Raw genomic sequence first — 71,629 nt, forward strand, 5'->3', positions numbered from 1 at the left:
AGGTGGAGACATGGGGTCCAGGGATGCTTATAAATCTATATGGAGCCACGTGGCATGTCCATAGAGTGGGCAGCAGGGGAAAGGGCCATCTTCTCTGCCCTGTGCCTATCACCAGGGAGCCCCCATGGGCCAAAGCCAAGATACAGAGAGACTTCTCATTGCTTTGGTATCATGGAAAGGTGAGTCCCACCACATCTTTGCTCAGCTTGACTTGCTTATAAAGCAGGAAGGATATTTTAGAGGAGATTTCTGCTGGGAAACTTGGTGGAATTCAGTTAGAATTCCGGGGAATTGAAGGACTGAGACCTGAGGATGTTTTCCTGGGGTGAGTGTCTTTCATCAAGTCACACATCCACTCTGCAGTGCCCATCCCACCATCTCCCTCACTTTCAAGGAGAATTTCCCAGCACAGTTTTGAGCACCTGTCACATAGCTTATAAATGCTTGTTGCGTGATGAATGATGTAAGATGCATCTTGACCTTTAGCTCAGGTTGGGAAGACAGGGCGTGAATCTTTACTGTGGCCCTGACTCATTTTCTGAATGGCTAGTCCAAGTCCTGCCTCTTTCTGTAGGTAACCTATTTAGGCACCTGATCACTGACCAGAACCTTCTCTGGAAACATACCAAGTCAGGAAGAATCTTAATTTCTAGGTCATAGAGGATAAGTGGACTCAGAAGTACAGGGTCTAACTGTCTCTTTGTGGAGCAGCTGAATTTAGAAGTGACAGCAGTAGTGTAATGTAATGTTAATGCTCATAACCATAAGAGCTGTCTTCTACTGAGAAGCCACTAGGTATCTGTCATGGCTATATGATTTCTATGCATTCCCTCTCGTGTTCAGGGAACTTCTCTGTCCTCATGGCAATGGTGAAAACTGCTACTCAGAATCGGATGTTTTTCCATTAAAGCAGAGCAGAATGCCCAGGACACTCCCAGCAGCATTAATATGACAGAGGAGACACATTGGACATGGGGTTGGCCAAAAAGGTGGCAGTATGATGTTGTACTGGTGAACCATTGGCTGATTCTGCTGGGGTCCTTTGCATAGGACTTCACGGAGAGTGACAGAGGGGCCTGACTTTACTGTGTATGATCTGGTTTAAAGTAATTCTCCTCAAAAGACCCTTGTAGTACTCAGAGAGGTGGTTTCCTGCTGCAAGTCATGGAAGGAGCAGTGATGGGAGCTTTGAATAAATGATAACAATAAATGATACCATCAAATCACTGAGCCAGAGGACATGATTGACAGTGCTTAAAATTCAGTTGTTTGTTATCTTATTAAAAAACTGAAGTAGAAATTTTTAGGTTGGTTCATCAGCTCTAGTGTCTCATCAAGTATTTAGGGTCATTCTTCATTTGTCTCTTTTCTTCTTCACCTCACCTCTTATTGGCCAGAACAAGGCCAAATGGACATTCCTAGGAAAGTAAGTGTGTGGTAGAGAGGGGATTATCATGACCAAATCAGATCAATTTTAATTCAAAGTCTGGGGGCAGCTGTGGTGTTTTTCTGAACAACTTTGGAGTTGTGATAACAAGGAAGAAGGCAAGGGTATATTCCATAACAGCTGACATCTCATTCAGTCTGTGCTCTAATTGCAGCATTGAGTGTCATTACTATCTACACTGAGGAAGGCAAGGGTTAGGAGGGATAAGTGATTGGCCTGAGGTCACTTAGGATATTGGGGAGTCCTCATGGGTTGCCTATGTATGTAAGGGCTAGCCCTTGTACTTCCTTTGCAGTCTCCTTAATGCCTATGTATGCTAGTAAATCTGCACTAAAAGCTTGTGAGGATAGAGAGGACCATGTATCCGCATCCTGTGCTGGGGTTGTGATCAGCAGCAGATCCTTGTTTCACTGGGCAGAGAAATTGCTTCCCTGAACGTCACGGAAATCACTCAAGACTAAGGTTCTCTCTTGAGAAGGGCTTTTAGCAGTTAGTGAAGGCTCTGAAGGGAGCTCAGTGGCCCCTGGGACCATTCTGCATTGTCTGCCACCAACGCTTCAACAGTCCCAGACAGGCAAGGGGACAGTCTCTGGTGCAATTAACAACCCTGGAGAGTTTGCCAATCAGTTTTGAGGAAACTCACTTAGGAGTTGACTTCCTGTGGCCCTCTGGGAGCATAACCAGAGCAAATGATTGGGTGTAGCAGGGAGAAGAGTGTTTCACTGGCCATTTGCAGCATTAAGATGTGGTTTTGAAGATTGAGTGAAATAAGACGGGGAAGGTGCTTAAAGCAACGTCAAGGAGCTAAGTGCCTCCTGTTTTGGATCAGGTAAAGTTGTCCAGCTGTAGAACAGCATGCCAGTGGAACTGACACCTGCTCATCAGTGAGGTGGACAAGCACTTACTCCTCACCAAGGCTTATGACAGCATCCCGCCACCAACCCAGACCAGTGAACGTCTGCTGAGCACTTCCTCTAAGTGATCATAATTATTTTTAATTGAATATTTACCATGTGTCTGGCACCTTGCCAAGCACTTGACATGAATTTTCTCATTAACTCTTATGGGACAGTTTCAGGAGGTTGATACCATTGTTTGGATGAGAAGACTGAGGTTAAAAGAGAAACCTGGCCAGAGTCAGCTGGCGATGGAATGGGGTCGGAGGCCAGATCTTTCTCTTGCTGGCATCAACAGAGCTTGCAGTTCCCCTGAAATGTACCATTCCTTGGGTGAAGAATGCACGAAACAGTGTTTCCCAGGCTTTCTGTCTCTTATCAACCGTCCTGTCAAAAACCAGGACTCTATGAGGACAGACTCAAAAAGCCCACTTTCCCCAAGGACTTTCATATCTTTATAGACACTGAAAAATAACATTTAAACAGCAGATAAAATGTTTTGTTGGAGTAAATTCTATTGCTATAGCAAAACTAAAGTATAATCAACGTTGGCCTTTGAAGATGGTATACACAGTAGTGGCTTAAAGCTTGCTACTGTTTGTACTTCTCTTCTTGGCAGACTTAGGATCAAGATCTGCTGTGTCAACCACTGCCTTGCACACACACGTGCACCCACACACTTGCTTGTGTACACCATGCACACACACATACACGCTCCCTCCATTGTATTCTGTGGACAAGATTTCAGCTTTTCCTATTCTTTACCTGAACCAAGCAGTTGAATACAGAGAAGATCACTCAACGCTATTAATTTATCTGACTTGGAGGACCACCATTTTTAAGACAACCGTGATGGGTAATTCTTGTGCTGAGATGTCTCTCGGCTCCACCCCTTGTGCACCAGGGCTCCTGGCTCTTGGGCCTTTGCACAGGGACTGGGACTTATGCCTCAGTCCCCTTCAGGCTGGGATTGTATGAGGCACCAGCTTTCCTAGGCTGCCAGCCTTCACGTGGCAGATCATGGGACTCTCCATCATCAGGAGCAACCCATCTTAATAAATCTCTGCTGCATCTAACTATCTATATCCTATTGGTTCTGTTTCTCTGGAGAACCCTGATTACTATAAGGGCCCTCAGTAAGGCATAGTGCATTTCTTGGGTCAATTTCTGGCCTGTTTTTAATCAATGTTTTTTATTTTTATTTATTTATTTTGTTGTTATTGCTGTGACTAAAAGACTTGACAAGAGCAATTAGAGGAGGAAAAGTTTATTTTGGGGCCCATGGTTTCAGAGGTCTCAGTCCATGGATGGCCAGCTCCATTGCTCTGGCAGAAGAGTGTGGTGGAGGAAAGTGGCTCAGGACATCACACAAAGAAGCAGAGAGAGTGCTGCACTCACTAGGGACAAAATGTAAACCCCAAAGGTACACCCCCAGTGAACCATCTCCCCCAGCCACACCCTACCTGCCCACAGTTAACACCCAGTTAATCCCTATCAGTGGGTCAATCCACTAATTGGGCTACAGCTCCCATTACCCAATTATTTCATCTGAACATTGTTTCATTGCCTCACATGAGCTGTGAGGGACACCTCATGTCTAAACCATAACATGGCCTATTCTTCTAGGGGGCTACATCTCCTCTTCCATCTCTGACATCCATTCCTTTACTCTCATTCCCACTGAAAAAAACAGAAAAATCAGAACTTCCTCTTCCTTCTGCTGTCACTCCACGACCTTCCCTGTGACTGTTCACCTGAACTCTGCCCACCTCCTGCTGGGTCCTGCTCCTTGGCCAAGGCCCACCTTGCCCTCGGCACGGAGCCCTACTCCCATCTCTGTCTCCGACCTCTGGTTTTCCCAGTTGCTCTCTTTCCTCCACATCACCCCTTTCTCCTGTTCCTCCCAGATGCTTCCCTTCATCCCAGACATACCACAACGGACACCTTCTTAGAAAGAAAGGAGAGAAGCATCCTTCTTGACTTTTGGTCTGTCTCCTGCTGTGTTTATTTTCCTCTGAAAAAAATCACAGAAATAGTTGCTAACCTTCACTGCCACTTTATCTTCTTCTTTTTGTACCAGTAATTGAACCCAGGGGCGCTTAACCACCGAGCCACATCCCAAGCCCCTTTTTTGTGTTTTATTTAGCGACAGGGTCTCACTGAGTTGTTTAGAACCTTGCTAAGTTGCTGAGGCTGGCTTTGAACTCGTGATTCTCCTGCCTCAGCCTCCTGAGCCACTGGGATTCCAGGTGTGCACCACCAGGCTTGGCTTGCCTCTGTTTCTTCAATCTCTAGTCTCCCTTTCTGTCCACTGAGGAAAGATAGACCAAGGACAGTGTCATTGATCATGACACTTACATAAATGAGAAGCATGAAGAAGAAATGAAGGGGAGGACGCTGGGCCCATTCTGCCTGAGTGGTCCCAGACACCTCATGAGGAAGTGACACTCAGGGTGGTCCATCCAGGAATGTAACAGGATGTGGCCAAACACAATGAGGCTTAGGAAACACTTTTGTCTATTAATGCTCCCTCAGTTGTATTTTATTTTTATTTCTTAATTTTTTTTTTTTTCAGTGCTGGATTGAACCAAGGCCCTTGCACATGCTGGGCAACCCCTCTGTCACTGAGCCACACCTTCAGCCCTCAGTTCTATTCTAATACATATATTTAGAAGTGTCCTTAAAATATGCAAATGCAATTTAAGTAGTTATTTTAAATCAAGCCTCCAGGTAACCAAAAATCTAAGTCCAGAAATAAAACATTGCCAGCACCCAGAGTTACCCCAACATCTTCCTAAAACACTTCTTCCCCTCTAGAGCTGATCACTATCTAATTTTAGATAATAATTTTCTTGCTTTTCCTTCTGAGTTTTAGCACTTGTGTAAGCATCCTTAACTAACATAGTTTGATTTTTACCTGTTTTTGAATTTTATATGAATTAAAGGATAGCATATATATTCTTCAGTGTCTTATTTTCTAAGCTCAGTAATATGTTTGTGATATTTTTTCATGTTGATAATTTATTTGTCTTCAGGCTGTACATTATCCCACTGTATTGGAATACCCAAATACACTTATCTGATCTACTGATGGGTTCTTTTCAGTTTGGGGCTCTCGAACAATGCATTCATGAACATTCTTGTGTGTCTTCAGGTAGACTGTGCTAGAATTCCTCTGTGGTAGGTATTAGAATTTGAATTTCTGGTTTGTGGGTTTTTTGAATCTACCACTTTGCTACTGATGCAAACTATTTTCCACTTTTTTGTGTTTTGAAACTGTTCCATTATTTACAAAATGTTTTTGGTCTTAAAATACTCTCTTCAAGGTCACCAGCTCCCTCCATGTTGCCAAATCCATGGGCCAATTCTAAATCTTCATCCTGACCCATTAGCAGCTTTTGACATAATTGAAACTTCTCTCTTCAAAGCTCACCTTTTACCTGGGTTCTGGAAAATTCTTCTGTCTATTTGCTGCACTGGACTCCTCTTCCCAGGCTACAAATGTCATAGTGGCCCAGGTGTGAGTCCAGATCTTAGTTCATCTCCTCCTCTCTCCTGATTTTAGATACTTTCTACTTTCTATTGGCTGGTGACTCTCAAATTTGTATCTCCATCCCTAGATGCTCCCAAAAACTCCAGACTCCAATTGTGTGTTTAATATTCCATCCTGGAAGTCTAAAAATACCATTGTTTCCAAAATAAAACTCTTCTCTATCCTGCTCCACTTTCCAAGGCTGCGCCACCCCAGTGTTACCTATCTTTGCAGTGGCATTTCCATTCAGGCTAGAAACAGAAGGTTCACTCTTGCCTTCCCTCATTTATCTCTGATGTTCAATCCATAAGCAAGTCCTATTGGTTTAAAGATATGAAAGCATATCTAGACTCTAGCCATGTTCACCACTTGTCACCATCTTGGTCCAAGCCACCACTGTTTCTCATTTACAGTTTGGCAGGCGCTGCTTACCTGTTTTCCACTCTTTCCCTCCTACCATGGATTTCCACAGAACAGCCCAAGTGAGCTTTTAAAGCATAAGTCAGTTCATGTTATGTTATTTCTCAAAACCCTTGAACAGCTTCCCACCTTGCTCAAAATAAAATCCAAAGTCTCTTTATGGCATTCCAGGTCTTATTGGATCTGGCCCCTCTGTGGTCTCTCTGGTTTCATCTCCTGAAACTGTCTCCTGGCATAAGGGGACCACCTGTCACCTCCTTTGAGCACCTGGCCTGCTGGCTGTTTCTGGAGCTGCCCACCCCCAACCCTTTACACTGGCTGCTAATTCCTTGCCTGGACTGTTCCCCAAGATATTTGAATGGATCATTCCCTCTTTTCAAATGCCGCCTGCCGCCTTCTCAAGAGATTCTTCCCTGACCCCTCCCCTCCAAATTCCATTCCCCATTTTTGTCCTCTCGTCTTGCTTTATAGTATAATCTGAAAAAAAGGGAAACATTTTAATATATGTTTATAAATTTGTTTATTTTCTGTCCTTTGTGCATGAGGTTGAGATCTTTGTCTGATTTATTCACCTTTGTATCCCCAAAGCTTAGCCTATGTGGCACATAGTAGGCATAAATAGATCATTGATGAGTGAATGATACACAAATGACCACTTGTAGACAACATACAATACATTTTTAAAGCTGTTCAAGGGTTTTGAGAAATAACATAACATTATTATATGCTTGTATAATAACCTAGTGGTTAGAAACTTTGATCTGAAGGCAGATAGACCTGGTTTGAAATTCTGTCTCTCTACTTTCTTAGTTGTGTGGTCTTAGGTAAGTTATTTAAGTTCTGCCATGTGAGATTGTTGTATTATATCAGATACACGCAAAGTGCTTAGGTTGGCACCTGGCTCATATTAAACACATAATCAGTGACCTTGGCTGTGAGTTTAAACATGTTGGCTAGTTAGGCTGGTGAGCAAAGGCAGGTGTGCAAGTGAATTATTTGTGCTAATGAAAACCTGCTTGGGCCACTGCTATGAGACCATGGAGGAAGTGTGGCCCCTTAGGAAAGAGCACAGGCTGTGGATTTAGAGATCAGTTCTTAATTTTGACTCCATCACTCAGAGGTGACCTTGGAAAAATTACTTCAAATTTATGAGCCTCCCTTTCCCCATTTGTGGATAATGAGACCTACCTTGTAAGGTTACTTCCATAATCAAAAGAAATATTATATTTTATCTGATTGTTCAACTTTGCATTTTCCAAAATGTTAGGTAAAAGGAAATTTGTATAAAGATAGTGCTTAGGATCTGCCAGGTGCTATGGAAAGTGCTTTCTCTCTATTGGCTCATAACCACCCAAGAGTAAGTAAGTATTGTTGTTATTCCCATTTTGCAGACATGGAACTAAGACAAGAGGCCAGGGTCAGGATTCCAATCCAAGTGGCCAGGCTCCAAAATCCTGTGTGTTTAATTACAACCGGCTGCCTTTCTAATGCTATGGAAATATCAAACATTAGCACAGACGAGGCTGAGGGGCAGAGGGGGAGCCAGGAGGAGGCAGTGGAACGTACACCCTGAGGAGCAGGGCGCATTTCCCACAGATGGCACAGAAGATGAAGGTGGTGACAATGAAAAGCACACGTGCAGAGTTCCAGGTGGCTCTTTACCCTCTTAGCTGCAAATTAAGAGTTTAAGCAAGAGTGATTAGATGAAGTATTTAGAAGCCACATCAAATAGGCATGCAGTGGGCATGAAGGACAGTCACAGTTGTGAGGAGGACAAACTCCAGCCCTCTCAGGTGGCCCTTGAATGCCCAGACCCTCAGGCAAGTGCTCTAGTAGCTCTTCTCTGGATTGTTATGGATCTTTGTTTTCTTCTGCCAAAACTTACCAGTTCTGCATCTTTCCCTTCAGGTCATGCTCTTTGTATATGTTGCAATTGATTCATTCATTGATTCCTTCCTTCATTCAGCAATTTGTTTACAAAATATAATGGGTGCCTGGAATGGTCCAGGGAACATCCTAGCTGCTAGATACACAAGAATGAATAAGATGTAGATCCTCCCCTCACAGAGGACATTGTCTAATAGAGGACAGACCCATAGGGTGTCATCATATGACAGTGTGATAAGGGCCATGATAGAGATATGCACACAGAACTCCATGCATTCTTTGTATGTAGTAGAAGGGGGTCACAGAAGATTTTCTAGAGGACCCCAAAGCTTACAAAGTGACAAGGACACATGAAGGCAAAAATGGTGACGGAGGTAGGTAGATGGAATAGAGGATTCAGAGGCCAGGCCTGGGGGTCCAGAACCAGCCAGGAGAACTTAGGAACTGCAGGAGCAGGTGGGTGTGGCTGGAGCATTCACTTCCAGGTGGGCGGCAAAGGCAGGAGATGAGGACAGAGTGGCAGGCCAAGGGCAGAAGCCAGGAGGCCTTGCCCATCAAGGAACCTGGTATGTGGTAGCTGAGTGTGACAGCAGGTCATATAAATTGATGAAGCAGTTGGTAGAGGCTAAAGCCATTTGGGCTCATGTGACATCTTAACGGGCAGTTGCTCCTGAGCCCCAACATACTGACCCCATGTGGGAATGCCAGGTCAGAGTTGCCCATTCCTGTAGTGATTCAAGGAAGCCAGAAACCCCATGTTTTGGTAAAATTTCTCAATTTTTAATGTGGCAATGAATTTAAAAAATGTACACTATGGAAGCCAAACAAAATACGTTTTCTGGCCAGAGACAGCCTAAGGCCTTCTTCAGCATAGATGGAGAGAGAGGGATTAAAGGAGGCAGAGAAGCTGTGTTCAGACAGGTAGAAGGAGAATTAGGAGATTTTAGTGTCATTTATTGGGGGAGTAGAGAGGACCGGGGAGGCAGAGAGTGAGCAGTCCAACACCAGGGACAGGTGAGTAGGAGAAGCCTGGCGATGGCCACCAAGGCAACTGGGCATCGAGGATAGGTCAGGCTCACTGGCATTTGGGACATGCAGAATCCAGATTATTATTGTGTGTAGGGATAAATAGGTGTTAAGGCAGTGAAGACATCAAAAGTTCTGGATCAGAATTTCTCTGGCTATAAAAATAGAAAATCCAACTTAAAATGCCTTAAAACCAAGAATATTTATATAACGAAGTTCTGGAGTAGGGACATTTCTGTTCTGCTTGGTTCTGTGGTTCCACAATATCATTACAGACCCAGGTTCTTGTATCATTTGGCTTCACCACCGTTAGTGGGTATCAATCAATCTAACCCCCATCAATTTCAGAAACTCATCTGCATATACCAGCTTTGGAGGCAAAGATGCAGTTTATCTCTTCATGGATCGTTTCTTTTTAAGGGCTCAGAAGTCTTTTTTAAATGTCACTCCCTGCTCTTGGCCAGAATGGTATCACATGCCCAGGCTAAACCCAGATTGGCAGGGGGAGTGGGATCCTTGTGGCCTGCGTGAACCTGTCCTGACTCAATTCCTGGAGCTGGGCTTGGGGTTGAGTCCCCTGTAGCACCAGAATACCATGAGGAGGGGAAGGGGAACAGGTTTGCCCCATAGATAGTCTCTTCAGGAGAAAATACCATTTTCTTTCTTTTTTTTTTAAAGAGAGAGAGAAAGAGAAGAGAGAGAGAGAGAGAGAGAGAGAGAGAGAGAGAGAGAATTTTTTAATATTTATTTTTTAGTTTTCAGTGGACACAACATCTTTATTTTATTTTTATGTGGTGCCGAGGATAGAACCCAGCGCCCTGCGCATGCCAGACGAGCTCGGTACCGCTTGAGCCACATCCCCAGACCGAAAATACCATTTTCTAAGGGAGTGGTTTTTATAGCTTGGGGAGGGGCTATTTTGAGGTGAATTTGGAAAACCCTTTTGTCTCTCTCAGATCACACCGTTGGTTGGGTTGGGTGGGGTGGTGGCCTCTTCTACCTGTTCTTTTGGCAAATTCCAGGAGACCTAGAATAAGCCAGTGAAGGGCCTATTTTATTTTGTAAAGAATTGGCTCTAAAAGTTCATGCTCACATGTGTTTTACCTCCTTGGATTGTCTGGATGGTGGTGGTCTGATTAAAATGCTCTTCCTGGTGACTCATCCCCGGGTGGGTGGGGGTATGTCTACCGCAGAGAAGGTCAGGTCCAGCCAAGTGAGATGTGTTCATTCCTTTCCAAACTCACAAAGAGAAGCAAAGAGCTATGGGCAATTATTAGGGAGGGTCCCTGAATCCTGACTTAGAAGGAAAAGCTTCATTTTTAAAGGGATGGGTCCCAGGTGGTTTCCAGATTTTGGAAACTCACTGAACACTTCCTCTGCGGCTGACAGAGCCACCCAGTCATTTCAAGCTTCCCACCCTGGCCCTGTTCGATTCAGAACTGATCTCCAATAGTAGAGCTTTCCCCTTTGCGCTCTAATTGGTGATAAGTGTCTTACAATTCACACCTGTGAACCCAGGTCACCTGCATGTTGGGACCACTTCCTGTTCAAGCAGGAAGTTTAAGGAGCCTCAGGACCACGTTCTTGGCCTTTGTCCAGGTTCCTCTGCCTGGCTTGCCTTTGCCTTCTGTGGGAGCTCATGCTCGTCCTTCACTCTCCACCCTGCAAGGCCAGGTCACCTCAAGTGCATTTACATTTTGCACATCTGCAAGTAGGCTTGAGGCCTAGCCTGTGTTGCTCTCATCAAGCCTTAACTCTGTCTTCCCAGGGGCAGATGGAGTTTTCTAATTCATCTCCTCAGAGCAGGAGCCTTTTCTAATTTTTCTCCAAAGGCACCTTCTAGGCTGAGGGAGACGCTGTAGATGCACCTTCAAGACTCTACTGAGTTTTTCCTGGAAATCTCAGGCAGAGATGGTCCTTCATTCACGTCTATGCTTCTGTGCCACCTGCTCATGTGGTCAATGCTGGAAGTTTCTCTAGACCAAGCAGCCCGGCTTTCGGCTTTGGAGAACCATGGCTCAGTAGAGGGGTGGAAGAGACACCCACTCAGAGGGCAGATCTGTGGGATGAGCAGGAACTGAACCTGTGAGTGCAGGCTGGCCATTGTCTTTTTAGCTAAGCAGGCAGGCTCTGGTTCTGGTCCTCAAGACGCTGATGGTCCAGCGCCTCTTTGCATGTGTATGGAAGAGAGATGGGTCCTGCCTGCAAAGCCCTACCCTCACTTGCTCTCCTTTGGTCTAAGTCACCATGGGCATGTACTGAGGAAGACAGGGATGCCTCAAAGAAGAAGATATTGGGCTTTCTGCCAATATTGGTATGAATTAACTGAAAAAATGAAAGCAAATTGATGCATTTGACTATTGAGATCATGAAGCAAGTTAAACTGAACAATGTACAAATATGCACATATTTGTAATTACCCATTCCTCTCTCTTTTTTTTTTCTCTCCACTTGATTAAAGGAATTGGAAGGCAGGAGTCATGTAATTCACATCTGAGAATCCACAGCACCCAGAGTCTGCCCCTTAATCAGCACTCGATAAATGTTTGTACTCTCCTAATAAATTATTAAGTGGATAGCTTGTTTTTTACGGATTCAAAGTCAGTGTACTTCAAGGCTGGGGATAATAATGTTTGAACTTTCCAGCTGTAGACAGGAACACAAAGGTGAACCCACACTGGTTCTGGTTCTCAAGACACTGATGGCCCATAGAGGCACAATAATATCTATAACCATGAGTCAAATAAATACTACGGAAAGTAGAAGGAGCCATTAGTTTCAATATGGCACTTGTAGAAAGCTTCAGGTTATTTTGAGCAGGTCTTTGAAGGATTTCAACACATGGAGAGGAAGGAGGTTTCAGGTTGAGGAGATGTAAAAAGGCATAGACATTATTATTCAGTGGTAGTTAAAGAGTATCTAGAAAGAAAGCAAGTCAGCTTGCTGGTTGCTCTAACTGTCTCACAGATATGCCAGTTGGGAGAAAGGCTAGAATATCTGTTAAGAGGGTATATCAGTCAGCACAGGCTAAGTTATGCTGTAGTAATAAACAGAAATGTGAGAGGCTATGATACAAAGGCTTATCAAATATTTAAAAAAAAATTTTAGTTGTAGTTGGACACAATATCTTTATTTTATTTATTTATTTTTATGTGGTGCTGAGGATTAAACCCAGCGCCTTGCATGTGCTAGGCGAGCGCTCTGCCACTGAGCCCCAGCCCCAGGCTTATCAAATCTTTAAAAAAAATGTATGTATATTTTAAAGTTTTGATGGTTCTTTATTTTGTAATATTTTTGTACCAACACACCTGACCAGACATTGTCTTTCCTTGTCTCAACCCCCAGAAGGTTAACTTCTTCCTTCCTTTCCCTCCCTCCCGCTTCTTTCTTTCCTACTCTTTTTCTTCTTTCTAAAATAAACTTCATATTTGGGAATAAGTTTAGGTTTACAGCAAAACTGCAAAGATACTGCACAGAGTTTCCATATACTCCTCATCTGGTTTTAGTGCCCCCTGAGGTTATTACCTTACATTCAATTCCATGGTTCTTCCCTAGGTCTGAGGAATTAAACCCCTGGAGGACGATGTCCTTTCTGACCCAGTGCTTCCCTGCTATGCCTCAGAGAACTATGGTTCTTAGCTTGAAGTGTTAACACCTGAATTTTCCGTTGGTTGTAGATATCTCTGGTTTGTCCAGAGGCCACTAAGGCCAGCCTTCTGGGGGACTATGAATGGGAGGGACCAAGAGCTCCCAGGAGTGGAAAGAACAAAGGTGGAGGTGCCCACACAGTTGGTGCAAGGGTGTGGGAAGGAAGGAGGCTTTGAGCTAAGCAGGAAGTGTGCCTCAGGAGCTTTCTCTCTGTTCTTTGACCCAGGGAGAGGAGTCAAACTCTGGAAAGACCTTTGTACAAAGGCTGCTGTACTCCATGAAGCATGCACTGAGGAGGGCGGGCTGGGGATCACGGGAGAACATTATGCACCTGAGATGCAACAAACCGGGGCCACTGAGCCTGAGCTGAGCAGGGAGTCAGACCAACCTGTTTCTGGATGGGGCAGGAGCTCTAGAGCCATTGCTGTTGCAAGAGACAGTTCACACAAGAGCCCAGGAGACTACGTTCCCAGCATGTGAGCATCTTCTTGGGGACCAACTGAGAAAGAGTTGGGTGAAGGTGGTGGTGTGAGGGGTCATAAGTCTCCCCCAAATTCAGTGTTGTTGATGTCATAGGGACCCTGTTGTATTTACAAGGTAGGTATAGCTGGGCAAATATAAGTGTATCTTGTGCTCTGGAGACTTGGCAAATATTGTGATTCACTTCCTATTATCTCTCGAGTGAAGGAAAGTCCCCAGAGGCCAGGACCCAAAGAGATGAGTCCTAATTTGGCCTAGGCACCTCAAAGATGCAAGTCACCCACTTGAGAAAATTGGGCACCTGAAGGGTCATTAGCAGACACCAGAGGTCTGACCCCACACCTCTCTGCTGAGAAGAGGAACTGTAATCCAGGAAGGGGATCCTATTCCTCATCCAAAGGAGGAGCTTGGGGGATGGGAGCATTGGTGAGCACCAGCCTCAGAAAGAAAAGCAGAGATGGAGAGCTTAGAGGAGCTGCCAGGGACTATCCTAAAGAGGACCCAGCATGGAGAGCCTAAGAACTTTGTGATATTTTATACATTTTGGAAGAATACATGTGTGGTTGTTTGTTGCTTAGTGAGGCCTGTGGGTTTGTCTTTGGGGTGGCAAAGTGTTAGAACACAAAGCCATTCTCAGAAGAGGAACCTGTAAGATCAACTGTGGGGCAGTAGTATGAAAGAATGCAAGTCCCTGGGCTGGGAGGGAAATCCCAGTCCAGGTAAGGACTGACCTTGGGGCCTCTACTTCTTTGCAGAGGAAGGGCCATGTTGGTCTGTAGCAGGTCCTTTAGGGCTGGAGCTCCTAATTCTGCTCCAGCCTGTTCATCCTAAGTATTGCTGCTATCTTGGTCAAGGGCATCACCATTGCCTGGTATCCCGGGTTAGAAAGTCAAGTTCCTTGTGTGATGTATCCTTTAGTCCATAGAGAATGAACTTGTATTGACGTGAGTGTCCTGTGCACTGTGTTGGGGGCTTTACAGGTATCTTTGCATTCAATCCTCTTAATAACCCTGTGAGATGGGCATTGTTACTCTTGTTCAAGTAATGAAATTAATATTTTTGCAAGTGGTGAAACTAGTGTTGAGATTAAGTAACTGGTTCAAACTGAAACTATGTCTGATGTCAGAAGCCACATTCTCTCTATCCCCATATTGCTTCTTAGGGTTCTCTGCGTTTGTTATCCTGCAAGATCAGTGTTTCTGCAGGAATGATACCACAACTGCCTGCCTCACAATCACTTGGAAGCTTGTTGGGAAGAGTTATGGACTGAGTCCATATCCGTGGAGTCAGAACCTTTGTGCAGTGCCACCCCTGGCCTTTCTAGAAAGTTTTCAAGATATTCCAATGTCACTAATGCCCAAGACCTTCATGGGTGGCCTATGACCATCTGTAAGATTCTGGAGAATGCATAGTCTCCAGAGATTGTGGAGATGGTCTGATTTCAAGAATTGAGTTGTTCTTGCCACCTGCTTGGAATCCTTTTGTAAGAGAAGAATGAAACAGGGGAGTCAAGGCTTGACACTGCATGACTGGTACTGTTACGGTGACCGTAGTCAGAACTGGAGCTGCAGTGTCACCCGGACAGGACATGGGAATCTTGGTAGCAAGCCACAAAGCAGGGACCTCTCCCACCTGGATCCATCCCACGTTTGCTGATCATAGTCACTAGTTAGAAAAGATGTTATATATGTTCATGTTAGATTTCGGGAACATTTCAGAGTGAACTTTGATCCACAGAGGAGGCCATTGAAGCAGCTGCCATTTTGAAATGTTTATTATTTGTTAGGCACTTTGCAAAGTGCTGTGCCTGTAGTATCTATTAGCCTTATGAGTTGGATATTATTATTCCAATTTGTTTGGTACAGAAACTGAGGTTTGGACCTCAGTTAAATAAAATAAAATAGTAAATAAAATATAAATATTTTATAAATAAATGAAGTCCCATAGTTTGGGGCTGAGGATGTAGCTCAGTGGTTAGAGCATTCACCTAGTGTGTGTGAGGTCCTGGGTTCAATCTTTAGTAGCACTAAGTAAATAAAAGTCACATAGCTTATAACTGTTGGAGGCAGGATCAAATATAGCCTATGGTACTTGTTATTCAGGAGCTGACTACCCAAGGATACTAGGCCTCAGTGAATCTGTCTCTTGATATTTTAGCTGAATAAATCAACCAAACTTTCAGCCAATTGATGTTCATATTATATTGAGCTAAGACTCTACTAGTTGCTGTAGGCCCCTCAACAGGGTAAGAGGAGATATCTGCTCCCCAAAAACATATTGTGTAATTAAGAAAATGACTATTATGCAAAAAACCCCCAAAACTCTGTAATGACTCAAATGGGCTTTTGCTCTGCAGTCCCGTGTGTGTGCATGATTTTTAGAGTGTGTGCATGTAACAGTGTGTAATGAGGAAGGCTGTGAGATGAGAAGAAGGGCTAGGAGGAGGGGTGAGGGAAAGTGATGTGGCTTCAGAACCTAGCCCCAAAGGCATAGGGAACTCAGTGTCCTGCCCTGCTGGTGCGATAAGAGAATTCTCTGGGGAGGTCACATGCAAAGTCAAGCAGGCAGCATGTTAGTCTATCTAGGGAGCTTTAAAAAGACACCAAGGCCTATCTAAAGATACTGATTTAATTGGGCCAGGCTGGGGATCCGAGACAGACAAATAGTTTTTGGAAGTCCCCTGTGAGACTCATTATGCGTCTTCAGACTGAGAACTGGCAAGGGCATGCTTTCTGTGGCCCCCCTGGTTTGAATGCCAGCCATAGCTCTTTCAACAGACTTCTTGGTGCTGGGTCTCCTTGTTCTCTCCCTCGTGTGACCGAGAGGCTAGATGACCATGCATTCGCCTGCTCAGAGAGGCCACCACCTGTTGCTGTAAATCTGGTGTTTCATCATCTCTTTGCCCGTGTATTTTCAGAGTCTTATGAGTCCATCTGGATTGACAAGCTGTTGTTTTCTGCCTGGTAGCAGCTTGTACAGTCACAAGGGGATGTGGTGTCATCGGGACTGTGTCCTGTGGACACAGGCTGGGTGAGCAATGTGATAATCACCTTTGCTTGTTATTGACCAGAGTGGCTTGCACATGGCTTCTCTTTTTAAAATTTTTTATTGGGTAAAAGTCTTGAACAGATCACTTTTATAAAGGCCTACTGAATCCTAACCAATGCAGGGGTATTGCCCCTATAGGGGCATTTTGGTGAGATCAACCCTGGAGGAAATGGTGGAGAATCTTCCTAAAGTAACCTGAAAGAGCAAATGTGTGGAAAGGAGGAGCTTCATAGATGGGTGCCTTATGTTGCATCTCTTCTTCTCTCCCTATTGTATATGTTTTTTCTGAACCATGTGAGAGCTAAGGGCAGTTGTCCAGATCATTCATCCCTAAATACTTCAGAAGTTTATTTCCTACCAACAGCATGTTAAGACAGTGGTTCTCAGTCTTGGGTGCACACATTAAAATCTAATTGCATAGGAGAATCTTCTGGCGAGCTTAAAAAAAAAATCCCAGGCTATACCCTGGGGACAACTGGGTAAGTGTCCAGGTCACGGGACCCAACACTGGTATTTTTTAAATCTTCTCAGATGATCCCAAGATACAGCCATGGTTAAGAACCCCTGAGTCAAGGATAAGAGAGGCTTGAAAATAAGAAGACACCTGATATGTTGCAAGGAAGAAAGAAGAGTCAGAAGGCAAGGTTGGGGAGTAGTCACAGACAACAGCTTTGGAGAGTAATAGTTAAATCCAGCCACTTCCAAGGACTCGGCTTAGCCTTAAGAAACCGATGGCCAACCTCCAAACATCCTCACAATCCCCAGTTCATGAGCCATTTGTGTCATGCGGTCCAGGGCACATGTGAGGGCTGATAATGAGAACAGCACCCTGATGCTTCTGTGCCCCTTAGCCCAGGGAGAAAGGAAGGGGCTTCACGATTCTCTATGTAGTGAACGATCCCCATGGAGGATTCTTCTGTGTAATTAGATTTTAATGTGTGCACCCAAGACCATGGCCTTAACCTGTTGTTTGTAGGAAATGCACTTCCAAAGTGTTTAGGGATAAAGGAGCTGGAATTCTCCCCTTAACCCTCATATGGTTCAGGAAAAAAAAAAAATATATATATATATATATGTATATATATATATATATATATATATATATATATAGAGAGAGAGAGAGAGAGAGAGAGAGAGAGAGAAGCCATAAGGCACCCATCTATGAAGCTCCTCCCTTCCAGACATTTCCTCTTTCTGGTTACTTTAGGGAGACTCCTAAAGTAATCTCACCAAACCTCCCCTCTCCATAGGGGCAATTCCCCTGCAGTGGTTATGATTCACTAGGTCTTTACAGAAATGATCTATTGGAAAGTTTTCCCCAAAAATCTGTCAGAAAAGATTAGAATGGTTCAAGGGCCGTGAAGAGTGTGATGGTTCTCTGGGGACAGGCTGAGTAGCCCCCATTTCTGCTTTCCTAGTTCTGCAAGTGACTGTGCACTGATGCATTGTTTGAGGTCTTAGGTGACTGGGTGTGGCCCTTTGGGCAGAATATGAGCAATCAGCTGGGGATGTTTTAAAAAACCTTTTCATTTTGAAATCATTTCAAACTTATAAAAGAGTTGCAAGAAGAGAACAAAGAAGTCGGGGACCATCCACCCAGACCCGTTGCTGTGACCTCATTTCTTTTGTCACTTCCTCCCTCTCTGTATGTGTATGTGTTTTTCCAGATCATTTGAGGGCTCGGGGCAGACCCTTTACCCCTCAACACTTCAGCATGTGTGGCCAATGGATGGAGACGTTCTCTCTCAATGCCACAGTGCTGTCGAAATAAACAAAGAGCAACCAAGTGAGAAAGGCAAAGGCTATTTATTCTGAGCTTGCTGTGGCAAGGAGTCAGATACCACCACTTGCATGTTGGCAGAGATGCAGAGACAGGCAGGGCATGAGGAAGCTTCATTGGGGACCAAGGGGAAGGTGCAGGCATGTCTTATTGGAGGCTGTCTCCATGGGGATGCTCAATGCGCCACGAGCATCCTAGGTGATTGGCTAGGGGGCATTTTGACTTTCTCTGGTTGGTCCTAGGTTGGAGGAGGGGATAAAAATCAGGGAAGCTGTCAGTTATTTATCAAGTCTTAGCCATTAGGTGTTGATTGTTACAGAATTTATTGTTTCATTTCCTGGATTGTCACTAGAGATGACGATCTGGCTTCCTACGAGTTTAAATTATACCAGGCTGGCCTTTTGGGCTGATTGTCATGAAGGATTGTTTTCTTGGATAGGCTGTTGCAGGTTGTCTGTCCACATTCCATTTTTATATATGGTTTGGCCATTGTCCATTTGTCCATTTGGTCTTTCAGTATAATAATCAAGTTCAGATTTCACTTTGGTTTAACACTGTTGTCTAATACACACTCCATGTTTGAATTTTGCCAATTGCCCCAATCACGTCCCCCAGGGCAGTTTCCCCTCTCCACTCCCCAGCCCAATATGCATCACACCTGGCATTTGGTGGTCACATTGTTTTCATTTTCTTTAATCTCAAACAGCTCCTCAGTCTTTGTTTTTCACGGCACTGACATTTTTGAAGCATAGAGTCTAGTTGGGGTGGGGACACATATGTCTGTGTGGGTTGAGGAAATACAGCCACAGCCAGTGCTCCTGTGTGTTCTGCTCCTTAATTTTTGTCCTAAAGACTCTGGGAATTGTTTGGGTTTATGCAGCCCAGGTAACTGGATAATCAGCCTTGGTTGGGGACTCAGAAAGTCACGTCTACATGCAGGGCAGAGGGCAAGCTTGTAAACAGAGAGTGGTACCCACAGTCACGTCCTTTAGCAGCTAATCCTTCCCAAGGCCAAGAGAGTTTGTGAAATATGTTTTGGTTCCAATTTTGGAAATATGTTCTTTCAGGGACTCGGCCTCCCTCTGCATTTTATATACATAAACATTGGCTCTTTCCTCCTCCTTACCTCTCCTTTCTTCCTCCCCCTGCTCCAGTTTCTCATCTCTGCCAAGATGCCAGAAACATTTTCCAGGCCTTGAGTGGAGATGGTCAGGGTGTTGCTCCTCTGGTGTGGGGTACTGTGGCAGCCATGTGTCCTGAGATGATTGAAATAGACCTGTGTTCTCTAAGAACATCAGGGAGTCAAAGAAAGTTTTTGATGTAAGGATTGACCCAATGCAATTTGTGATCCTTGACTGTATTTTGGGGCAGAGAGGGAAATTGTTGTTTTAAAAAAAAAAACCATTTGGAAGCTGGCCTGCCCCTCTGAAGACATTCACCCCTCAGTAACCTCAAGCTCCTGTCAAAGAGCAGATTTCTGGGTCTGTCAACAGCCTGGATTTCAGCTGAAATACGCTCTATCTTCATCCCTCTTAATACACTGAGCAATAACAAGTTTTTATTTATGGGCGATTGAGCTAAAATAAGTTTGCTATGTGCAGTGGTTAAGATTCTGGTGTTTGGTGTCAGATTGTCTGGCTGAAATCTTGGCTATCTCACCGTGTGTCCCTGGGCACATTGCTTCACCTCAGGTTCCTTTGCAGTGAAATGAGGACAATGTGAGCTGTTTCACAGGGTAGGATGAGGATGAAGAGTCCTGAGAAATGATGGCGTCCTGGTTGGCAAATCACACGTTGTCAGAGAATGTTTATTGTTACTGATACTTTGCTTACCACTGAAGTGGAAAGCTAAGACTCGTTTGATAAAGATCATTTCTTGGTGACTACTGCAGGAAGAGTATGGGTTTTGGTGTCTCAATGTCCCCTGTATGTAGAATGGGAATGGTTAACAGTCAGGTGAGTTTGTTGTGAGAAGCCTGGAGGGTCCATGCGATGCATCATAACTGTAAGGACTGACCAAATGCAATTTGTGATCCAGCACAGTGTGTTTTGGAGTGGAAGCTGAAGAAGATACCTGGATGGTTATTTTTTCTCTTCTCTTTTTCTCACCCCTCCTGGCCCCACATGAGTATCATTTTTCAAACAGGAAAGTGAGCAGCTATTTCGATAGGTGTCAGGGATTACAGTGTCTGAGGATCAGTATAACTGTATCTATTTACCATTCAATGGGCATCCATAAAGGTCTAAAAGCCTTTTACCAGGGCAGACTCCTTGTAGTTTTAATTAAGGCCCAGCCAAGAAAAAAAATGTGAAATAAGAAAAATAAGTTTTATTTGGACCTTATCTACTCCTCTTTCCTTTTGGTTTCTCCTGAAAGAAAGCCTTGTGCTTCCCATGGCTTAGCCTGGTCTCCCATCAACTTCTTCTCCCTTGGGAGACCCCATCTTTGAAATCTTTCCTTTTTCATTTCTCTACTTACATCACTTTTTTTTTTGTAAGAAGATGGGCACATGAAACTTAGAGGCTCTTTTGAGTTAAGTGTGTAATGGTCAAATAATATGTCACTACTTTCAGAGAATTATTTGTATTTAAACAGAGAATCCTAGATACTTTAGGGTAGAGAGAATTTCCAGGGTTTGAATTCCTTATTTTCCTGTGTGGTCAAACCCCACAGAACCTGGGTTAAGTTCAGCTCTTCTGATTTCCCATTCAGATTCCTTCCAGTCTCAGGTGCCAAGGTGGGCAGGATGGGAGAAGAGCGCCAGTCTCTTGGACTGGTTTAGTGCCCCTCCTGCTCCACAAAGAGCCACAGCCAAGGGCTATGATGTGCCTTCAACGATACGTAGCACCGCAATGGACAGTAACAGCTTGGAAGGGTAAGTTTCAGGTTTTCATTTTTAATTTAATTTTGGGGGGTGATTCAATTTTCTAGATTGAAAAAAAGTTTTGTTCACTTGTGCAGGAGAAGAGCAGATACTAAGTTATGGGAAAGGGCATCTCTATTCCAACATCCAGTCATGTCATTTACACCTGTAGTAGGAATTCTCTCTCCTCCCCTCAGTACTGGGGTTCTTCTTGGGTACCCAAGGGAGGACCTGGACTCCTCTGGGGCCTCTGTGTGTGCCTGCTGGAAAGACGGCGCCAGTACTATTTCCACTGTAGGTCACCCTGGGGGATGACTCCTAGGAGGGCCCTGGGAAATGGTGGGAGTGGAGCTGAAGGTAGTCATGACACAGTCACCCATTACCGCTAGGGAAGGATTGGTGAGGGGTGGGAAGAAGGGTCCCCAGGGAGCGGGAACAGGGAAAGATATGATTTGAAGCAAGCAGAGAGTCAATGAGAGAAAGATGGGAGAAACAAGAGAAAACACGTCTTTGAAGAAAGAGGAGAAAACACACATTCATGAATAAGCTACTTCTGGGTAGGGCACCTGTCGAAAGCCATCCGTGGGCTGTGTGTGGACTCCCCCCGCATTGTAGCCTTTGAATAGGAAAATCTGGTATTCGGGGACTTCCCGTGGCAATCCCACAGGATCAGATTGCCCAAATACATGTGAATTTCTATTCAGCTCTGCCTGGCCCCACACAGCATCAGGTTTGGGGTGACCTGCTGCAGCCATACAACCTGTCAGAGATGGGTGTGACCTGCCAAGATACCAATCAACCTGCTGACTGCAAGACATCAGGAAGCAAGACTCCACCCCTGTAACCTTATCCCTGCCTTTGATGTACCCCCTCAAATAAACCACGTAACTGGGAACCATTCTCTAGTTGTCTAACTCCAACTCCTGGGTGGGCTGAACCTATCAGGTTCTCCATCCTTGAAAACTATAATTCTGACTCTGTCTTTTGTTCTTTACTAGTTATTTCAGACTTTAAGTTCTTTGGAGGCTTATCCCTCTGAGTAGGCAAAAGTACCCTGGCGAGGTGCTGGCCACCCCACAGGCACCTTAGCTTGGGGGGGCAGTGGAGGGACAGAGGGCATTATGAAGATAGAGAGTGAAGTAAGGAGAAGACGGCAAGTCAACTTCACCTGCCTGTGACACATTCATGAGTGTCCTCTGTATCTGAAGACTCCAGGCTTGTCACTTGGAGACCCATCAAATGGCCACTTAAACAGAATTTGCCCATTTGGACTGGCTGTGGGAAAGGTGAAGAGAAACTTTCAGGCTCCCCCCCCCACCCTTTTCTTGTTCCCAAATAAATGTTTTAGGCAGGAAAGAACATACAGACCTTGACCCCGTTTGTGTCTAACTGAAGCAGAGCTGTGGGAGTTCAGGCCTGTAAATCAGGTTTTCCCTCTGAACTCCTCAAAGACAGTCTCCCCCAAGGCAGCCAGTCTCGTCCAGGGTTCACGCACACTGCCCAGCCCTTTGAAATTCTGTCTGCTGATAAGGGTAGAGTCCACTGGCCTGTCATCTGTGAGAGACTCCAGAAGAATCCCCAAGGTGTCTGATGAGATTTGCCTCTTGGAGGAAATATTATAAGGAGGATTATAACACATTTCACCTGGTATTTCAAACAGAGGCCTTTAATCTTGTAATCCTAGGTATTTTAGGATTCTAAAGTTGGGAAGATGGTCTTCCAGTTCAGTTTGTATTCAACTGTGAGTTGATGAAGCACTACGTCTCCTTGGCTGAGTTTTTGATGGACAGAGGCTTTTCTGAACCCTGAGGTCCACCCACATCTGAGGCTACAAATAGCCAAGACTGGATGGATTGCCAGGGGCTCAAGTTAAGATGAGAACACAGGGTGAGGGAAAGTCTGAGTGCGTGTGTGTACTGGTTTTCTTTCTTTCCTTTTTTATTAGTACATTTTAATTAGTACATTTACTTAGAATAATAAGTTTTATCATGGTATATTTGTACATTCAAATAACATGAATCCTTTCTACCTGCTTATGCCTTCCTTTACTCTCCCTTCCCCGGATCCCTTCCTCAGATCCCCTTCCTCGGATCCGCTTCCTCTTCCCTAATAGCCTTCTATTTTCTTGTCATCTTTTTCCACCCCTAGATGCCACATATGGGGGAAATGTGGCATTTGTCTGAGTCTGGCTTATTTTATTTAACATTAGGGTCTCCAGTTCCATCCGTTTTCCTGCAAATGGAATGATTTTTGTTCTTCTTTATGGCTGAATGATACTCCACTATGTAAATAGACTATATTTCTTTATCCATTCATCAGTTGATGGGCACCTGTGGACTGTGCCCCAATAAACACAGGTGTGAGATACCTCTGTAGTATGCTGACTTTAATTTCTTCAGGTAGACACTGAGTTGTGGTATGATTGCGATTGTGGCTGTTCATATTTACATCTCCACCAACAGCTGTATGAGGGTTCATTTGCTCTGCATCTTCACCAGCATTTGTTGTCTTTTGTGTTCTTGATGAATGCCATCCTGACAGGGGTGAGATGGAGTCTCAATGTAGCCTTGATTTGCATTTGCCTAATGGCCATTTGTACTTCTTTGAGAAGGGTTTGTTCAGTTCGTGTGCCCATTAAGTGATCTTGTTTGTTTTATGGTTCTTTAGAACTCTTTGAGTTCTGGATTCTATCAGAAGAGCAGCTGGCAAAGATTTTTCTCCCGTTCTGTAGACAGGTTCTTCATTCTACCAATTGTTTTTCTTTTGCTGGGCAAAAGTTTTTTTGTTTTTTTTTTAATTTGATGCCATCCCATTTGTTGGTTCTTGCTGTTATTTCCTGAGCTGTTGGAATCCTGTTCAGGAAGCCATTGTCTTTGACCATTTTTAACTGATTTTTGCACAGGGCAAGTTAGGGATCTAGTTTTAATCTTTTCTATGTAGATACCCAGTTTCCCCAGCATGTTTGTCTTTTCTCCAACGTATGTTTTTTGGCGCCTTTGTCAGGAATCACATGGCTGTAGCTGTAGTTTGTCGCCGAGTCCTCTGTTCTATTCCGTCAGCGTACATGCCTGTTTTTTGCAAGTGCCATACTGTGTGGCTCTGTAGTGTATTTTGAAATTAGATATTGGGTGGCCCCTTCAGCATTACTATTTTTGCTCGGGACTGTTTTGGCTGTTGGGGTTTGTGTATGGGTTTTTCATGTTGAGTATACAAATCAGAGTTTCAGTACGTAATAACAGATGCATAGGAAGCTTGTTTTAAATGCTTGATTAAAATACTCCTGGGCTCCATCCCAAACCTACTGAATCAGAGATCTGGGTGGGAGGTGGACTAGAACTTTCTATCTTGCAAAGTTTTTCCATGTGATTCTAATGCACACCAATGGTTGCTTCTTAATGAGACTCAGCTCCCCAAATTTCTAATATCTGTTAATTTCCAACCAAAATTTCAAATTCTTCAGAGAAAAGGGCTGATAAACTTAATGTTCCTGTTATCTATCACTGAATAACAAATTATCCTGAAACGTCTGGGACTATTGATGAACAGATGAAGAATCCATTTCCAAGATGGCACATTCATATGATAAGCAGGTCCTGGCAGCCTGTTGGAGCTCAATGTTGGGACTATTAGTGAGGAGACTTCAGTTCCTCTGCACATCAGCTCCTCCATGGGACTGTGTGGGCTTCCTTACAGCACATCAGCTGGGTTCTAAGAGAGAATGTTCTGAGATACTAAGATGGAAGCTGAACAGCTGCTTCTGACCTACCCTCAGAGTTCAGAGGACCACTTCTGCTGTTTTCTCTTGGTCAAGAGAAAGATCAGCCCAGATTCAAGCATAGGCAGAATGGGCTCCTCTCTTGATATGAGAAACAACATATGCATAGAAGGAGCAAAGGAATTTATGATGGTCATCTTTGATGACTTTCTATTATACCCTTCTTGGGTCAGTTGTTGACTCCTGGGTCCATCAGTCATGGGCACATGAATGTGAACATAGAATAGCTTTAGCCACTGGGAGCTGAACCTACCTGGCATACTGATGATATTGTTATCAATCTTGCAGTCACCCCAGGAGATGTTTGATGATGACAGAGTTTGACAGGTTCTCTGGTTTGAACTCTTAAATAGGAACTTCCCATGGGCATTGTTTAGCTGGACTCTACTTGTGCTCTTCTGACCAGTCCAGGAGCCAGTTTCTTCCATTTGGAGACATGTGCTTTTCAAACTTGATCCTGGTTCTCTGTAACAGCCAGCCATCACCCATGAGAGGAATATTTGCTATGGATTAGTTTTCTAGTCTGAGTTTCTCCACCAGGCTCAAACTCTGTAAGGCCTGTGTATTTTGTGTATCCAGTCTCAGCCCCGGCACATAATAGATGGTAGGAGAATGTATGTTGATTGTTTAAATGAATAATCACAGTTACTTTTCTTTATCTATGTGGGTAGCAAAATTGACTTTGATGTTCATTTATTGTCACGTTTTCTCCAAGTCAAAAATCAACTGATGTAGTTTATAACGCAGGTGGATAAATCAAGTGAACATTGCCCTAAATATTGACAACTGAAAGTTAATTCTTTAAAATCACAGGAGTCAGAATTGAAATAACCATAAACAGAAGCATGATGTGTTTAGTTGTTGTGATTTGGATTTAAGCAGAGATCAGCAGACTCCGGCCCCAGATCAAATCCTGGAGGCCGGCAGATTTTATAAAGTTTTATTGGAACAAAGCCATGCCTATTTGTTTCCTTGCTGTCTATTGCTATTTTTGTGGAGGTGAGAAGTTGTAACAGAGACTGGGTGACCCTGAAAAACTTCAGATATTTGCTACCTAGCCCTTCCAGAGAAAGCTCGCTAGCCTCTGGTAAAGGGGTTGATTTCTTTACCCTAGATCCCTTTGTTCTTGGTTATTTTATTTGGCAAAGTTGAGGGAGTCTTAGCTCTGTATTTCTGGATATCTAGATATTTATTCCAACTGCAGAGGGTTTTTTTCTCAGCTCACCCATGGTGGTGTTGACTCCAATGATGCTGAACTTCTTAAGTAAAAGCAAAGTTATCATTCTTGACCAACTAATAAGAACAGACAGACAATGTGGGGAATGAGATTGATCATGTACAAGCATGAACATGGCATAATAAAGGCATAATTATAATGCACCCATTAAAAAAAGAACCAAGAACCAGCATATGGAGGCCAGGACTTTTAACTTAATGAAATGAGTATGGGTTTGGGAGCCATCGAAATCAAACCCTGTTGCAGACATTTATTTTTCCTTAGCCATTGAGGATCCATTCTTTCTTTTTCAGTAACAGAAATTTATTTACTTTCCCCCCGTTAAGGGCTGTCTTGGTTGAATCAAAGCACCCTGTCCTGCCCTCCCCCACCCTAGCTTAGACATGTGACACAGGATGGATGGAATGTTGAATTGATTCATCCCAGTGATGATAGCCTGCAAGACCGTCTGCTACCCCTTCCTGTTGCCTGGAGCCCTGGAGATGCTCTGGGCCCTCTCCATTTTCAAGCCAGGTTTCCAACTTTCCCTTTAATTACATGAACTACTAGGTGGTCTCCTCTTCCTCCTTTTTTTTTTTCTTTGTTTGTGTGTACTGGGGATTGAACTCAGGGGCACTCAACCACTGAGCCACATCCCCAGCCCTTTTTTATATTTCATTTAGAGACAGGGTCTCACTGAGTTGCTTAGGGCCTTGCCAAGTTGCTGAAGCCGGCTTTGAACTCATGATCCTCCTGCCTCAGCCTCTTGAGCTGCTAGGATTATAGGTGTTCTCCGCTGGCCCAGGTAATCCTTTTAATACTTCCATTTCCAAATTAAAATTAGTTAATTGGATTATTCAAACTAAGTAATATCTTTATAGGAAAGGAAACAATAGAGTTAAGAGACAATTTATGGAGTAAGAGATACTATTTACCAACTGTTCATCTGACAAGGGATTAATATTCAGAATATGTAAGGAATTCAAAAATCTTAACAACAACAAAAATAACAAAATAATCCCATGTAAGTGTCACAAATAATCAGAAAAATTCAAATAGAAATTACAATGAAATATTACCTCACCCAGTTAGGATGGCTATTATAAAAAAAGACAAGAAATAAATGCTGGTAAGGATTCAGACAAAGGGGAACCCACACACTTTTGGTGGGAATGTAGATTAGTGTAGCCACCATTGAAGATAGTATGCAGTTTCTTTAAAAACAAACAAACTAAAAACAGAGTTACCATATGATCCAGCAACCCCACTACTGAGTATATATCCAAAGGAAATAAAAGCATTTTATGAAAGAGACATCTGTACAGCCATGTTTATTGCAGCCCTATTGACAATAGCCAATATATAGAATCAACCAAAGTGTCCATCAGAGGATGAATAGACAAGAAAAATCTCCCAATCCCCCCCCTCACATACACACACACACACACACGCACACACACACACACACACAAATATTATAAAATCCTATCATTTGTAGCGACAGGGGTGGAACTTATGGGGATTATTGTGTTAAGTGAAATAAGCCAGACACACAAAGATAAATGCCACATTTTGACAAATTTGTGGAGAATTAAAAAGTTGATCTCATAGCAGAATGGAATGGAAGAGTGGTCACTAGGGACTGGGAAGGCTGGGAAGGGCAGCGAGGATGGGGTGGAAAGAGCTCAGGTAAGGGGCACCGAAACACATTTAGAAATGGAGTTTTACTCAGCCACAAAGAAGAATGAAATCATTTCATTTTCAGGGAAATAGATAGAACTTGAAAACCTTATGTTAAGTGAAATAAGCCCAGCTCAGCAGGTCAAGGGTCATATGTATTTTTCCACATGTGGAAACTTGAGAGGAAAAAGGAAAAGAAAGTTGTGGGGTGGTCTCTGAAAATCAAAGGGACATCAACAGAGTAGAGGAAAGGAACCGGGGGAGGGAGGAGTGGAGGGAAAGAGGAAATACTGGGAATAGGGTTGGCCAGATTATGTCACAGGGCATGTGCATACAGATGTGTAGCAATGAGTCCCACCATTAGGTACAAGTACAGTCACCAATAAAAATGGGGAAAAAAACCACAGGAGGAATTACTTCTGATTTTCTGCAGCACAATAAGCTAACCGTTATCTACTCAATCTATATTTCAAAATAACTGGGAAAAAATTATGAAAGTACCCAACACATAGAAATGATTAATGTTTGAGGAAATGGAAGTGTTTGTTATCCTAATTTGATCACTGTAAATTGTATACATGTATCAAATTATTATATTATACCCCATTAACATGTCCCAATATTATGTCTTAATAAAAAGAAAAAGTTAGTTAATTGGCTTCTTTTGCTTATAATGAAAGACCCCAAATGAAGCGAATACATAATAATGATGAGCAAATTAAGAAGTGTTCCAAGAAATGCAAATCAAAACTAGCATTTTTAGCCTACAAACACTAATAGAGATTTAAATGATGTTAATATTCAGTTGTATTAAGAATACAGTGAGACAGACATCAGACATCTGCATGGGCTTTTATTGGTTTTTCCTTTCTGGAAATTATATTTTGCATGATGTACTAAGAGCATTAAAAAAATCCATATTTTTTGACCTGATAATTGTATCTCTAGGAGTTGTCCTGAGGCAATAGCAGGAGATGCAGGAGGTGGAGGTAGAAATTTATGTAGAAAGACTTGGCTACAGAGTTTTTTTTATAGTAACAAAAAATTGAAATTTACTTTAATATCCAACATTCATAGGATAGTTAAAGTAAAGAGGTGGTATCATGTCATAGTTAAAAGTCTGAGTTCGTGAGTTGGTCAATCTAACTTTAAGTCCTATTCTGTAGCTGATAAACCATGTGTCCTTCAGCCAAGCTCTTGGACTTTCAACTGTAAAATGTAAAGAAACTCATATTACCCAATGGAGGTATCCATCCTTCCAAGGTGGCTCCTATTGATAGCCTCTTCCTAAGACTCCTGTCTGTATTAATCTGTTTTCTGTTGCTATAGCAAAATACTGGAAGTTAGATACTTATAAAGAAAAGGGGTTTATTTAGCTTACCATTTTGGAGGCTGAAACTCCAAGTTCGTGGGGCCTCATTTCTCTGGCCTCTGTGAATCCACCGCCCCCTCCCCATGACTATCAAAATATGGCAGGGAAGTAGAAAGGGAACTGGCCTGTGCAGAAAGCCCTTGAGTGTTGGGGTGCCCTCGCTTTATAACAATACATTCTCAAGAGAACTAACTCTGTGAAGCCAGCATTAATCCTTTCCAAGGGCAACATCCCCAATGACCTAATTATCTCACGAGGCTCCGCCTCTTAATAGTTCCACTCTTAATACCACCATTTTGAGGATCCAGCCTCCAGTTTTGAGGAGCTTATCCTCTACCTGCTTGAGGGACAAACCATATTCAGACCCTAACGGACATGTCCTTGCGTGGTTCTCTCCCACACTGGAAAGGCTGACCTAGATACCCAGCAGCAGGTGGGAAAATGATGGAATATGACTTCTGAGACTAGATCACAAAAGACATGGTGGCTTCTGTTTTGCTATTTTGGATTATTCAGTATGGGGGACCCAGCTGCAAGGCTGGGGGGCACTCAGGTGTCCTTTGGATTAAATAGTATGTTGCTTACAGAACACTTTGTAAATTGTCTTTCACTTAATAGGTACTACATGTAGTTATGATTTTATAATTATAATTTCATGCATCGATATGATAGAATTTGACAAAATAAAGTACAAAGAAATAGATCAAAGTGTTAGGAATAGTTATCTCTAGGATGGCATGATGCTAATTTTTTCTGTTTTGTTTTGTATTTTCCAAGTTTTCTACAATTACTGTTTTAGGTTGTGTTTATTTATAATCATCTGTACTCTTCTCTTTTTGCTTAAGCATTATTTGTGTTTGGGCATGCAAACCATAAGCTGAGAGAGTCTGAAAAGCAACTTTCATGCAGGAGACATGCACGAAATTTGGGATGTGTCAGGAATTCAGGTCCCAAAAGCCAATGTAAATGTCAGCAAGGGTATTGAATCCATGGCCAGTCACTTCCTTCAGCCTCACAATTACTTATAGGGACAAGAAGTACCCACATATAAATGTATGTAAGAGTAAGCTAAGAGGAAGGGCAACTGGGATGATAAAAGCATTTGGGTAAAGAATGAATATAATTAGATGAGTGAAGACATATTGGGGGGAAAGAGCATACAGAGAGGAAGAGAGGGAGGGAGGAGAGTCTTAGCAATGCAAACTATTGGGTGCTATGTTTTTTGTTCATTTGCTTTTGTTTTTGATTTTTGTTTGTTTGGTACTGGGGATTGAACCCAGGGGTATTTGCCACTAAGATATATCCCCAGATCTTTTTATTTATTATTTTTTTTTAAAAAAATTATTCTTTCACTATGTGAGAGCTGAGGCTGGCCTCAGACTTGTGATCCTCCTGTCTCAGCCTCCCAAGTCTTAGATTATGGGTGTGGGCCACTTTGTCTAGGTGCTAGGTATTTTGTATAACATATTTTTCATGTTCACAGTAACTCTGAAATGCAGAATGTTGTAAGGTACCATATTCCATTTTAAGTACTTCACATATATGTATATATATTTAATATCTGTCTATCTATTATACACACATGCCTGTGTGTGTGTGTGTGTGTGTGTGTGTGTGAGAGAGAGAGAGAGAGAGAGAGAGAGAGAGAGAGAGATGATGATGATGATGATGATGATGAATTCTTCCCCTTTGGAGGGAAGAAAGAGCAGAGGTCTAGGTGGCAGAAGCATGGTATCTCAGTCAAGGGTTTTTGGCTAAAAACTAAAGAAATCCTCTCTGGCCAATCCACACAAATAAAGGCTGACAAGCCATAAAGTCAGGATTCAGAAATCTCAGGGCAACTCTCAACACCTAGCGCCTCTTCAGGGACCCCTGCTGGGACCATCCACCTCCAGCTCTTGTGGTCTTTGAGTCACTCCTCTCTGGGCCCAGTTTTGAGGAAGCATGAACTGTTGGCTTAGCTTGGGCACAAGCCTTTCCCTTGCCTAGGTGAAAATGGGACCTCCCAAGTCTGCAAGCAGTAGAGGAGAGGGGGGGAGAGGAGAAGAGAGTGGTTTCCTAAAGTAGAACTGAGGTGCTGCACAACAATCAGGGCGTGGATGGATGACCAATGGGGAAAACAGTGAATGCCCAGTACACCTGGGTTCTAGTTCTGGTTTAACACTAATTACTTGTCCACACAAGTAATGGTTGAACTTCTCTAAACCTCAGTTTATCCACTTGTTGAATGTGTACAATACTGCCTGACCTTGTTTATGCAAAGAGCATATAAAATCAGTGAAGAATTATAGTAGGTCCACCATCTTTATCAGAAAACTTTGTGCAAGTATTTTGGTATTCTTGGGTGCAGGAATGTTTTAGCCTTTATAAAGGTAATAAGATGCATAGGGACTATATGTTGTGAAACATCATATTGGACTTTGACTCAGCACCTCATAATCAAAGAATAGCATTGCTACACCAAAATATATGAGTATGCAACCAAAGTGACATAAAAGACTAAAAAATAGTCAATTTTTGTTGTCGGGCTTTGCTGCCAAGTACATTTGCTACAAATATGCAAAAGAAACAAGCCCCAATCTTGGTTTCTAGGGTTTCCTAGCTCTCAGAATTGTGATAGGGATTGTGGATATGTATTATTTCAGGTCGGTTTCCTCCCAAACATGGACTCCCTCTTTTTTTCAGTGGGTTTCTGGTTGTCTTGTTCCTTTTTTTTTTTTTTTTAGATTGTTGAGGAAGAGACCAACATGGCTTCCACTACTCTTTGGAAACCCAAAGAGTGGAAGCTTGAACCATCAGAAAAGCTGGAGTTCCGGTTCGAGGATATCTTCCCTTATAAATTTAGTTCTCATTTCTGGGTCAGCGCCTGATAGTCATGACCCTGGTGGAGATCAGTGAATCATCCAGTCACGGGGTTTGGGGACAACTCAGCAAGAGCGGAGTGGCATCAGGAGTGCTTTTGGCTGAAGTTCTCTAAGGTGCAGATTATAGGTCCACTCATGCAACCGGCCCGAGGCCCACATTGTGGTCCGATCTGATTCTCACCCAAGCTAAGAATGTGAGGCCGGGCTCTCACCTGGTACAGCGTGATCTCTGGGTAGATCTCAGAGCCCAAGGAAGTTGCTCCTGCCAAGATGGTTCCTTTCCCTCTCCCCAGAAGATGGAAGATGGACTGGGAGCCACCTCTATTCATATTTGCCCTCTCAACGTCATCCTCTTCCATGGAACTAAGGTCAGGGTGATTTGGGGGACCCAGAAACGATGTCCATCTCATATCTTCTTGTTGTGTTGTTGGACTTTGTGGTATAAGGGGAGACTTCTCCAGGCCAAATCAGTTCCTAATGCCCACATTCAATAATCTGAAACCCATTTATATAAAGTATATGTCTCCTGTTCTTGAAGGAGTATGGTATGCATGGGTTCAAACTCCATCTTTGCCCTTGACCCTGTCACTTTATATTTCTGACCATCATTTTGATCAGCTGAGTTGGGGTGGGGGAAGAAGAGGTTCTATTGGCTTTAATATTCTATAATCATCTTTGCAGATGTGATTCGCGAACTCCTTCGCCTCTATTCTTCATTCATCCAAACCATAGTGTTTGAATACTTAACTGTGTGAACTGTTTTAGGCACTGAAAATACATTGGTCTTAAATTCATATTTTAGTGTGATAAGGTAGAAAACAAATCTTAATAGAAGAAATGGAAAGTGATGATAGACCTACCATGGCTAACCAGACAGAAGTTGGGGAAGGGTCTTTGGAGGGAGGTGACATGTGAGAAGAAAACTGATAATTTCTTAGTAATGTTTGTTGAATGTACGAATGATCAGGAAGGAGTTAGTCATGGGGAAAAATGGAGGAAGAACATTCTGGCAGAGGAAAGAGGCGAGGATTGCTTTTGAACACTAGCAAGAAGGGAGTGGGGCACAGGAAGAAGAAAGTCAGAGGTGACCAGAGTCCTGCAGATGGGGAAAGGAGTCGGGTTTTATTGTCAGTGCAAAGGGAAACCAATGGCAGAGAAACAGAATCCGATTTACATTTAAAAATATCACTGTGCAATGTGATCCCACATCCCACCCATCACAGTGTCCATGATTTAAAAAGGCAGAGACTTCCCACAGGGTGAGGCTGTGGAACTCCTGGAGACCCCAGACACTGCTGGAAGGGGAAGAGATGGGGACAGCGAGTTTGGGAAACAAATTGACTGTGTCCCTAAAGCTGAATATGTGAAGCCCTACGACCCAGCCTCTTCATTCCCAGTTATGTACTGAACAGATCTGTGTTCATACGTTCACCAAAAGTTCTGCACGAGAATGTCTGCAATAGCTCCAAATGGGAAATGGCCCAAGAACTCGCCAAGCATCCATCAGAAGCAGGAGTTGTGGTATCCTTGTGGCCCAGTATTCTAAGCCACGAGAATGAGCAGGTTTAAACAAGGGGTTTAAACAAGATGATCCTGGTGGCAGGATGTGCACATGGCCACATGGGGAACTGCACAGCTTCATGTTGAGCAAGAGGGGCCAGTGTGAAGAATTCCGACTTTCGGATTCCATTTATATGCCTTTCAAAATCAGGCGCAACTAATCCAAGGTGTTGGAAGTCAGGATAGTCGTTTCCCCTTGGAGAGTCGAGTGGCTGGAAGTGGGTGTGAGGGGCCTGGGATCCTATAGCTGGTTCCATGAGTGTGTTTTGTGGCTTTCTCTAAATAGTCCTTCGTTCTTGCCTCCACTGGCCGAGTGGGCCTTGATGCTGGGAGCTGGAGGGAGGAATATAGGAGACCGTTCCTCCTGGCTGTCACCTGCTTTCACATTTGTCTCAGGAGTGCTGGGCATGTGGGCATGGCCACAAGGATCCCATGGCTTCGTAATCTATCCAGGGTCCCGTGCTTAGTCCAGGGAGGGCTGCCCCTCAAATGCAGCTTCTCGATGCTCTTCCAAAGCCCACTGCTGCTCCCACGCTCCAGGATGCCTCTCTGGACGGGAACAGGCCTCTCTCTACCTCCTGAATCAGAAACACTGTCTATGCATTTGAGAATTTGAGTCTTGAAACTAAATCTGAGAAATTAAGTATTTTGACCATTATTTTTATTCATACACCCTATTGCTAATTACTTTTAAAAATGTTTTTGATTAAGGGGATAAAAATATTATAAGTTAAAAAAAATAGGTCCGCGGTCCATTAACCCCAGGGAGAGAGAGAGGGTGGTTTCTATTGTCAGATTTCTCTCTTGGTCCCGCTCCATGGACATATGGAATCGTGTGTGACACATTTTTGCTCTGACCACAGCATTTCATGAATTTTCAGCCACTGAATAATAAAATAAATCATTCCAGACAAAAAGAAGAGGGCGATTTTGAGGGCAAAAGTATTTCCTTGAAAACTTTTATTGAGAAACAAAGGGCCTTGGCCACATCCGCAGGGCTCAGCCCTCATGGAACAAAAATCTCCCGTCCTAGGCACGGAGAGCAGGTCACCGTGTCCCCAGCGGATGAGGCGTGGTGGCCAGGCGTTGGAGATCTCTGAAGTCTCTGTTTCTATGTGTCTGTAGCTAATAGCTAAGCGTTGTTTGTCCACAGGCAAATGTGTGAGAGCGCTCCTCTGGGCCTGAGCACCTGCCGAGGGGCCTCGCCTCCATTTTATTCTTATCTAATCCAATGGAGACTGTTTATTCTTTCACACATAAAGGAATTCAAGAGCCTAGAGGTAGAGCCAGAATTCTTGAGGTAGGAAACTGATGAAGGGGTTTAAACAAGGGACTTTAGATGACAGATGGGTTTATCCCCCACCCTGACTGTCCCTCTGATCCTGGTGGCAGGGGAGAGGGTAGAAGGGGGAGGATGGGGTAGAGAGAAAGGCCATCTCTCTGCATAGTCTGGCTGAGAGGTGGCTGGATCCCACGCCCTGCAGCCACGCAGAGTGCTGTCCCTGTCCCTGCCTTTCTGCTGACGTGTGATACACTCCACTTGTATACCCGAAATTCTCACCTCTCAGTTATTAACTCTGGCTTAAATATTTATATGATTTTCTTAAGGGTTTCCTCCCCATTGAGCCCTGAATGGGAGGAGGAAGATATCACAACTCCTAAAATGTCACCTGGGCCACCATGTCCTGGAGAGAGTGACAGAGTCCATTGCAGCCTTCCTTCATGTGGGAAGAGCCAGAGGGTGACCATCCAGAGCCCACTGTCCTCTGCAGTGGACACAGCTAGGCGAAGGCCCTTGAATGCGACACCCTGCCTGTCGGGCACCCTGGAGTGAGGAGGAGGGTGAGGGAGATGGAGAATCAGGTAGTCCTCCTGCCTTGTGAAGGAGTCGGGCGGTGACGGAGCCGGTGCCAGGTGGCAAAGCCCAGCCACCTTTGCCCGACCTTGTATCATCGTTTTATGGGGGAGACCAAGGCCCAGGGCAGGGATGGGAACAACGAAGATCATTGCTGGCTGTGCACACCTGGGACCTCGCCCGTGCCTGCGCGGTCCTAGGAGGGCGTGTGTCAGCTCCTCCTGGGTCCTCGTGGCTGCTGGGACAGATGACTCCGAACATGGCTCAAGACACCGTCGTACTTTTGCTTACGGTCCTGGAGGCCAGAGGTGGGAAAGCAGGGAGGACAAGGCCATGCTACCTCCAGGGGCCACTGGGGGAGCATTCTGTGCCTCTTCCAGCATCTGGTGGCTCTGGCATTCCTGGGCTTGTATCTGTGACACCCACCCCTGCCCCAGCCCTCACCCATCATCTCCTGGGCCTCAAATCACCCTCTGCCTTTCTCTAAAGGACACTCGCTATTGGAATTAGGGTCCACCCAGATATCCAGGGCAATTTCATCTTCAGATCCTTTAGTAATTATATATTCAAAGTCCTTTTCCCAAATACAATCATAGCTTTTTTTGAGGAGAGGCTTTTAACCCACTGCACAGGCAGATCATCACCTCCATTTTACCAACGAGCACACTGAGGCTTAGAGGGGCAAAGAGATCTTTCCTAGGCCACACAACTAGTAGTAATAATGGCTAATTCATGGACAGCACATATATGTCAATTCAATTAATCCTCATAAAAGCTCTCTGAGGGGGCTGGTATTATGCTAGAGAGAAAAATGAGGAAACAGTAACAGAGAGGTTGATTCATTTTCCCAAGACCTCACAGCCAGTGGATTCAGAGCTGGGTTGACGCCAGGACTTCAGACCAGAGTCGGTCTGGTCTCATCTATTCTGAGATGAGCCTGCCAACCTGCCTCTTCCTAGCTTCCTTCAGACTCTTGAATCCCTGTCTGTGTCTTCAGAACACCATTTTCTAGACCACTGACTTGTTGTGTGGTGGGGAGTCACCGGGGTATTCAGGGTCACGAGCCCTGGCATTTTAATTGAATCAAACAAGTGAAACAAAGAGGAAAAGACACTCATGATTATCTTCAGGGAAAACAAAGACCAAATTACCCACATGAAGAGAATGACGTAGCATTTGAACAGGGGCCTGGAATTCCTGTAAGATTGCGCGAGAGCTGACATTTCAGAAAGCAGGGCCCTTCCCCAGCACCCCTGCACAGATGGTGCTAGAGAGTGAAAGGGGCTAGAGCCAGGCAGGGGAGGCACCGCAGAAGAGGTGAAGGTCCAGTGGGAGTTCATTAGGCAGGGCAGGGAAAGGCATCCAGCAGAGGGAATAGCATGTGCAAAGGTACAGAGACATGGCGTGCATAGTGTGTGGAGTCTGAAGGAGGGACCAGGCATCCTGGGAAGGGTGAAGCATTCATGAAAAACTGGGCACAGTTTGCCCTCTGGGGTGTTATGGATTTTAGTTAGAGATGGTGAAGGAGAATTCCACCTGCTTTGGGCTTTGAGTGTAGGAGGTGGATACTTGGGACTTTGTATTGTCACCAGAGGGTGTGGCTACAGCAGAGGGTGAGGAGGATCATGAAGAGGTAGCCACCTGGAGGGGGACTGGAGGCTCCAGGCTGGGTGCCAGGGAGGTACCCTTGGAGCAACCCCTGCTGTGGGCAGAGAATCAGGAGGAGTCTGAAAGCAGAGTTTCTTTCCTGCCAGGGACAGGCCATTCTGTGAGGGAACCATCCCACGCAGCATCTGCTGGCCAGGTCCTGGCCTGTGGGCCTGACGGTGGCCTCAGGAGAGCCAGGCCTTCTTTTCAAGTGCCCACTGGGAGTTGGGACCGGGTGGCATTGCCCAGTGCTGAGGCCCCGCAGCGTCCTCTGGTCACTCTCGCTGCCCCCTCGCTGCCCACACCCTGCCCTCCACTGCTCCTTTCTCCCTGGTTCCTGTGCTCCTGTTTCAGGGTGGAAGGGGCCGTTGGTATTTCTGTTGGTGTTTTCTTGCTGAGCGTCATTTCCTGCCTGTTGAGATAATTAGTCAGGTCCTCTGACATTTTTTTTTTAAAGTTAGAATGTTTCCATTTAACTGCCGCTGGCTAAATATATTTTGACCTTGGCTATGGACTGTGACTCTATCCAGCCTGCCAGGCCAAGGGAGCCTCCTGCCAAGACCATCTTTCTCCTTGGTTCCAGACAGACTATCCTCGGCAGATGGAGAAGGGCCCCTCACAGGCTGACCTTGTTTTACAACTCAACTCGGATTTTGGGTTGGTCCAGGTGTGTGGATCCATCAGCCACAAAGGCACTGGGTTGGTCACACACTGCTGGCCTGTGACGTGTTTTCCAAAGTGTTTGGCCCTGATGCCATCTTCCTTTATGAATCCCAGGAGGCAACTTACATAGTTCCTCTGTCCCCTAGGGAGACTTGAACAAGCTTTGAGAGGCCACAGGCGCTGGCTGTTTATCAACTATTGCACCAAGAAGAAAAGCAAAGCCAGTCAAGGCGTTAGCAAGTCTCTGACAGGAGGATTTTTGGAGGACACAGAACGAGTTTATAGACTCTCACTTCCAATTCCAGGCAAATAGGGTCCTTTGAATAAAGCCCGTCAGCCTCTGGGCTGGACCCCAGAAGGTTGAATCACATCATACCAGCCAGACCCGCCACACTCAGCTCAGGGTAGGAAAGGGTCATGGAGGGAAGGGCAGAGTGACCCTTAGCAGAGGGTCTGGGGCCTTCAACTAGTGCCTGTGTGGACTTCCTGAGTTTGAGATGAAAACCCTAGAGATGATATGGATTTAGCTTCTTTATTCATTTGCCAGTTCTTTCATTCATTCACTGAATCTTTATTGAGCTTCTACAACATATATGCAGACCCAGAGGCCAGTTTGGGGAATGTGGAGGAGGGAGAATGGGGCAGATAAAAGCAGCTAGTCAGAGGACAGACGATCAAGTAATTTCCAATAGGATGAGGGTCTTGAGGTGAATGCATGGGGCACAATGGGCTTTTAATAGGAGAGCTGACCCCAGCCAGGGTGGGAGGCAGGGATGGCCTCCCTGATGTAGGGACTTTTAATCTGGTGGGTGAGGTCTAAACTGAAATTGTCGCAGGTGAAGTCCAGAGGGGTGTCTATCAGGGAGTGGCAATTGCTCTTGCAAAGCCTGAAGCAAGAGAGAGCAGGGCATAGGGTAGTGCAGGATGCTTGCCCGGGGACACCTGTAGGGAGGGCAGCGGCAGAAGATGAGATCTGAGAGAGAGGTGGGTGCTGGGCCCAGGAGGCCCCAGGAGATGGATGAAGGGTTGGGGACTTTGTTCAAAGGCCTCTGGGAAGCCATGGAGCACTTTTAGCAGAAGAACGGCACGCTCAGGTTTGTGCTGTGTAGAGACGGCCCTGGCTGTGGCTCAGGGAAGGATCAGCAGGGCACCGAGTCCCTTTAGGAGGCTGGACAGGAGACAGATGGCTTGTCCTGGAGACGCAGCAGTGAAAGGGCCGAAGGTATCTGAGAGCTATTTCAGGGCCTCGCTGAGAGGCCTGTTGACGGGTGAGATGGAGGTGGTCAGGGAGGCGCCTCCATCCAGAGCAGGGCCTGGGGATTGGGGGAGGGGCCATGTGGTGGGTTATCTAGGGCAGGCATTTCCAGGCAGGGGACAGAGGTACAAGACAGAGAGTGGGGACTTATCCAGGATGTGCGAGCCAGAGGGTCAGAGAGGCTGGTGCTGAGGGAGAAGAGCAGGATGTTGGGGGACAAGACAGAGAGGGAAGGCAGAGAGTTGGTGGCCAGGTGGAGGGACCTCACTGGTCTCTGAGGGTCAGCTCAGGAGCCAGGAAGGCTTAGGAGACTTTAAAAAGGGGGAATGGCCTATTTCAACTTATATTTGTCTTTTTTTTTCCCTCTGCCACTCTGTCAACTTACATTTATGTTTTTAAATGATCAAACAGCCCAGTTGATGGTGGTACAGTCCTGTAATCCCAGTGACTCTGGAAGTTGAGGCAAGAGGATGGCAAGTTTGAGGCTAGCCTCAACAACCTAGTAAGACCCTGCCTCAAAAAAAAAAAAAAAAAAGAAAAAGAGGCTAGGGATGGAATATGGTGAAAAACTGCCTCTGGGTTTAATATCCAGTGCCAAGGCTGGGGGCCCAGGGAGGGTAAACAGGTGGCTGTGTGGAGAGGAGATTCAGGAAGTCAAGGTGAAGGCAGATGAGAAAAGATGGCGGCTTGGGCTGGACTCTGGTGGTGTGTGCAGGAAAGGTGTCCGTCTCCCCCAGGGTGGAGAAGCCCTGGGAGGAGCAGGCTTGTGAGAAAGTTGGCTAGTGAGTGGTGTAGGGTGGTGTGCAGATCCATGGGCCACAGGAGCTCACCCAGCCAGGGAGAGAGTGGATACACAGAAGATATGGGGACTGAGCCCTGGGGTGCGTCACCGTTTAGCAGTTGGGAAGAGAAGGAGACAAGAAGGAACTCTGGGGAGGAGGAGCAAGAGTGAGAGGTGTCCCCGAGGTGAGGAAGAAGTCGTAAAAGATGGAGGGAGGGCAGCAACGTCATATGCTGCCGACTGATCAACAGGACAGGAAATGCCGATTTGGGGACCCTGATGGCCACTGGTTACCTTTCCAAGCAGAGACGGGGAGAGGTGGGATTGAGGAGAACCGGCTGGGGTAAGATGCCAGCCAGGAGCTCAGGGGCAGCGTGCAGGCCGAGCAGCAGGCACTGGCTGGCCAGCCAGTCTCTGGCCCACAGCCAGGTGGTCCAGGGAGCACGCAGAGCTTCACCCTCAGCCAGAGAGGCTGAGGCACAGAAATACAAACCAGGAAGAAAAAGTCCAGAACCCGGAGCGAAAGAGCTAGGTGGGAAGGGAGGCCCCAGCACCGGTGCACTCTACACTCAGGGCACCAAGACTTGTTCCAGATGTTGCTACGGGGTGGAGGGTCCTTTGTGTACAACGCTAGGTTTGGATAGGGCTGGCCAGGACAGGATGAGAATGGAACCAGAGGTCTTCAGTGCCCACAGCTGAGCAGGACTGTGGTTCTTTACCTTCTCATCTAGGAAACATAAAAAATCCAGAGATCTGGGCCCCAGCTAGCTGAATCCCCATCCATCTATCTTGAAGGGTGCTCGTCCTGGTTCCAAACATCTCCCCAGGTGGTGGTGAGACCTGGCAGCGTGGAGAGCTGCTGTTCTCAGCTTCAGCTTGTTCTTCAACTGGAGCCCGAGCTGGGGTGGGAGGTGCTTCAAGATAAAGGGACCGCAGGGCTCGTCAGCCCTGGCTTCTGGAGGGTAATGTTTCCTGGAATCACTGAAGGAATTTGTTGGCTTTCCCTGGAAGAGCAATTCTCATAGCATTTACTAAAATGAAAACCCAGATTAATTCTGCAGGTCTACAGCTCCCCAGAGGCCGGAGAAAAACATCATTTGGCACCAGAAACCAGCTTTGTTCTGTTTTTATATCCTTCAGTACGAGATCGTTTTGCAAACATGAGATACTGAATCGCACATACTTCTCTGGAATTTTAATATACGACATCCATAGAATTCAGACAAACACAGTCGTGGCCAATTTCTCACGCTGCCACCTGGACCAAATGCTTCCAGGGGTCCTCTTGGGTCTCTCAGCCCTCTTGTTCCAGATTTCAAAGGTGTCCTGGGCCAGATGTGCTTTTGTCCATCCAGAATTTCTTCCTTTGGAGAACTCCTTCCATCCCCTTGCATGTGTTTTGGATGGGCTGCCAATCACAGGAGTTAACCCCACTTCTGTTCCTAGGGACCTGATTCAAGACTAGGCAGTTGTAGTAGCACCATTCTGGCAATGGTGATTGTCTCAAGAGGCAGGCATGGAATTCAAAACGGGCCTGCCAGCACCTTTTTTAAAGATAAATATGTGGATCATGGTACAATGGAGATGCAAAGCTAGAGACGGTGAGTTAGAGTTTATCGATTGTCATTGATAATCCTCATGCTGTGTGGATGCAGAAGCTCAAGGAAGGAGACCTAATTGAGACAAGGTAGAGACAGAGGGAAAGGCTGGGGGAGGAGAGGCTTCTGGCCATAGGCCTGGCTCCAGGCCCCCAGGCCTTCGTGCCTTCAGTCCTGAGAGGGGTCCGTCCCTGCATCCCTGTAGGGTTAGGCTCTTTGGAGCTGGGCTTCTGTCCTTTGCAACAGAAAGCGTCTCGACTACGGTTCCCTGTGGACTTCATGAATAGGTGGTCATGTGGGGTATGCACTGGAGGGTGAGGCAGGCATGGTCGAAGAGTTTGTGAGGCAGCTGCCCCTGGGACGTCCAGGTGTCTGTCTCAGGGTCATAGCAGTCAAAGGAGGCTGAGTCCTCAATGTTGCAGTCCGTAGTCAGCCGCCGCCCGCCTGTCACATAGAGCTTGTTCCCCATCACCGTGGCCCCGTGGTGCATTTTCCGGTCTTTCATGTCTGCACATTTGGCAAATTTGTTGGTCTGAGGGTCGTAAGCAAGAATCCTCCTCGTGTAACCTGAAAAATCAAATGACGTGAGCAAGCTCAGTGTCATCCGTCTGGCCTGGAAGTCAGCGGCTCTGCAATGTGTCTGTCCCTGCTCACAGCGAGGCTGGGACCCTGAACTAACGCGTGGGACGTTGAGGGACCCTTCTGTGGTCCAGCATGTGGCTGAGCTGGGGCTGGCACCCAGTTCTCTCTGACCCTGGCCCTGCCTCCCATTGTAAGTTATCCATAGATGGGGAGCAGTACCCCCACATCAGCCTTGCTGGCATTTTGTCTCTTATGTGCCCAACCAAGAGTTAACAACCCAAAGAAGCTTTTCTGTGGGAACTCAGACGTAGGTCCCCACAACAGTCCTCTATGGTGGGCACTTTAAGGATTCCCATTTTACTGATGGGGAAACCGAGGCACAGAAAAAATGAAAAGCTTGCCAAAGTATGGTTAGTGGTAGAGCCCAAACCAGCTCTGTTAACCAGGTCACGTTATGCAAGCACAGAGAAGTCATGCATTGGAGCCAATACTGTTCACAAGGGCAATCACTGCTTATCGACTGAGTGTCTGGTTAGTGCTCTGAGCTTCACGTGCTCTGGCAACACCTTGGCGAAATCAGTATTATTTTGTCCCTTGTTTACAAATGAAGACAGGGAGAAACGGCTGCATGAGGAAAGAGCTTGGCCAGGCTGTCCACGCTCTCCCGCGTGGATGGATGTGCTTTTAAAAATACCGTCCTGCAGAACAGCATCTACTAGCGACCCATTTTTCCATGAGAGGCGCCAAGTTTCTGTCCAGCGCGGTGAGTCTCCGTTCAGACTCACCTCCCACAATGACAATCCGCTGCCCAAGCACCACCGCAGGGGCGCACACGTTCTTGATCATCCTCGTCTCCATTTTGAACCACGTGTTTCTGGAAATGTGATAAACCTGAGGGAGGAGCAAAATCACAGCACTGCATTGAAATTTTTTTTTTTAAAAAGAAGTAGTGATTAGCAAGGTGAACCAGGCACGAGTTTTTCTATTTCTTTACAGTTTTTAAAGCGTAGCTAGATTACTATCAATAAATGAAATATTGTTAAATGACAAGAAGATTAGGATGAGAAGTTGGTCTTTCTGTGACCGCATAAGATCAGTGTCTGTCCTTCTTTAGAATGAACTGGGAATTCTGCATGTGGTATGTATTTTGCTGACCTTGGTTGGAACCTTTTTTTTTTTTTCTTTTATTGAGAAATGGAGCAACTTAGGTATTTAGAAAACCAGTGACTTTTCCAATCATTTTTATTTCTAGCTCATGTTTAAATTTCTAAATGTTCTGGTGGATTGGAGAGGGTCAGAGAGCCAAGAATAAATTTGGGGCTAAATGAGGAAGGCTTCTGAACAGTTTATGCCTGAAAGGAATTAAGAATCTCAGAAAAAAAAAAAAAAAAAAAAAAAAAGAAGCATGAGAAAGAGAAGAAAGACCAGGGAGGAAAGGGCAGGCTCACTTGCCATGCTCTGAAATAGTCCCTAGAGCATGTTCTGGTAATGTCCTCAGTTTAAAATTCAACTATAAAATATGGGTTTAGTTCGTTACAGGAAAAATTTAGCACAAGAGATATAGGATGGACTCCACAGAAAAGATGGGACAAAAACATTTACTTGCAGAGAAAAATGGTACAATATTCTTTGGTGGAAATTCTTTTCATAGAAAATCTAGTTCCTAGATTTTTTTTTTTGATAAAAAAATTGACCTTCACAATCATCTTATGTGGTAGATGCTATTATTTCCCCTGTTTTTCAGATTAAGCAGTTGAAGCTCAGAGAGGTTCAATGACCTGCCCAAAGTGAAACAGCTTGAGTGGAAGAGACGGTCTGGTTGAGCACAAGGAGCATACTCTTAAGCACCACGCTCATGGCTGTGTGGGGCCATGAAAGTGTGGCCTTCCCTGTAGAGGCTTTTGAGTTTGGCGTCTCCATGGAGCTCTTCAAGCCTAATATGTCTCTTCAAGTTGGTGAAGCCTGGAGGGGCTGGGTGCTAGAGACGGGCAAGCACAGGGCTGTGTGAAGCCTCTTGGTTGCATCTGAAAATACACAGGTGACACATTCTTGGAAAGCAGGGTCCTCAGGGAAGAGCAGACATGGTTGCATTTTCTCAAGTAAGTAATTGCCTTCTGGCCTTCTGTTCCCGCTCAGCTTTGGGTATGGTTTTAAAAATAAATTCAACATTCGCTCACAATCCTCTTAATGGCCCAGAAATACTTCGGCAGGGGTAACAAAGGAGGGTCTTTGGCCAGGGAAGCAAGTGAGACTGTCATGGTAAAGGACTTGCCCAATGCCATCCAGAAACGGAGGCAGGAAGAAAGCCAGGTAGAAAGGGGGACCCACGCGCACAGTCTGCATGGTGTAGTTCTAATCTATACCCACTGCAGGGTAGCTCTTGAAACAGGGCAGGACACAGAGGAACCATCCCATAAAGAAAAATGCCAAGGCCATGCCTGGAAATCCAACCTGCTCTACCCAGCACCTTGGAGCACTCGTTTTAAATTATATTCAAATGAGCAAAGTTTCCATTTCAAAGTTAGCGCTGAATGGATAAGAAAAGCATCCAAATGAATACTTTGACCCCTTTCCCTCATCCGAGGCTATACTACAACAGGATCACTCACGCGTTTCGAATTTTTGGCTCTGCAGGGATCTTGTTTGATCGTACTATGCATTTCTCGATAGGCTAGCTGAAAGCTTTTTTGAGCAGTGCGTTTTATTCTTAGGAGGTCGATGACAATTTTGCAATGTGAAATCATGGGCATATTTGTTGTTTCTATTTTGAAAAATAGAGAGGAGGGAGGGGTGTTCACTTTACAGAGAAGCACTTTGTCAGATCTACTTTGTGTGATCGGAGTTTGGAATGGAGCCTAATATGTCTCTCCTGGCTCAAGTAAATGAGCAGAACTGGGGACAGTCATTCTGGGAAGACTAAGAATCTGATGGTGAAGATGAACATGGGCTAGAGAGTAAAGGCAAATGGAAAAAAATCTCCATCATTCTCTCCTGCTGGGACTTGATGATCTCCTGACTAGACTCCCCTGCCCACTCCCAGCTCTTCTCTACGGGGCATCCAGAGGAACTTCTGCAGATGAAAATCTGATGACCGCTCTCACGGGCATGGATCTCTTTCATGATGTCCCTGTCCTTGGACTGAGGCTGCAATCCCAATTTCTAGACAAGACCTAGAAAACTCTGCCAGACCAGCCGCATCTCCACAAATGCCCATCCCTTAAGAATGTTCCAGAATTTTGATAGGAGGGGCTCAGGAGCAGCAGTCTGGGTGGAGGGGGTTGCTGGGTGTCTTGGGAAAGGGCTGATGGGGATGGTGTGGGGACTCATACATGTCCCTTGGTGCTGTCTCTTCCTTCTCCTTGCTCTGCTTGGCAAGGACACTGTCACCATTGTCAGGCTTTTGGTTCTTCGGGGCAGTGGGCTGTGCACCCTTTGAGCTGCAGGGCCTTTGTACGAGTGTTCCGGTCCCCGGGGTCACTCCTGCCTCTCAGTACTACTCAGTACTGCTCTGACTTCTTCTTCAGCTGGCAGAGGGCCCCACCCCGCCTATGCCAGACCCTTCTGTTTCATGCTTTCTTAGCACCAACCCTGCCCTTCTCCCTGCTGAATTCTCCATCACCCCCCGTCTCCCTTCTGCTTCTTTGCTCAGGTCAGCTTACGTGGGCCTCACAGGATTCCCTCCAAAGCTCCCCTGAAGCCTTCTCTGATTCCCTCCAGAAGGTTTTAGGACACCCCTATGTTAAAGTCCCCCTGTATTCAGCTTCTGAATTGCAATTGTCTTGCAAGGTCCTTGAGGATTAGGTGGAGTTCACTGTTCCCTCTGATGTCCCCAGGCCTTCACAGTGGCTAGGGCTCAATATACCACTTAAAATGAATGAACTGCATCTCATGGGGTCTTTAAACGTAAAGATAAACTTGTTATTCAAGTTTTTCTATAGTAGATGAATGCAGAGATTACTAGAAACTTGCACAAAGTTGGAAAACCCTTAATATTCTAGCCTCTGGTAATCCTGCTTCTCAGAGAGCTTATTAGTGAAATCAATATCTCCTTTCATTTAAGGCAGGGGTTCTCCAAACTAGATGCACCTGAGAACCTCCTGGAGGCTTATAAACCACACTGTCAGTATCCAGCAATGTGAGGTTTTGATTTAGTTGGTCTGGGGTAGATGTGGTCCAAGTCTTGGGCATCTTCTTTTAAGGCCTTACTGATATGGGGTAGAAGCATCTGCTAAAGTCCTATAGGGCTTGACTATCTGACATATTCAATATTTCTAGCTTGAATTTCTAGATATGCTTTTTTCTCAAATGAAGACACAATTTTTGTAGATAAGGATTGTATTTGTTATTAGTCTTACATTGAAAAAAATTCAAAAATTGAAAAACTTCTTGCTGAAAATTGTCCTTCTTCCCTTTCTACCTCTCTGTCTTGTTCTCTCTCTTCCTCTTCTTTCCCTACAAAAGACAAGTGTGTGTGTGTGTGTGTGTGTGTGTGTGTATAGGCATGCATGTATCCATGTGTGCTTGTGCATACATATGTATATATGTGTCAGGATTGCACACACATGTTTATATGTGTGTATAGTACATCTTTTGGCATGCATGTGCATACCTGTATATGTATGTATGTTCACATGGGCATGTGTGCACATATGTATGCCTGTGTGTGCATGCAGGTAGGCTGGGCGCGCACATGTGTATATGCAAACACACTCATGCACTTACATGATGGGAAGGACCAGCCATTTACCTGGATAAGGCGCACAGGGTTCTGCATGATGTCCTCTCCCCCAAAGAGGTAGAGCCTTTGGTCCTTCGCAGCAACGGCAGGGTGGAGAACTCCCACGGGCATGTTGGCCATACTCTCCCAGACATTGCAGATGCTGTCGTACCTCTCCATGGAGCTCAGGAGCTCCTGCCCTTCTCCGAGGCCCCCGATGGAGAAGATGAAGTTCTTGTGGGCAATGCTTCTGTGGGAGTAGCGGGCCACCAGCATGGGCTCCCCGAGCCTCCACTGGTTGAGTTTCAGGGAGAAGACATAGACATTGTGACTGACCAGACTCTTCCCCCCGCTGACAGTCATGCCCCCGAGCAGGTAGATGCTGCGGTGCAAGGTGACAGCCGAGGCCTTGTATAGCCGGGTGGGGAGCTTGGCAAGGCTCTGCCATTGGCCAGTCTGTGAGCTGTAGAGCAGGACCTCCCTGGTGGTCTGCTGGTTGTCCTTCCTTCCACCCAGGAGGATGAGGAAGTCTTGGTAAGAGCTCCTTGGAGGGACATGCCACAGGGGTTTGCAGTCTGGGGCACTGGAGCCATACAGAGAAAACATCTGCCTCCTGGCCCTCTCCAGGATGGTCTGGCAGGCCGGCGAAGACTGGAGGAGAGCATCGTTGGCGATGAAGTGGTGGAAGAAGGCCGGGTGGACGTACTGAAGCCTCACCTGCTGGAACAGTTCTTGCATGTATCGCTTCCGGGCCTGGAGGTCATGCTTGACCCAAGCCATGAGGGCCTCGAACACCTTCTCCTCCTCCCCGCAGAGCCCGTCATCTCCGAGGTAGTCTCTCAACTCCAAGGCGCACAGCTCCTTCAGGTCAGTGGAGGTGGCCACCTCAGGGAAACACGCCAGGGCCACCTCCCTGGCTTTCTCCTTGAGGGTCTGGCAACTTAAGATTTCCGAGAGTCTGATCATGCCCAGGCAGTTGCTGGGGGCCAGCTGGCTCTGCAGGTAGGAGGAGCAGGCCTCGAACAGCCTAGGGTACTGCAGCAGAGAGGCCGCCTCCATCAGGGCGAGGACGTTGTCGGCCGTGATGCGCACTTCCCCGGTGTACACGTAGGCCACGATCCAGTCCAGCACCGGGGAGTCGATGCCCTTCAGCTGGACTTTGGCCTCACTGCTCTCCCGGAAGTTGCTGCAGAACATGGCCCTAAAGTAGGGGCTGCTGGAGGCCAGCACGTTGCGGTGGCAGGGGACCTCCCAGGCACCGGCACAGATGCTCACATCCGTCAGGATCCTGTGTTGTCTTAAGCCATTGAGCTGCCTCAGTAAGTCCGAGGAGAAGCTGTGGTCTTTGAAGAGCAGCTCGTCTGGCGACTCGTCGTCCATCCTACAGAGAGGGCGGCAAGGGTCAAGTCGGCCTCAGCAGCCTGTACTGCAGGCTCTCGCTGGTGTGCACCTGGTCCCTCACCAAGAGGTTTGTGGGTGTGGCCAAGATTGTCACCTGGTGAAGACCAGAAAGGGAGGCCACCCTCACCCTAGACCCCAAAGCTGACACATCTCTTTTGGGTCAAGATTATTCTCAAAGGTAATAGGCAAACAGCATCTTTAGCTAACCTGAGGGGCAAAGATAAAATGTTATTGCAAGTTACTAGATTGCCGGGGCTGAAACACGAGCCTGGAGCACAGTTCACGATCCATGCATTTGACCAGCAGAAGTGTGAGCCTTTCCCCAGATTCTCAGTGTATTTGTCATTTAGTAAACTCATCTAAACATCTCTGTCTGGGTGTTAGTCTTTTTCCAGGCATGACATTCTGGGGGTGTGGAATTACGGTAACTAGACAGAGATGGGCCCTTGTGAGGTTTAAATCTTTAGCTCTCTATCTATCCATAGTTAGAACACACGACTGTACAGAGTCTTGGGGTTTTACTTTAAGGATGGAATCAGTAGAAAGTAGAGAAAAAGCAACTCCCTGGTCTATTGGGTGACCCATCAGTCCACCTGCAGAGAAGTAAGCAGTAGGGATATTTACCTTGTCTTGCCGCAGTGACACCCACCGATGCCTGGTCTGTCTTGTCCCCCCAGAAAGGTTCCACCTCTTGCTCCGAGTGAAACCGTAAACCCCAGGCCTTTCCTTCAGTTGGCAAGCGATTTGTCCTGGGAGAGTTCTGGATTGTTTATGCTGAAGGCACTTTCACAGTTTTCTAGAGCTTTGTGCAAGGGCCGCTGGGCAGGGAGACCGTGTATACATTCCAGGGCTAAGAATAGCTGCATATGTACTTTCCACTGTTATGACATGTGACTTTCCAGTTGCCTTTTGCAGCCACCCGAGGGCCTGCAGGGCCAGCGCATGCCCACATGCCTTGTTTCCTTGGCAAGTGTTTATATGGGCATAAATAGTCCCGGAGGAACAGTTTCTCTTAGTAAGCCTTCACTGCCCATTTGGAACTGCCCCCGAGTCCCTTGTCCTAAGAGTGCCTGTGAATTCTAGATGTTTGTAAACAGGTTGTTGTAACCTGCCAAGACTCACTGAAGTAGTTCTGGGACATGGTAAAGGTGATGGTTGGTCACAAGGGAAGCCGGAGCACAGCACGGACTCCTGGATGCTGTTGGTTGGGTCTTGATTTCCCACCACCCACTTGGCAGAATGGTGGAGAGGCTGAGTTCCTCCTCCAAGGTCTAAGGTGGCAGAATTTGTGATAGCATGACAGAGTGGTGTGTGTGTGTGTGTGTGTGTGTGTGTTTAATATTTGTTGAGTACTGGACTTTCCAGACTTGCGAAAGCCCCAAGCTTGGTTGGGCCTCCTTTCTTGGGGAGCCTCTGTTTGGGGTGGCCACATCCTTCCCATCAGGCTTCCTTTCCTGACTTCCTTCCCCTCCCCATTTTTTTCTAATTGGGCAGGTTTGAACTAGAGGCAGGAAGTCTATTGCTTCAGAGAGGAAGAGAGAAGGAAAATGAGGATGAGGATGGGTAGGAGGCAGCCTCCAATTATGTGAATCAGGACCATTATGGAGGACTTTAGAGCCACAGGGGAAGAGTAAAGGGGGACGAAGGTCCTTGCTCCCCAGGGTGGTCCACAGTTGTTCAAGCCATGAGTGGCCGGGGAGTCACCTTCTCTTCTTCTCAATTCTTGCTCAGGCTATTGCAATTCTTGCTCTAGTCTCTCCCTCTCTCTCTCTGCCTTGTCAACATCAGAGTAACCCCTGAGAAGGCAGCTCAGAAATTTTCTAGACCCCTACATCATTCCTCTTGATGGCTCCCCAGGTCACCTACCTGCTTCCAGATGGTGTCTCCTCCTATATTTTTATTCTAGCTCCATCAAATAGCTTGCAGATACATCTGGTCTGTGTTGGGGAGGTTGGGCTGGCCTGGCCTTTAGGGTATCCCAGGACAGTGTGGAAGGGGGAAGAGGAATGTCTCAGGTTGTTGCAGGTCATAGAGTTGATTATGCCCAAAAGAGTCCAAAAGGTCAAGGTCATGGAGGTATATCCTAAATGCTGGGAGCCATTAGCCAAGTAGGTATGACAATTTCCTTGCCAGCGTACCCCATGTTGCAGTGACATTGAATGTAGGTGACCTTGCTCAAGGACCAGGGCGGATTAGGGTGTTCCCTGTTTAGGATAATCGGGTTTAGGGCGTTCCAGGTTTAAGATTATTCCTGCTGGGAATAGGGCGTATCCTGCTGCCTGAGTTCCCCTTGAGTTCTCACGGGATTCAGACAGTGTATTTTTTGGGAGATAGAAGCCCAGTGGATTTGGATTTGGGCAGAGAACGTGGATTTCCCCAGAACGTGATTGTAGACGGCTGGTGTGAGTTCGGGAATAAAGAGTTGCTGTTTGAATCTACAAGCTGTGTGGTGGCTCGTGATTGTGTGCCCAGCCAGACTGCGGCATCTGTGGCCAGCCAGACTGCGGCACCTAAACATGTGGTTGGGATTAGGATCCTGGAGGTCAGAATTAGAAGGAGAGGGCCTGAGCAAAGAGGGTCAGAGACCCAGAGAGATGCAGGCCAGAGAGGAAGAGAGGAGCTGGGCAGATGGCCGAGCTGTTGACTCTTCCTGGGCTCCTGATCATGCTAGTTACGCAGGTAAATAGCCACCTACCGTGTGACTGGAGGGCCTGATGTCCCTCTATCTTGCACTCCTTTACATAGGTGATCCCCTTTGTCCTCTCTTGCATTTTTACTGCTCCTATTCATCCTTCATGACTTTGTTTGTACATCAGCTTCTTTGCACGTCTTCCTGGAGCCTGTCCCGTGATTACTTTCTCTCTCTTCCGTGCCCTTACCATTTCCTCTACACACTGTTAACATGACAGGCCTCATACCTCACTGCAGCTATGTTTACCCATCTGTGTCTCTTTTTAGAGTGGAAGTCCCTGGGCAGCAGGGACCTTGCCTTAGCTGTCTGTCCATCCCTCCCACGTGCAGCACAGCGCCTGGCTCCAGCAGGTGGATTGGCTCAAGTTCTCTAATGGAGTGTGGCAGAACAGAGAATGGGGCAACGGAGGGAGCTTGGTCAGGTGCCCTCCATACCCAGCAGTGTAGCAGGGCTGCTGTGGACAGCTTCGTGTGTAGACTGCATTGTAAATGTGCCCTGAAACTGCCCTGTGTCCCTCATTTTATTCAAATACAATCATATGATGATGTGAAAAGCAGAACAATTGCTCTGTGTTATAGAGAAAAAGTGAAGTTTGGCCTGGGAACTGCACAGAGGACCCCGGGAAATAGAACTTCCCCCCTGCTCTCAATTGCCTGGGTTCTTTTTTTTCCCAGTTGGCCAGCAAGCCCAGGCCTTGTTCGGTTGGGGAGAGTTAGGATTTGGGGAGTGAATTAACAAGCCCTGCCCACTGGTGGACATCTCAGATTTCTTCTTGATCCCCCAACTCATTGATCCCTCTGGAATCCAGCCCCGACCAGCATTCAGATGAGCCTCGGCCAGCCAGCAATGTCAATGACTGACCAACTTGAATAAACCTTTTGGTTGTAACATTTAGTAAAAACTGACCCCATCCCATTGGCCTGGGCTACTAGGAGAGTTCTGGATGTCTGTAAAATGTCAGGAAAAGACACAAAGGGAGTGTTCTAGTTAGCTTTTTTTTTGTTGTTGTTGTTGTTGTTACTGTGATCAAAATACCTGACAAGAGGAGGAAAGTTGAGTTGGGTCTCACCATTTCAGAGGTCTCAGTCCATAGATGACCCAAGATGGGGCAGGGTATCATAGGGGAAGGGCCCAGTGGAGGAAAGCTGCTTAGCTCATGGTGAGGTCAGGAAGCAGGGAGACACAGACACACAGAGAGACGGAGAGACAGAGAGGGGTAGGGGCTGTGGGAAAAACATCACTTCTAGGGCATGCCCCCAGTGACCCACCTCCTCCAGCCATGACTCCCCTGCCCATGGGAACCACCCACCCAGCCATTCAAACTAGGAGGGACTGATTAGCTTTCACATTCCACTCATTTCATCTCTGAATATTCCTGCATTAGCAGGAGCCTTTGCGCGACACCTCATAGCCAAACCCTAACAGAGCATATTGGTGTTTAGCTCACAGTAAAAGCACACATATAACCCCAAACTAATCCAACATCTTCACAGTAATCCCAGCCAACCTACTCATGAATCCATTTCTCTCAGAGCGTTTCATGACTTTTCATCTTAAGCTTTGTCTAGAAGGTGTCTTACAGTCTGAGCAAATGGTGACCTAAAATAAATGAGGGATACTCAGGACCTTGTCCCTGCTTTTGAGGAAAGTCAGCATCATAACTGGTCAAGGCCCAGACTGTGGGGGCAGAAGGGCTGGGGAGAGTTGGCACTTCCCTCAGTATCTGATGGTCTCTGACAAGTTACTTATATCCCTCCAGTTTCAATTTCTCCATCTTCCAAATGGGGATAACTGGCTTTGTCACAGAGAATTATGTGACATGTCCGGTAAGGTGCCTGGCATGGTTGGTACTTTATTAGTGCCCCAAAGATAACCTCAGTAGAGTCCTACAGGTCTTAGAATCTGGTTTTCAGTGTCTACTTTGGCCTCCTGTGCATTCCAGCATTTTCTCTGCCTTGAACAATTGCTGTGTTCCTCACTCTCTGCTCAGCCTTCAGGAGTCCTGGATTCTAGTCTGAGCTCTGTCAGGAACTGGCTGTGTGTCTTGGGACAAGTCACGTAACCTCTCTGTACTTCCTCACTTGAGAGTGTCTGCTTGCCCCTTCCTGTGGTTGTGCCTTGAGGTTTCTGCTGCAGGCTGCAATCGAGAGGGAACCCTGAGAGGCTGAGCCTCAATGATGAGGCCTCAGAATACCTCTGGCCTGAAGCCAGGTGCAGAGAAGAAACACCAGTCTAGGGACCAGCCAGTGCCTTTTATTATTTTCCCTTTGTGCAAGGTCAGGAAGCCTTCATTTTCCTCCTGGAGGCTCCAGTTGATATTACAGGGCACTCAGGGGCAGCCTCGGTTTCTTTTGGGTCTGGATGTGCTGGTCCTGGATTCCTGTGGAAAGGGTGGGGGTGCTGGCTCAGGTCAGCAGCGGGTTTGACTACAGCCAGGAAGCCACAAAATGTGCCCCACCCCCTACCCCTAGACCCTCCACACCCTCGGGTGCATTCCTGCCTCCCCTTCTGCAGGGAGTTACCTCATGCTAATTAGTACTGCCCAGGAGCTGTGTTTGAAGAATGGACAAACTGCACAGAGGACCCCAGGCTGGCTGCCCGGTCCCTGGCAGGCTGCTTCCTGCTGGCAACCAGGCATCTCCTAGTCCTGCCTTGGGCAGGTGGAAGAGAAACAGACAAACGAGGCTGACTGGACCATTTCAAAGTGATGGGAAGGAACTGGCCTTCATGTGATTTTATTTTATTTTTTTTTAATGGTCAGCCCCCCATATGCACAGGTTCCACACTGTGGATTCAACCAACCACAGATCAAAAATGCTGGGAAAAATTATGTCTGTGCTGAATGTGTACAGACTTTTGTTCTTGTCACATTTAAACAAAACAGTGTAACAACAATGTACAGAGCACTTGCATTGTATTAGGCATAAGTAATCTAGAGTTGATTTTAATTATATGGGAGGATGTGCATATTTGCATATGCACAGGCTATATGCAAATACCACAGCATTTTATATGAGGGACTTGGCCATCCATAGACTTTGGTATCTATGGGGGAACCCAGAACCAACCCCCCTAGATCCCAAGGGATGACTGTGTATGTGAGCCTGTCTCAGGATCTCTCCTGTGGGATGTGTTTTTTAACAGCATTTTGAAAGCTGAACAAGGACTTTGTACCCCAGACAATGGCCAAAAAGGGGCCTGCTTCTAGATCCAGGGGTTGCCATGACAACCATCCTCCAGGGGCTGACGGCCTGTCACTTCTGTTACTAGCCTGGTAGCACAAATGACCGCATCTACATCTCTTCCTCCACCCTGCTTTACCACCAGAAAATATCTTCATATTTTTCCCCCCTGGGGAGGGAAGGGGTAAAGCAGGCCAAAAGAGATGACGTCAGGACTGTTAGCAGATTGTTGGTATAACCCCGCTGTCTGGGGCCCTTCTTCCCGCAAATTAAAGTCTGACCTCATGCATCATTTACGCCACAGACCAGCTTACTGGGCCCTCAATCAAACGGGGAAGGAAGAAGGATCAGAACCAAGGGTGCTTTCTCACTCTCCTGTCTAGCACTGAGGAAGAACAAGGGCTGCTTGGCATCCCCCCCTGCCCAGGCCCAGGGGCTCTGACAGTGAGATGGCATTCAGGCAGCGGTCCCATCTCCTCCTGGCATTCAGGGACACTGTGCGATAGATGGCGAGAGGCCAAAGAGGGAGGTCTGATGAAGAAGGCCAACTCTGCTATCTCACAAATAGGATTAGACTCCCCAGGGGAAGTAGAATTGAGCCAGGATCTGATGAATGAGGTCCAGCCACCTATCTCTCCATCTCTCTGTCTGTCCATCCATCCTTCCATCCATCCATCCATCAAGGGAGGCAGCAAGGTCTCTGTCCTCATGGAGCTTACAGCCTGGGAGGGAAGATTAATAAGTATTGGAAGTGTCCTGAGGATCTTCCCCGACACTCCCCTTTCCCACCTCGCCATCCTCCCTCACCCCACCAGGAACTCAGGGTCCCTGAGAAGTAGAACTTCATATTTACATATTTGAAAAGCTGTCACATCAGGCTGACTTTTAATCATGCGTTTCTGGTGCTCTCTCCTGTGTTAGACTGTGGCTCCTCAAGGTCAGGGATAGATCGTGCTCCTTGCCCTAAATTGGTGAAGGCAGAGAAATGTAATGGAATCAGCTATGGTGGCTGCTGCTGGGGAGAGCTCTGGGCCCTTTGGGGCTGTTTATATCTTTACTAGTCATGGCCCAGACTGTGGGGGAAGAAGGGCTGGGGAGAATTGGCACTTCCCTCAGTATCTGATGGTCTCTGACCAGTTTCTTATATTCCTCCAGTTTCAATTTCTCCATCTGCTAAATGGGGGTAACTGGCCTTGTCACAGAGAATTATGTGACATGTTCAGTAAGGTGCCTGGCATGGTTAGTACCTTATTAGTGCCCGAAAGATCATCTCAGTAGTGTCCTGCAGGTCTTGGCATCTGGTTTTCAGTGTCTACTTTGGCCTCTTAAAATTTTCCAAAGGTGTTTTTAATCTATGCTTTTCTAATGATTAAAACAAGAGTTAATGGGACTGGGTTGTAGCTCAGTGGGTAGAGCGCTTGCTTTGCATGTGTGAGGCCCTGGGTTTGATCCTCAATACCACATATAAATAAACTAATAAAATAAAGTTATTGTGTCCATCTACAACTAAAAAAAATTTAAAAAATAAGAGTTAAGGAATATGTGTGTGTGTGTGTATATAGACAGATAGATGCAGACATACATGTATTTTTAAATCCCTGATAGGAAAGAAAAGAATCTGGAAAACTTCTGATTTTTTAAAAAATATATATTTATTTAGTTGTAGAGGGACACAAAATCTTTATTTATTTATTTATTTATTTATTGCTATGTGGTGTTGAGGATCAAACCCAGTGCCACACACATGCGAGGCAAGCACTCTACCCTGAGTCACAACCCCATTTTCTAACTTTTTATTCTTCTTTTTTTTTAGTTGTAGTTGAACTCAGTACCTTTATTTTTATTTATTTATTTTTATGTGGTGCAGAGGATCGAACCTAGCACCTCACACGTGCTAGGCGAGTGCTCTCCTACTGAGCCACAACCCCAGCCCCTCCATTTTCTAATTTTTATAAAGATCATATGAAGTTTAAATCTTAGATTATTGTCATCAAATCATTTTATGTAAGTATCTTTTAAGAATTACTTTGCTATTTAAGTTTGAATCATATTCATAATAATTATTTATGCTTAGCTGTATATCTAGCTGATTTATGTCCACACTGCCAATTCTATGCTATACCTTTCCCATTCTTAAATGCTTAATCTGGCCAAGTGTGGTAGTACATGCCTATAATCCCAGCAACTAGGGAGGCTGAGGCAGGAGGATTGCAAGTTCAAGGCCAGCCTCAGCAATTTAGTGAGGTCCTGAGCAACTTAGTGAGTGAGACCCTGTGTCAAAATGAAAAATTAAAAGGGCTTGGGGATGTGGTTCAGTGGGTAAAGCATTCCTAGGTTCAATCCCTAGTATCAAAAAATTTTTAAAAATTAAATGCTTAATCTGATACATCTTTTGATCATCATTGATTTGCAATATTTTTAAAGGTATGGGAGGGATGCATTTTCTGAATCCTTTCTTGTCTAAGGTTCTCCTTCTATTTCCTGCCACCTAGGAGCCACAACTTGAGCAGGCCTAATAGTTTAGCATAAAATTTTTTTTTTTTCCAAAATTTTTACCCATTTTATTTTGGGGAAGTGGAAGTGTGATCCCTGAGAACTGAGTGGTTTATATACCTTTTTTGTTTGTTAAAGTTCTTTGTCGTTATACTTTTAATTAGAAAATATTGCCAGGGCACATCCAAGTCCATGTTCTTATGATAAACTTGGCTTTGACAACATAGGGAACTTTTCTTCAATCATTTCTTTGACTGTTATTTCACTCACACTTTTGATTTTCCATGAACAATATCTATGTTTTTAAACTTGTCTTCCTCATCTAAGTCATTCTCTCTCTTGAAACATTTTAATGGCTTATCCTTTCCCCTCCGTTCTGAAACACTGTGCCAAATCTATCCTTTACACCATTGGTTTATTTTTCCCACCAGGGCTAGTTTTTCCCTTTGCTGTTTTGAATGCAGATTTGAAAAATGTCATTGTGTTTTCAATCCCTCTGAAGTAATCCCCTGGTTCATCCACCTCTCGTACTCAGATTGATCTCTATGCATTTCTACATATTTCACAGGAGGAATGTCTTTTTTTTTCCTTTCTCTTGATGCTGAAGGTATTTTTTTTTTTTTTTTGTCTTTTGGACTTTCCCTTGTCTTTATAATGATGTTCTCATTCCTTGTCCTGCAGTAGTTTCCCGTATGCCACTTTTTTTCTTTATTTATTCACCTTTAATGAGAACATTGATCCAGCCCTGGTGACAGTGTTATCCATCCATAGTCTGTATCTTTGGAACCCTCACCTTCTCCCTTGGGTGCTATTTGGCTGTCCTTATATGTCCACTTGGAGGGGGCTCCAGGTCCAGGGGCATAGCAGGCTTCCTGTACTTTGGAGCTGCTGGATTGAGATATGTTTTTCCTCTATCTTCAATGCATAAAAACTAAAATCCTCAAGTATGCTACAAATACCCCTCCATCCTTCATTTTTTCTCCACATATTTCAAAACTTTATTTATGCGAACTCTATTCCACCTTCCAGGATGCCAAGGCTCCCTGGCTTGAATGTTTCCCGCCATCTTCCACACCTTGCCCTGCTGCTTGCTTTGAGAGTTGCAGTCTCTGGAAGGATACAGAAAGATTTTGTGCAGAGTGTGTGTGTGTGTGTGTGTGTGTGTGTGTGTGTTTAATGTTTTACTCCAGTTGCCTCCAGAAAACCACCCATGTATTAGAGAATAATTGGCGTGTATCAAGATTGGTCTATTCTTTGTGTCTCCTAATAGAACAGGAATGTAGCAGAAATGAACTCTTTCCTTACTGACTTTTGCAGAATTGAATCTTCTATGAGGAAAAGAATGGATATGTCACACAGTATTTCTCTCAGGCCAACCACACTGTCTTTGTTATAATTCAAATGACTCCCTAATTTTGATACTGGATTATTATCAGTCCTACTTTCTGGGGTGCGGTCAATGTTCAATATTCCTTGTAAGTGATTTTTATGGGAAATAGATATCCCAACAATATATCATTTTGAATTAAAATGCTAGCTTTGCATATTGTTCATGAAATTCAGTCCCCAGGTATTCAGGGTCCCTTTCAGGTAGATAAAGGTTTCCCTTGTCCTCTCTTTACTTTCTCCTACAGCTGAATAATCAAGAGTGGGCAAAGGTAAACATGGTTGATTTGGTAACCTCCATTCCTAGGAAGACTTGCCAAAGTCCCCAGGGCTTTGGATAAGGAAGTAGGGAGGATCTTCTTGCACTTTCCATTCCAGTGGGCAGGCCAGGACAGGCCGAGGAGTTTCAGACATGAGCTAGAGGTCGGAGAGTCTGCTATTTAAACTCTTCCCAACACCTAGGGCATTGTCAGTTGCCCAGAGGGATTGCACAACATGGTAGTAATCATAGCAACCAGGAATCTGCTCTTCCACCTGGGAGATGTGCACATTATTCCTATTGTCATCTCCAGAATTTTCTTCAACACAAATACCCAAAGGAGGAACTTCCTCTGATTGTGGTTCTCAAAGTAGAACATTATACAAAGGGAGTGGGCGACATGGCCAAGCTTCCCAGCCATCAGTGTTCCTCCAGAAATAATTGTCTAAGAAGAGTAACAAGGATAAAGGGTGATCTTTGCTGAAATTTGGAGCAACAGTGACTCATATTCACTGATTACGAGTATGAAATTATTGAAATGTGCTATCTACCAGCTCTAGTCACAACTCATGTAGTATGTTTGGGGAAATAAACAAAGAACCCAGATCTGCCAGGCCATGAGGTATCACTCTTCTACCTGAAACTCACCCCCTCCCCAGGTTAGAGAAGATGATGAGTTGACAATAGTGAGGAGAAAGACACAGGGGAGGAGGGAAAGAGGTGGTTCAGAAGGTGTTATTAAAACGTGATTTATCCCTAGAAGGGATGTTCTGGTCCTGCCATGGGTTGGTTGAGCTGGTTGGGGTCTGAGAAAGGGGCTCCTTGGACAGGTAAACAGAGCGGCACCAGAACTGGAATGGTGGTAGAAGTTTCTTGAAGATAAACTCATCGCTTTAAAGATATGTGGAGGTTGTCTGAGGACTTTTGAAAAACATTTCCCTCTCCCTGTGCCTCATGCAAGGTGCCCAGATGGTCTGATTTAGAAAGAGCAGACCCTGCCTCGCCTCCCTTCTCTCCTCACTATCTCCCCATCTCTGTTCTCCTCTTGCTCAGCCAAATTATTTTTTTGCTTGAAAAAACCTCTATCCTCTTATCTCTTTCATTATCACTCCTCATGGGGAGTTTCTGTGGACTTGACAGACAAATTCCATTCCTTCCTTCTTCTTTCCTTGGGTGCACCCAGCTTCTCCCAAGTGGGGTAACTGGATGGAAAGAGCCATTTCTCTAGTTACCGCTCCTGAGTGCCTCTGCTCAAGGGAAGGCAGCTCAAGGGAGAATTAATGGATTGCTCATGGGGAGAGAAGCTCCTTGGGTGAAAGGAGAGAACAGAAAGCTCCATAGACAGAGGCAGCCAGGTTTGCTTTGGTAAATTTGCTTTTTAAACTGTGAGTCAATATCCCATAAGGACTCTTGAAAAATTCTGTATGAGGGTCCAGGATTATCCACTCCAGCTGTTTTGAAAGGAAGACAAGCAGTCTTTGAAAAGGCCAGATGCAGTCAAGCGCTGCCATTTGCTGGTCGGGTACCTTTCACCGTCTGTGTGTTGAGTGTCCTGAGGGTGCTGTGGGGAAGGGCTTGTTAGAGGGTTTTTAATATACCTTCCAAATATTGTATAGGACATACTTATGCCCCCAATTTTCTCATTATCTGAACTTCAACTTTAATATGTGTTCTGTATTTTTATTTTCTGAATATGGCAGCTTTCCATTCAACATGTGCTAGAGCCAAGGTTTTGCTCAGGGAGCTTACTAAAAGGCAATTCTTGCTCCTCTCCTCCCCTATTTTCACCAAATGGTCAACAGAGAGAAAGGGGAAAGAAGGAAGAAGGAAGGAATCATTTAAAATGAGTGAACATGTTCTGGCTTTCTACCATCTGCCATTTGTTAGAACTTTTGGACTATTATCAGACGTTCCCTGATGTCACTTCAGTAAAGGACATGGTGATGATCTGATCTTTTGGCTGAATCTTGACCAGAATTTTGACCTTTCTGAAAGGCACAAGGCAAAGCAGAGGGCCCTGAATCCTTGGCTCCCACAACCATGAGTGCCAGCCCTGGCCTTGGTACTGACTTGGTCCATGGGCCGGGCCACCTCTATTCATTCTTTCATGAGTTTTAGTTTTTTCATTGAAAATCAAGGATGGCAATACTGACCTTCAGTCTCCATGAGGCCATGTCATACAGCATGGTGCAGCATCTGATGTCAGACAGACTGGGGTTCAAACCGCAGCTCTACCACTCCCCAGCTGCATGACCTGGGGCAAGATGCCTAATCCATCTGCACTTTGGTTTCCTCATCTATAAAATGGAGATGATGACAGAGCAAAATAGAACGAGGGCTGCGTGGTTTCGAGGCAGGGCTTGCTAATTAATTCTTTCATTCACACAAGCACTTATTGACAACCTGGATAACCCCTCCTGCAGACGGCGCTGTTCAGGGGCTATGTATGAATACCTGGCTCTGTTCAAGGAGATACTGGGGATACCAAGGGAGCAGAAAACCTGATCTATGCCCTGAAGGACTGATGATCCCACAGGAGGACACTAGTTGTACCCAGGTGAAACAACAAGACAATAAAATTAAGGGCGTGATGATTCACCATGAATCCAGGGACGTTGCTAAGGAGGTGGGAACAGCAGCAATCATGACTTACGCTTTTATACCCATTCCAGTTTACCACGGGCATCCACACACGTTTGAGGTGAAGGAGAGCGGGCAGGTTGAGATGGGCTGGCCAAGGAAACTCCTTATGCAGGGATGGTTCTTGAAGAAGAAATGGATTTGGATTGGAAAATGGCACCTGTGGTGGGACAAATGCAAAGTGCAAAAGCCGAGAGCCAGTGACACCCAGCATGGCGGGGGAGAGTTGGAGTAGGGCTGCCAGACGCGGGGCTGGGGCCCTTGCACCTGTGATTCCTCTGCTGGCCCCTTACTGCCCAGGCTCAGCTCAGTCAGAGCCCTTCCCTGAGCCCTGGAGGCAGTGCATGGCCCCACCTGCCCCTCTGGGCCCGTTACTCTGTTTTATTTGTTTCATTGCACATTCAGGTTTCAAGATGATTCTATGAATGATATTTTATTGTTTGTTCTCTGTCTCCTTTAAGAAAAATTAAAGTTCTATGTGAATAAGAACATTGTGCCCATGGAAGGGCCTCGGTGACTCTTTGTTGGATGAACATATGAGCAGGTGGCCAGAGGTCTCAGAAGGTTAGCCTCAGGAATTGGGATTTTACAGAAAATTGTGAGGGTTTATGCAGGAGAATGTTGTAGGTTTCAGAAGGTGACTTTCTAGTGACAAGAGTTCACGAGTTGTCTATTCTCCCCTCTTTGATTTAAATTGGCCTGAGGGTAATGGGGATGGCAGCGGGGGTGGTCCCTGGGTGCAGCTGGAGCCTGGTTTTCAGGCCGCCCTCAACATGAAGCTGTGTTAGGGAAGGGGTTCTCACTGTGGCTTCACATGAAAGTTCCTAGGGGTTTAAAAATTCCTAATTCCCAGGCTGCACCCCAGTCCAAGTTCAATAAAACCTGAACCTCTGGGGGTTCTGGCATCGGTGTTCTGAAAGCATCCTGGGGGTTTCATGTGTAGCCAAGGTTAGGAACCGTGGTGCTCAGCCCACACACGTCTCCTGGGCCCTGTAGGTATGAATCAGCGCCTTCTCTTACAGTGAGAGAGGAAGTGAAAACCAATAACTTTTCTTATCTTTTTTGTGTGGAGACTCTGCCTAAAGGTGAAGGTGGTCAAGGCAGTTCTCCGGTACAATTCTAGCATGGTAACCTGTCTAGGATCAGCCATACCCAAGGTGTGGCTGCTCCAGCCAGGCCTCGTGAGCCATCCTGATGGAACATTTCTTTGGGGTTTGTGGCTGGCAGCCCCAAGCTGGCCATGTCGATTGACCCAGTCTCCCCTTTCTCTGCTCTGTGGCTCCCACGTTGCCCGACTTCTATTTTCATACCTTCTTCAATGCTGTGGACCCAGTGTGGCTGAATGTGCAATATTATTTACATGCCCCACAGAAGATGCCAACCTGACCTTGCCACTCAAATGCCCTCTGTCCTGCAGGCACAGAATGTGGGTCCCTCTAAAGAGGCTATTAAACCTCTGCTCTTCTTGAATCTGCATTTGAGATCTGTTTGGCTGAGTGTCTCCAGCCGCTCATCTTCTGCATGCAGATGGGCATGTTAATTTTCTTGGGCTGCTTATGTAATGTGACCTCTGATGCAATTGAACACTTGGGCAATTATCTATAGACATGTTTCTAATTGGTTTAATTGAAATAGAATTAGAGCTGCAGAGAGACTTCCTGCCCCTGTTTGGGCTCTCCACACCAAACAAAAGGGGGAACCAGTCTGTTGGTAATTCAGATGGGGGGGTGCCCTGGAGCAATTTTGAGACCCATTTTGCTCATTAGCCAAATCTCTCCTTACCCTTTCCCCTAACGTTTGTTTTGGGATGTGATTTTTATGAATCACGTCCTTATGTTGAATCTCCCTGCCCTTCGGGTACACTGAGATTTATTTTGCCTGTGGTGGCTAATCGATCAATTATGCATTCATTTAACAAGCATGTGGAATGAGTCATTTGTAAACAAATCTATAGTGAGCCCCTACCATACCTCGGCCACTGTTCTAGGCACCAGGGACACATTGGGGGAGGCAGACAATACAAGAGCAGAACAAATGAACCAATAAATGGAGATAAGTGTTTGAAGATGGGTCGATGGGAGGAAAAGTGGATTCCTATCTGGTGGTCAGGGAAGGCGAAGAGATCAGATGTGTACAGAATAGCTGTGGGCATTGGGGTTGGGAGGCTGAGTGAGATGCAATTCTTGTCCTTACATAGCTCCCCGTGTACTTGTGGATATGAATGAAGATAATGATAGAGAATGAGGTAGTAGGTTCTGTGATGCAGTTGTATAAAATGAAGCACACAGAGGGACCGACCCACTGCGTGGGGGTGGGAAGGGAAGGCTTGCTTTCTGGGGTCATTCTGCTGAGCTACCACTGGAAGGAAATGGGGAAGCCAAGAGGTAAAAATGACTGGCTGGAGGAAGGACATTAAGTGTTCATTTGGCTAGTCACTGAGCATTGTTTCATTGAGCATCTGTTATGGGGAGCATTGTCCTAGGTGCTGACATTTCAGTGGAGACCAATAGAGAAACAAGTCTCTGACCTCCTGGAACTTACACTCTAGTGCTGGGTGGGGCAGGCAATGAATAAGTGAGATAATTTTGAATGCTGACAACCACTGTGAAGATAATACAGGATAAGGATAAAAGGAGAATCCAGATGTGTGTGTGTGTGTGTGTGTGTGTGTGTTTTCTTTTTTTTAGACATTGATGGACCTTTATTTTATTCGTATATTTATATATGGTGCTGAGGATCGAACCCAGGGCTTTACACCTACAAGGCAAGTGCTCTATCACTGAGCTACAGCCCCAGCCCTGCCAGGTGTGTTTTGAGGACAGTGATGGCACTGTTTGACAGGGTGCCCCGTGTGAGCCATGGAGGAGGAGAGCCATGTGTGGAGGTGGACGGTGGAGTTGCCGGGGAGGAGGGAGTCCTAGGCAGAAGGGACTAGGAGTGCGGAAGTCTTGAGGCAGGAGTGACTGTTACAACTTGGAGCAACAAGAAAAACGGGGAAAGCAGGCGTTCCAGCAGGGGTCAGAGACAAAGCCCTGGGGGAAGCAGGGGGCCTAGTTAAGAATTCATTGTGGGGGTCCATGTTAGAAAGGACAGGCAAGGACTGCCTGGTTACTGTGCAGGTGATGAAAAAGGGGAACGGTAAGGTGTTTGGAGGAATAGAACTAATAGCACGGGGTCCTTGAGGGCTGAGGGATGGGAGGAGCCAAAGATGACTCCTAGACATTTGGTTTCAGCAACGGAATAGATGGGAGTGAATGGTGAGATGGGGAAGACCAGAAAAGAAACTGGTTCTGCAGGGAAAATCAAGACTATTTTATTAGTTGTGTTTAATATGGGATGCTAATTAGGCCAGAGACCAATCTGGCCTGTCTTGTGGGTAATCCTTCCAGAATCTCCACCTTAGGTTTGCCTTCTCCTGCAATGGACTGGTTCATGATCTGATTTCAGGGTTGACCACCCAGCACTGAGGATGGAGTGACTTGGTTAGACAATAATAAGACAATAATACAGCGGATCACATGAGTTCTGCTTGACATGACTGCAGCCATCTTGAGTCATAACTATGATTGCTCCTAAGTAACCCCGAATGGTTTTCTGTATAGTTTTCCAACATGATAAATAGATAAAACCATGAGAGTAATATGTGGTGCTTTGTACCTGAACCTGGATCCAGGGATGTGCCCAACTTTTCAATATTATCTTATGATAAACCAGGTACATTCCAATTAGGAAGAAGTCAATATTGTCCCAACCCATAAATATGCCTCACTTTCTGACCCAAATTGCAGTGATCCAACTGGTCCTGCTGCCACCCAGGACCAGGCTTCTAACTATAAGAGTCCCCCAATAAATTGCACTCAGTACAGTCCTGGGTCTGTCTGCCTCCCTTCCTTTGGGGCAGGTCCTTGCACACTAGGACTGGTTTGGTCCAGGACACTGATGTGTGGCAAGTTCTCAGCATGGGTCCATCTCTGGTTGAGGGCTTCCAATACTTGATCTCATTTCACCCATGCAAGATCCCACAAGGTGGGCACAGCTCCTGCACTTATTAATGAATTTAATTGTTCTTGCTGTTATTTTTGGTAAGCTCAAAATGGCACTAAATAAGTAGCCTCTAAAGACATCTGTTGGTAGCCTGTTTGCCCTGGAGGTGGTTTTGTTCTTGTTCATAAAAGCGCTTTTGCTTTGGATTTTTTAAGTAGGAGAGCTTCTGGAGTGTCATTCAATATTATCTTATGATAAACCAGGTACATTCCAGCTAGGAAGAAGTCACAGATTTCATAGATGAAGAACCGAGTCCCAGAAGGGCATTTGGCTTCTCAAGGAGACACCTGTTATTGGAGCAGTCAGGAGACTCCCCCTGGTCCTTCTCATTCCATGGCTCCTGTTCCTACTTAACCCAAGGACGGCTGGTATAGGGGAAGTGGGGGACCATGTACCTCTGCGTAGAGTTTTGACCAGAAGAGAGGCCGTGGGAGACTCATGGACAGTCAGTGTTCCAGAAGGAAGAAAGGGCATGTGTGCAGTGGAAACCCAACAATTACCGGACACATGTGAGGAATAATTTATATTCAAGTCTAAAGCTGAGAATCATTAAAATAAAACATCCATAACTTAGTTTTATTTTTCATATAAAACATTCAAATATACATTGATTTACTGAGAATTTGATTTTCCAAGAAATTTACCATTTTCTTGGAAAATGAACCTTGGATGAGCATTCAGTGTTACTGTTTATTCATTTTTTAAAAAAATGTAACCTAGCTTTACCTAATCTTTCCAAAATATTCACTTTGGCTTCCACAGAAATGTCTTTTAAAATATTTAAATTAAATCATTTGGCTACAAATAGATAAGTAGATACAAACAGTTTTGGGCATAAATACAATCTGTTGCAAAGTGCATGATCCACCAGAAGAGAGGAGGCCTCCTACCCAGTCCCCGCCAGCTTCCTGCCTTTGGGACATCTGGGGATTGACCAATAGGGCAGGGGAATAGTTCATGCTGATTAGCTTGGCACATAGGTTCCATTAAAAAGCTCCTACTGATTGAAATGCATACAAACAGTATATATTTGTATGTGCCAAGTACTTAAACTGAATGGAATATTTGTGTGGAAATGATTTTGCTTTTCTGATTAAAAATTCTGGCTCAACCTTTTCCAAAGACTGGTTCTAATTTGAACTGGTTCAGTAGGATTTTAAAAACAACAACTTTGATTTTGTTAAAAAAAAAATAACTAATACTTGGGTTGGGTTCAGAGTTCAGGCAATTAATGTCATCCACTTCAGCCTGAGTCATCTTATCCTGGTCCATATTACTCTCAGGGAGGAATAATTCCAAACCAGTGCTTTTCCCATCCCCTTCTAATGCAGAGTCTAAAAATGCCTCAGGTCCCTTTTGTCCTGAGCTGTCCTTGTCCTAAGCAATCCTGAAGTGCCATTCATTGGGGACCAAAAATCATTAGCAGGAAGAGACTGATACCAAACATCACTGTCTCCTGGTCCAGAGGCTGACGATGGTCAGTACACTATTGCAGAGGCAACCCATAGAAATCAATAACCTTTCTCACTCAAATGCTCTTCAAATAAACAATCCTTCCCAGCTGCGGTCTGTCTGCTGGGAGAGGCCCAATCTATCTCAAAAGCCATATGTACTCTCCTGGGACTGACCAATTTTGGTGGAAGATATTTTGAACTCATTGCAAGCTGGAAGATATTTTGAACTCATTCTCATTGGGAAGAGAAGTCATCAGTAGTCACAAAGAACTGCTAATGTCTTGAACTACTGGAGGATTCTCTTCAAAGCCAATTCCTTGGGTACCTGTGAGCACAGGTCAAAGGATCATTCAGCCTTGGCCTGCCCTTTCTGACCAATCCCTGGGCACAAATTTGGCCACCCACAAATAAAGTAGTGCATATCATAACTAAATATGGGAAATAAATGAAATTCTATGTGTGTGTGTATGTGCATATTTAGGTCTGTATATGTGTTGCTATGGTTTGGATGTAGTTTATCCTCCAGAGGCTGGTGTGTTAGAAGCTTGGGTTCCCACTGTGGCTGTGCTGAGTTGTGCAACTTTCAAGAGATGGGGCTTAGAGGAAGGTGGTTAGGTCATAGGGACAGTGCCCTAGGGAGAGATTAAGGCTCTTCTCAAGGGAGTTCTTGTTCCCATGGGAAGTCCCAAGAGACCAGGTTGCTGTGGGCAAGCCGCATCTCCCTTGAACCGCTCTTGCTTCCTGGTTCATTCACATGCCCCTTCTGCACCTTATTGGCTCCCTTTCCACTTCTCCACCACGTTGTTATGCAGCCATGAGGCCATTGGCAGGGGTCAACAGATGGCACTGCCTGATCTTGGACTTCAGCCTCCAAAACATTGAGCTAAATAAACCTTGAAAAAAAATTCTGCCATCCAGAACCTTATCTGAAATGTTTGGGGCCAGAAGTACTTTGGCTTTTAGATTTGTTTGAATTTTGGAATATTTGCACATACATAATGAGATCATGTTGATGCTCCAAAAGTTTTGGATTTTAGAGCATTTCAGATTTTGGGTTTTCAGTTTAGGGATGCTCATTCTATACAGAAATGATTTTAGATGTGTGTATGTACCTGGTCAGTAATTACACTTACAGTTCCTATTCCTGTCTACTGAGTGGGCCTTGAGCAAGGTCATCCCCAACAGCAACAAGGATACATGGGGCCCAAAGGGTGGTGTACAATTAAAAAAAAATTCTGCCATCCACAATGGGAATGCAATCAGATGATTTTATTTTTATTTTCCAATAAAAGGAACCAAGGCTCCCTGGGAAAAAAATGGCTGGTTTTAGGGCTGAGGAAGGATATGCAAGATGAGTCGAGAGCATCCTGTAGTGCAGAAATTAAAGGAAATCTCAAAAGTGAAATGAGAGGATAGTCAAAGGAGCACAGGAGCCAACTGCAAAAGCTCCTAAAAGAAAAAACTGGAGCAGGGCCTAGTGCCACATGCCTGTAATCCCAGCAGCTCGGGAGGCTGAGGCAGGAGGATCGAGAGTTCTGAGCCAGCCTCAGCAAAAGCAAGGTGCTAAGCAACTCAGTGAGATTCTAGGTGTGTGTGTATGTGCATATTTAGGTCTGTATATGAGTTGCTGTGGTTTGGATGTAGTTTATCCTCCAGAGACTGGTGTGTTAGAAGCTTGAGTTCCCACTGTGGCTGTTCTGAGTTGTGCAACTTTCAAGAGATGGTGCTTAGAGGAAGGTGGTTAGGTCATAGGTCTCTAAAGAAATTACAAAATAGGGCTGGGGATGTGGCTCAGTGGGTGAATACCCCTGAGTGAAAATTTTGAGCAACAAAATAAATAATGTAGTATTGGATTATAACTCAAAATACAAAATAAACATAAATCTCTACTGAAATCAATGAATTATTAAATATGTAAATGATATGAGTGAACCAACAAATCTCTTGTAGAGAAGAGTCCTGTTTTGCTCACGTTTTTTGCTGCAGATTTTGGGTTTTCCAGATTAGGGATGCTCATTCTGTATAGAAATGATTATAGATGTGTGTATATCTAAAAGATCCGACCAGCACAATTATAGAGGAGGAAGAGTTTATTTCAGGGCTCATGGTTTTTGAGGTCTTACTCCATAGAATGCTGAATATCATGGAGGGAGAGGTGGCAGAGGGAAGCAGCTCACGTCCTAGTGATCAGAAAGCAGAGAGTCTCCACTCACCAGATCCAAATATATACCCCAAAGCCACACCCCAATTCCCATCTCCTCCAGCCACACCCTACCACTTCAGTTAATACTATCAGGGATTAACTAACTGATTAGGCTAAGGCTCTAACCCAATCATTTCTCCTTCTTACATTGTCTCACACATGAATTTTGGGGAGGCACCACATCTAAACCATAACATTCTGCCCCTGGCCTCCCAGAGCTCACACTCATCTGACAATGCAAAATATATTTAGTCCATTCCCCAAAGTCCCCAGAGCCCCAACAGTTCTGAGATTGCTCAAAGTTCAAGTGCAAAGTCTTCTCTGAGGTTCAAGGCAATCTCGCATTGTGAGCTCCTGTAAAATTAAAAGCATTTTACAAGTATCCAATATATAATGGTACAGAGTAAACATTTCCATTCACAAAATTAGGGGCATAGGAAGAAAGGATAGGACCAAAGCAAGACCGAAATCCAGCTGGGCAAACAGGTCCTGTAGCTCCGTGTCTGGCATCTGGTTCACATGGCATTGTGATATTCTCTCCAAAGGGCTGTGTAAATCCCAAATAATTTATATAGATACTCCCCATTCAAGAAAATGGAGGTACCTCCCCACCCCTCAGGTGTGGGTGCATAGGAGGTCTTTCTTCCAAGGAGTACAGCATAGAAAAGAGGAACAACAACGGAACAATAAAGCGGTGTTGTTGTCATAGTAGGATGCCCTGACAAACACCACCTGGGCCAGGTGATCCAAGGTGAGTCAACAAAGGAATGTCATGTTAACAGCGTTCACCCTGGATATGATGTCCTGGGAATGGCATTTTGGCTCCAGGATCCTCCTTCCTCAAAGCCTTAACTCTGAGGAAAACAACGGAAAGACCAAGACTGATAGGGCATCCTACAAAATACCTGACTGGTACTGCTCAAAACTGCCAAGGTCACCGGAAAAGAAAAAGAAAAAGAAAAAGAAAGAAAGAAAGAAAGAAAGAAAGAGAGAGAGAGAGAGAGAGAGAGAGAGAGAGAGAGAGAGAGAGAGAGANAAAGAAAGAAAGAAAGAAAGAAAGAGAGAGAGAGAGAAAGAAAGAAAGAAAGAAAGAAAGAAAGAAAGAAAGAAAGAAAGAAAGAAAGAAAGAAAGAAAGAGAAAAATCTGACCAATGGTCATGGCTAAGAGGAGCCTAAAGAGACACAGTGATTGAATGTGAAGTGGTGTCCTGGTTGGAACCTGGGACAGAAATAGGACACAATGATCATGTGCCAATGCTAATTTGTCAATTAGGATAAATGCCCCATACTAATGTGAGTGACATGGGGAACTGGGAGTGGGGTATTTACAAATTCTAAGAGGATGGCAACTTTTCTGTAAATCTAAAATCTATTACAAATAAAATAAAATGAACAATTTATTCTCACCCTCTCCCTGACCTTATGTCTCCCTTCATCCTGGTCTGCACCCTGTGCCCTGGTTGTTAGAGAGATGGTGGTGACGCTGGCCACGCTGACGTCTCTCTGTACTCAACCTGTGAGCTCTCAGTTGTGGACACAGAGAGCTGACGTCCATTTCTGGGTTTTCTGGTGCCTGAATCTCTCAGCTTATCTAGTTTCTGGGGCTTATCTGAGGCATTCTTCTGGGTGTGTGTGGCTTGGGACATAGTCTGTGGCCTGGGGCAGGGGGGAGGGGGTCCTGTGCATTAATCTGTTACTGCTGTAGGAGCCAGGCTGCTCCTGGGCCTGGTGAGGATGGGGCCATCTCACAGGGGCTGTCACACCCAACTGCAATCAGAGTGATGTCCAGTGGGAGCCTTGTCATGCTCTGCCTCCTTGGGCTTCCCCACCAATGATCATCTTTGTGTGGCAAAAACCCCATGTCATCTTCTGGACCATTATTTGCATCTACTTTTCCTTTTTTTCCCCCTTTCATAACTTCTGCTTTATTGTCTGCTTATTTTGTTTTAAAATAATACATTTTTTAATTGTTTATTTTTAGTTATAGATAACATTAGGATTCATTTGGACCTAATGAAAAAATAATAATTTAATTGTACTGGTTGAAATAAAAGATTGTAGTCCCCACTAGGGAGGATGGAAGGGATACTAAGAGGAAGACAGTATAAAGAGGTTGTTGGGATAGTATTGTATTCTGTTTCTTGATATAAGCAGCAGACACATTATGGTAATTCAAGGATTTATATAATTTTGATATTTGTCCTCTCATTTTGCTCAAGAAGATCAAATTTGTTTTTTAAAAATCAATAAAAAATTTAAAAAAATACAACCAGAGATATGAAAAATTGTGCTGTATATGTGTAATAAGAATCATAATGCATTCCGCTGTTATTTATTTTTAAAAAATCAATTAAAATTTTTTAAAAAAGATCAAATTTGTTAAATAAAAGATCGTGAGGAAGAGCAGAAAGGAGGGATTTAAAAGGGAAGTAGGGTACACTTAGTAGTAATTGACATGTTAATTTTGTTGATTGTGGTGCTGGTTTCATGGATGTGCACATGTCAAAAGATAAAAGTATATACCTTAGATATATTCAGGTTGATATATGTCAATTAAACTCCATACAGCTATTAAAAAAAAAAGTGGGTAGCATGTAAAGCTGAGGCAAGAAAAGAAACATAGAGTTTTAAATCAATAAACTAAAACCAGGACTAAGAATTTGTTAGCTAATCATACTTTTCCTTCTTAATCTTCACTTCTCAACACTCCTACGAATGATTAACAAAGACTGACTGTATGGTATTATGGGTTGCCTAGAGAGTCAGAACCTAAAATTTGTAGAAGAAACTGGTCACAGGCATCTTGTTGGAGGAAGAGGCTCTCAGTGGCCTCTCCTAGGTAAAACAGGTTGTGTGCAACGCCAGCCAGTTGGTACCAGCCCAGAGGGCAGCTATGTGCAGATTAGCAGAAGGCGCCCTCTCTAGGAAGCTGCGGCCCTGCAGACTCCGTGGGAGAGAGCTAGAGCTGAATTTCAGGCCCCAAATGTCTCCTCAACCAGGCAGTCTTGTGCAGTAGTCAACCTATACAAGAGGTCATTGTGACCATAAAACATACTGTGGGTAGCACAGGTCCTAGGGTCAGAAACACTTAGAGCTGAATTCTAGCCCTAACCCTTCCCTTGGGTAACCTTGAGCAAATGACCTTGCTGCACAGTCTCACTTGGCCCATTTCTTCCCCCATGAAACTCCTTTTCTCTTCTGCCTGTGTCATGGCCTCCAACAATCTCAAATTGTGTCTGTTTTTAACAAATCTCTTTCCATTGGCTTGCTTTTCTGTTCTTAC

At 45.3% G+C, this 71,629-nt stretch overlaps 1 protein-coding gene and 1 long non-coding RNA gene across 2 annotated transcripts; one reads left to right on the top strand and one right to left on the bottom strand.

Moving 5' to 3' along the window:
• Nucleotides 1–13,177: 13,177 nt before the first annotated feature.
• LOC125616537 lies at nucleotides 13,178–22,700 on the top strand. Its single transcript, XR_007347182.1, has 3 exons — nucleotides 13,178–13,332; nucleotides 20,877–21,039; nucleotides 21,732–22,700. It is a non-coding gene; the product is annotated as an uncharacterized LOC125616537 (long non-coding RNA).
• A 15,477-nt stretch (nucleotides 22,701–38,177) lies between these two features.
• Nucleotides 38,178–48,869, bottom strand: Klhl38 (kelch like family member 38). The gene is made up of 4 exons (XM_015486437.2): nucleotides 48,618–48,869; nucleotides 46,623–47,973; nucleotides 42,661–42,766; nucleotides 38,178–41,860 (listed from the first exon to the last, which is right to left on the bottom strand). Exons 2-4 carry the CDS (start codon nucleotides 47,970–47,972, stop codon nucleotides 41,571–41,573), a joined length of 1,746 nt encoding a protein of 581 aa, XP_015341923.1. The 5' UTR covers nucleotide 47,973; nucleotides 48,618–48,869; the 3' UTR covers nucleotides 38,178–41,570.
• Nucleotides 48,870–71,629: the final 22,760 nt, after the last annotated feature.

The sequence above is a fragment of the Marmota marmota genome, unplaced genomic scaffold, assembly GCF_001458135.2.
Source record: "Marmota marmota marmota unplaced genomic scaffold, marMar, whole genome shotgun sequence".
NCBI lineage: Eukaryota > Metazoa > Chordata > Mammalia > Rodentia > Sciuridae > Marmota > Marmota marmota.

Bases quoted from the DNA above. Each gene is read 5' to 3' on its own strand.
- Klhl38 (XM_015486437.2), bottom strand. From the start codon at position 47,972: ATGGACGACGAGTCGCCAGACGAGCTGCTCTTCAAAGACCACAGCTTC. The intron at 42,767-46,622 runs GTAAATGGCTGG...CTCCTCCCTCAG, and splicing joins ACCCTGTGCGCCTTATCCAG to GTTTATCACATTTCCAGAAA. The intron at 41,861-42,660 runs GTGAGTCTGAAC...TTGATTTTTCAG, and splicing joins GCGGATTGTCATTGTGGGAG to GTTACACGAGGAGGATTCTT.